General features: G+C 55.0%; 3 protein-coding genes across 7 annotated transcripts; 2 read left to right on the plus strand and 1 right to left on the minus strand.

Moving 5' to 3' along the window:
• The first annotated feature begins 5210 nt into the window (after nucleotides 1-5210).
• LOC148135365 (histone H1.1-like) lies at nucleotides 5211-7130 on the plus strand. Its single transcript, XM_087984942.1, has one exon. The coding sequence runs from the start codon at nucleotides 5255-5257 to the stop codon at nucleotides 5774-5776; it is 522 nt and encodes a 173-aa protein (XP_087841068.1). The 5' UTR covers nucleotides 5211-5254; the 3' UTR covers nucleotides 5777-7130.
• A 1428-nt stretch (nucleotides 7131-8558) lies between these two features.
• LOC148135366 (uncharacterized) lies at nucleotides 8559-50423 on the minus strand. Of its 5 annotated transcripts, none has more exons than XM_087984549.1 (6): nucleotides 50015-50423; nucleotides 28954-29151; nucleotides 27003-27068; nucleotides 21776-21961; nucleotides 18076-18336; nucleotides 8559-9387 (listed from the first exon to the last, which is right to left on the minus strand). In XM_087984549.1, exons 1-6 carry the CDS (start codon nucleotides 50091-50093, stop codon nucleotides 9065-9067), a joined length of 1113 nt encoding a protein of 370 aa, XP_087840675.1. In that variant the 5' UTR covers nucleotides 50094-50423; the 3' UTR covers nucleotides 8559-9064. The 5 variants fall into 5 exon arrangements, with proteins under 5 accessions (XP_087840675.1, XP_087840674.1, XP_087840673.1 ...); XM_087984548.1 differs by lacking the exon at nucleotides 50015-50423 and adding an exon at nucleotides 48648-48798 and having other exon boundaries at nucleotides 21812-21961; XM_087984547.1 differs by lacking the exon at nucleotides 50015-50423 and adding an exon at nucleotides 48648-48798.
• A 13407-nt stretch (nucleotides 50424-63830) lies between these two features.
• Nucleotides 63831-68871, plus strand: LOC148135367 (uncharacterized). Its single transcript, XM_087984529.1, has one exon. The coding sequence runs from the start codon at nucleotides 63831-63833 to the stop codon at nucleotides 66519-66521; it is 2691 nt and encodes an 896-aa protein (XP_087840655.1). The 3' UTR covers nucleotides 66522-68871.
• Nucleotides 68872-71644: the final 2773 nt, after the last annotated feature.

Here is a 71644-nt window from a genome sequence, read left to right on the forward strand (position 1 = left end):
TAGCGTCGGATGATGTGGAGTCTGTGTGGGTGGAATTGAGGAACCACAAAGGCAAAAAAAACATAATTGAAGTTGTGTATAGACCTCCTAACAGTGGTCAGGACCAGGGACGCAACATGTACCGGGAAATAGAGAAGGCATGTCAGAAAGGCAAGGTTACATTGATCATGGGAGACTTCAATATGCAGGTGGACTGGGTAAATAATGTTGCTAGTGGATCTAAAGAAAGGGAATTCATGGAATGCTTACAGGATGGCTTTTTGGAACAGCTTGTCATGGAGCCCTCAAGAGAGCAGGCTATTCTGGACCTAGTGCTTTGCAATGAACCAGACTCTATAAAAGATCTTAAAGTAAGGGAACCCTTAGGAAGTAGCGACCATAATATGGTAGAGTTCAGTCTGGAGTTTGAAAGGGAGAAGGCAAAATCGTATGTAATGGTGTTACAGTTGAATAAAGGTAATTATGAGGGCATGAGAGAGGAACTGACTAAAATAGATTGGAAGCAGAGGCTAACCGGGAAGACAGTAGAGCAAAAATGGCAGGAGTTTGTAGGTATAATTGAGGACACTGTACAGAGGTTCATTCCCAAGAAAAGAAAGATTAACCGGGGAGGGATTAGACAACTTTGGCTGACAAAGGAAGTCAGGAAATGTATTAAAGAAAAAGAGAGATCCTATACAGTGGCTAAGAACAGTGGGAAATCAGAAGATTGGGAAGGATACAAAAGCAAACAGAGGATAACAAAGAGTGTAATAAGAAATGAGAGGATCAAATATGAAGGTAGGCTAGCCAGTAATATTAGAAATAATAGTAAAAGCTTCTTTCAGTACATAAGAAACAAATGACAGGCAAAAGTAGACATTGGGCCACTTCAAACTGATGCAGGAAGCCTAGTGATGGGAGATAAGGAAATAGCAGGAGAACGTAACAAGTACTTTGCGTCAGTTTTCACAGTGGAAGACATGAGTAATATCCCAAAAATTAAAGGGTGTCACGAGGCTGAGTTGAGTATGGTTGCCATTACGAAAGAGATAGTGCTAGAAAAGTTAAAAAGTCTTCAAATTGTTAAATCTCCTGGCCCTGATGGGATACACCCTAGAGTTCTGAGAGAGGTGGCTGAGGAAATAGCAGAGGCATTGGTTGAGATCTTTCAAGAGTCACTGGAGTCAGGAAAGGTCCCGGATGATTGGAAGATGGCTGTTGTAACCCCCTTGTTCAAGAAAGGATCAAGGCAAAAGATGGAAAATTATAGGCCAATCAGCTTAACCTCGGTTGTTGGTAAAATTCTAGAATCCATCATTAAGGATGAGGTTTCTAAATTCTTGGAAGAGCAGAGTCTGATTAGAACAAGTCAACATGGATTTAGTAAAGGGAGGTCATGCCTGACAAACCTGTTGGAAATTTTTGAAGAGGTAACAAGTAGGTTAGACCAGGGAAACCCAGTGGATGTGGTCTATCTAGACTTTCAAAAGGCCTTTGATAAGGTGCCACACGGGAGGCTGCTGGGCAAGGTGAGGGCCCATGGTGTTCGAGGTGAGCTGCTGGGATGGATTGAGGATTGGCTGTCTAACAGAAGGCAGAGAGTTGGGATAAAAGGTTCTTTTTCAGAATGGCAGCCGGTGACGAGCGGTGTCCCGCAGGGTTCAGTGCTGGGGCCACAGCTGTTCACATTATATATTAATGATTTGGATGAGGGAACCGGGGGCATTCTAGCAAAGTTTGCCGATGATACGAAGTTAGGTGGACAGGCAGGTAGTACTGAGGAAGTGGGGAGGCTACAGAAGGATCTAGACAGGTTGGGAGAGTGGTCCAGGAAATGGCTGATGGAATTTAACGTGAGCAAGTGCGAGGTCTTGCACTTTGGCAAAAAGAATAAAAGCATAGACTACTTTCTAAATGGTGAGAAAATTAATAAAGCCAAAGCACAAAGGGATCTGGGAGTGCTAGTCGAGGATTCTCTAAAGGTAAACATGCAGGTTGAGTCCGTGATTAAGAAAGCGAATGCAATGTTGTCTCTTATCTCAAGAGGGTTGGAATATAAAAGCAGAGATGTACTACTAAGACTTTATAAAGCTCTGGTTAGGCCCCATTTGGAGTACTGTGTCCAGTTTTGGACCCCACACCTCAGGAAGGACATACTGGCACTGGAACGTGTCCAGCGGAGATTCACACGGATGATCCCTGGACTGACAGGTCTAACATATGAGGAACGGCTGAGGATACTGGGATTGTATTCGTTGGAGTTTAGAAGATTAAGGGGAGACTTAATAGAGACGTACAAAATAATACATGGCTTGGAAAAGGTGGATGCTAGGAAATTGTTTCCGTTAGACGAGGAGACTAGGACCCGTGGACACAGCCTGAGAATTAGAGGGGGTCATTTCAGAACAGAAATGTGGAGACATTTCTTCAGCCAGAGAGTGGTGGGCCTGTGGAATTCATTGCCACGGAGTGCAGTGGAAGCCGGGACGCCAAATGTCTTCAAGGCCGAGATTGATAGATTTTTGTTGTCTAGAGGAATTAAGGGCTACGGGGAGAACGCTGGTAAGTGGAGCTGAAATGCGCATCAGCCATGATTGAATGGCGGAGTGGACTCGATGGGACGAATGGCCTTACTTCCACTCCTATGTCTTATGGTCTTATGGAGACCGGAATTCACACACTATTCCCAAAGTGACCTAACCAATGTCCCTTACAGCCACTGCATGAATTCCCAACTTCTCCAATTCAATGCCCTTACCAACAAAGCAAAGCGTACAAAATGCCTCATTCACTGTTCTATCTACCTGCAACTCGACATTCAAGAAACTATGAAACTGCACTTCAAGGTATCTTTGCTCAGCAACACTCCCAAGGACCATGCCATTATGTGTATAGGTCCTGTCCTGATACGCCATTCCAAATGTAGCATTTCACATTTATCTAAATTCAACTCCATCTGCCAGTCCTCAGCCCATTGGCCCATCTGGACAAGATCCCGTTGTACTCTGAGGTAACCATCTTCGTTGTCCACGACCACTCCAATTTTGATGTCATCTGCAAACTAACTATCTATATCTTCTGTGTTCACATCCAAATGATTTACAGAAATAATGAAAAGCAGTGGACCCAGCACCAATGTTGCAGGGTGTCTGGTGTCGCAGTTGTAGTTTCTGAATCTCTGGTCAGGAGGCCGGGCTAAAGCCCTACCTGGACTAGAGGTGTGTAATATCAAGTCTGCGACTGGATGCAAATACCAGTTTATAGCAGCTGACTGACTTTAGTGTCAGAGAGTGTGGAACTGTCAAACACAGCCATTCAGGCAGCATCTAAGGAGCAGGAGAATCAATGTTTAGAGCAGAAGCTCTTCATCAGGAATGAGGGGGTGGTCCGAGGAGGGGGAGAGATATTTGGGAGGCAGGTGGGGTTGGGGGGGAAGGTACCCGAGAATGTGATAGGTAGATGAAGTTGGGGTGAAGGTGGTCGGTAGGTGAGGAGGGTGGAATGGGTAGGTGGGAAAGAGGATGGACAGGTAGGACAGATCAAAAGGGTGGTGCCTAGTTGGAAGGTTGGACCTGGAATGAGTTGGGGGTGAGGGGAAATGAGGAAAATGGTGAAATCCACTTTAATCCCGCGTGGTTGGAGGCTATCAAGGTGTAGATGAGGCCTTCTTCATCCAGGCATCGGCTGGTGAGGGTTTGGAGGAGGCATGTGGCATGCCACAGGCAGAAACTTGGTGGGGAAGGGAGTCCCGTAATGATAGACCCCCATCTAGCCGGGAGTGCCAGGCTCTTGATCCAGTGACAGTAAAGGAGAAGGAATACATTTCCAAGTCAGGATGGTGAGTGCCTTGGAGGTGAACTTGTCTGATATGAAGGTGGTGTTCCCCTACATCAGCCTCCCTTATCCTTTTTTAGACAGAAGTCGTCATGAGTTTGAAGGTGTTTACAAATTACAAACCTATAGTTTACAAGGGCCATTTGAGGTAGTTTTGATTCAAAGAAAAGGCCTCCAAATTGTGAAGGAAATAACCCCGACAGACGTGAGGCCTGGGAACAGCTTAACATTCAACAAAGAATGATAAAAAGGCATTGATTACTGAAGAGCAAAGGAGTAAAAGAGTAAGGTTGTAGAAACCATTAAAAAGTGAAAGTTATGATAGGGATGTAAAGAGAGAAAGGAAAATACACGGGTTGGTGAAGACAAACGTAGTTCACTTAGAATTAAAATGGGGGGAGTCCACAATGGGGACCAAAAATGGTTTTCCAACTGAATATCTTCTCTTGTTCTGTGTTCACAAAAGGGGATATAATTAACACAGCGGCAATTTTGGGGAACACAGAGTTTAGTGAGATTGAGATAATGAAACCAAATCAGCATTATTTGGGAAATTGGGTTGAGGCAATGGATAGGACTGAAGGCTGAGAATTTGAGAAAACAATAGTCAGGTTCTGATGGAGTCAGCATGGATTTGAAGGGCCTGTTCCTGTGATTACTCTTCCATGTTCTCAGCTTGACAAACCGCCTGGAAATATCTCAGGGTGTAACCAGGAGAGCTGATGAGAGTTTAACAATCACTGGGGACAAAACAAAACTACAACTAACTCCCGGGACACCGGAGAAAGGCTGAGAGGAGAAATTCTATCCTTCCACACTTCCACTTGGTGATATTACTGGCCTGTGACTGTATGGATGTGAATATTGTCTCAGAGAGACTGGAGGAAAAGGGCGTGTCTGCTCGTCGAACGGAACTGTGTTTGTGTGTCCGCGAATATTATGATATTTCTGAGTCTCTCTTGTGCAAATCAAAAACATTTTCAATTCCAGTTATCCCCCGACTGCCCCACTAGACTCCAAAGGTGGAATTCAAGGGAATATATTTGTTGATTTCAAGATTTCAGTCTAAAAGTACCGACAATGTCAGCGCTCAGCTCAGAGTGCTCGATCTGTTCAGCAGCAAAATGCGTTTAACTCGACAGCGGAGCCGTCTATTCGAGTGAAACCTTTTCAGTCGCAAACCTTTCAGTGTCAGGGTGAGGAGCGATCGAGCCTGGCTCTCTGGAGATACGGAAATTCAGAGGAATCGGAGAGTTTAGACAGTTAGAGAAACACAGAGGCAGCAGGCGCAGGGAGCTGACGGCAGGTTGTCTCTGCACCGTCCGCTCGCTGCCTTGAAGTTGCTCAGTGCCGCCCCCCCCCAGCAGCTTCATTGCTGACCCAGTTCAGACTGACCCAGAGAGAGAGAGAGAGAGAGATTCAGCACAGAGTTCTCGACATGAGCGACAGTGCAGCCGCCGAAACGGCTCCTCCAGCCTCCGCTCCCACCAAAGCCAAGGCTCCCAAGAAAAAGGCGGCGTCTCCCAGGAAAAAAGCAGCCGGTCCCAAGTTGGGCGAGCAGATTCTGGGGATTGTCCGGGAGTGCAAGGATCGCAAGGGAACGTCTCTTTTCAGTATAAAGAAAGCGTTGGAGAGAAGCGGGGTCGATGTGAACAAGCGCAACTCCCAGATCAAGATGTGTATCAGGAGGTTACTGGTGAAAGGCTCCCTGACTCAGGTCAAGGGCAAGGGCGCCTCCGGCTCCTTCAAACTCACTCAGACTTCAGGCAAGGCAGAAGCGGCAAAGAAGGTGAGAACAGCAGCAAGCGGCAAGAAAGCGGCCGTGAAGAAAACACCAGGCAAGAAGGCAACAGCGAAAAAATCCCCAGCCAAGAAAGCAACAGGCAAGGGACCAACAGCTAAGAAAGCAACAGCTAAGAAAGCAGGTATCGGGAAGGCAGCCCCGCCAAAGAAAAAGTGAGTGAGCAAAGCAGCGCCGAAGAAAAAGCCTCCCGTGAAGAAGGTGAAAAAGGCCAAGAGCCCCAAGCCCCCCAGCAAATCGGTTAAAGCCAAGACCAAGGGCAAAGTGCCCAAGAAAGCAGCAAAGAAGTGAACCAGTCGGTGGAACATGTAACCATCTGAACCCAAAGGCTCTTCTCAGAGCCACCCACATCTCTCAGGGAAAGAGCTGAGCCCGGATCAAATGGTCCCTGTCCCGGTGCCGAGTGCAGACACCCCCAAGATGTTAATCCGACTGAATTACTCAAACACACACTCTCGCCACGGTTTGTGAGAGCACAGACCTGAGAATGGGGAAGGTATCACACGGGGAGGGTTTATTGATCTCCATCTGGTTATTTCACATCGCGACTTGTATTTCTGCCCGGACACCAATGTGACATATTGCAGGATTTGTATTTCATTGTCCCTTCCAGGAATGATGCTTTGTTCAGTTTTGATTCTGGGGCGGGGCGGATGTTATCATGGCGTGTTCTTTCGGTCTGTCTCTTCCAGACAGAGCAGGCAGTAATTCCACATTGTGTTCGGGCCCATTCCAATCTGGGTGAAACAAAGATGGACCGATACAGGGCGATTCTGTAACTTTCTCGGTGTACACTGTATTAGTTTGGAAGCTGTTTAAACCGGCGGGGTTGTTTAGATTGACTCACGGCGGTTGTTTGGCTGGGCTGTGAGAAACCCCTCGCTTTCCTCCTGCCTGTTACACACAGGTCAGGCAGTGATCCCCCGTCCTGTCGGGGTTAATTCCTGGCGGTTAGGAATGTGCACAATAACTGACTGATGCATTTGTCTGACCCTCATTGTCGTCAAATGTTAACAAGTGAAGTTCCAAACTGAGAGCTTCACAGTGATGACACAGAATATAACTGAAGTCCCCCCCGTCCCCCTTCAACTCTATTTTGATTTAGTCCCTGCCCTCCCCTTCACTGTTTGATCACACAGCACTGCCCTTCGATGTGAAAGGCACCGCTTGTCACTGGCCACTCGGGTGTTTCCTATCTTCCTGCTGGTGGAAATTGAATAAAGATTCCTGCACTTTGTGTCTCTCACTGTGTCTCACACCTGCACACACACACACACCATGGGTGCTGGGGGGAAAAATAAGCACTACCGCAGTTAGGTGGTAGTGTGGGGGTTTAATTTTTTTTGAAAATTAAAATTAAAAAAAATATAACCAGGAAAAAATAACATATAACTGAAGTACGCCTGCTCGTTTCCGTTGTAAAATTGCTGTCTCTTGTATACAGCTGTAAATGTTAACTGTTTTTTTTGTAAACTCTTTTGCAATTGTTCAATAAAGTTAATAAAAGCTGAAATTTATTAACTTCAGGGGGTGGGGGGGGGTGGAAAGGCAGGTTTGCAGAACTGAATGCATGTGCGTTTGATCGTCAGTTCGGGTTTCAGATCTTCGGAGGGTCGGTGGGATTATCGGTATCGCTGGCCCGGGTCACCGTTCATTGTCCATCCCCAAATGGGCCCAGAGGGCAGTTCAGAGTCAGGCCACCCCACTCTCCGCTCGGGAGGCAAAAGTCGGTCAGGAAAACAGCTTCATCCTCAATGAAATCAAACGGGTTTTTGTCTCTCTCCTCTCTTCCCCAAACGGCAATCGTCTGCAATTAGACTCAATTCCAAAGTTGTTACTGATTTCAAAAAAAAATCTAACCCAACTCCTCAGAACATTACTTGGGTCTCTGGATTAACAGTCCTACAATAATGTCGCAGGCCCTCACCTCGCCTTGCCCTTTGTGAATATAGATTTAGAGCACAGAGACAGTCAGGGACAGACCATTCCATGCTTGAGCCGCGAACTGTGGACAGAGGGCGGGCAGGTACCACAAAAGCTGGTCCTTTCTCAAGGACACTGTGCCCTTGGTTTTTTTTTCTCTCTCCGCGGGGTCATAAACAGGTCCCGGTTCTGATTAGGTTGGTTTGCTACAGAGATTATGGGTATTAAGAGGCCTTTTGTTGATATGTAAACAGATGAGACTTCAGGCCAAAGTGGTCATGCCTTAGAAGTGACCGGGATAATGAAAGAGGGGGGTGAGACTTCAGACCAAAGTGGTCATGCCTTAGAAGTGACCGGGATAATGAAAGAGGGGGGTGAGACTTCAGACCAAAGTGGTCATGCCTTAGAAGTGACCGGGATAATGAAAGAGGGGTGGCCAGCTCTCCAGCTGAGCAGTTCAGTCCAGACTTTTTTTCGGAGTTCAACAGTGAGCTGTGTGGAAACAGGTTGCTAAAAATAAACTCTCCCCTTTTGTCCTTCTAACGTCAACCTGTCAGTATTTGTTCCATTTTTACAGTTTTTATTTAAAAGGGGGAATTGTTTATTGGGACTGGAGTGTATATTCAGAACAGCATAATTAAGTCTCGTTTGGATAGACTAAGTTCTGTCAGGGTTCCTTATCCTGTTTTTTTGTCTTTCATTGTGTAATTTTGTGAATACATTTCTGTCTGCTTTGAAACCTGGCAGTCAACCTCGCTAACTTACTCCGGGTAATTTTCACTGCACACTTACCGAAACCAATTGCAAAGTTATGATCTGCTTGAGAATGTTTTGAGTGGTCTGTGTTGTCCCTCTATTCACCAGCCATGCGTGAATAGCTGTGAATCTCACTTGGCACATCACCATCCTTTCCTGGATTAACCAAACCCCACATTTCCTGAGTTGTCATAAAACTGAATAATTACCAAAGATGGTTGTAAAATTCCCCAACAACCTTTTTGTTTCAGAGTCAGATTGATAAAGAAGAGGTACTGTTTATTCCAGGTAATTAGATTCTAATTACAGACAAACAATTACAAATAAACTATTCAACACCATTTGTTTTCCCCAAGTTCAGCAATCACGAACTCTATGGTATGTGTTTCTGCATCCCTTTTCTAACCGGTTATAATATTGCACACAACTCGGAGTGTTCCAATGAACGTGTTTCTGCTGTAATGCTGCTGCCATCTCTTTGTCCTCAGTTCTGAGGAAGGGTCATCCCCAAAATCTCTCCAGAGAGGCTGAGCGTTTCCAGCAATTGCTGTGTTTGTGTCCTCTCAGTTTAAAGCAGAGTCTTCGGTCAACAGACTGAAAAGTAAATGAAGATGTGACCCAGGTGACTCAGGAAAGCCAGATTGGACAGGGTTACCTCGAAATGTACCGAGGGGATAAAATATCAGGAATGTATTCCATTTGTGACCGCATGTTCTCCCGACAGCAGGCAAAGCAGCTCAATCCCCAAACCCACCGGGATGGGAGTTTTCATTCTTCCTCAGTATGCTCAAAAAAGGGATCGTCACTTGCAGGACCATCGCTCACAGGATCCTCATTCACGGGGTCAGACCAGAACTTCATCTGGTTGCAGTTCCCGATCTGAAGACCAGAGAGCTGGTCAGAGGTGATGTCGATGTGAAACTCAGTTCCTGTGCCTGAGACTCCTTCCTCCCTGGCCTCAGTCCCACCAGTCTCTGAGACTCCTCTCTCCTTGGCCTCAGTCCCACCAGTCTCTGAGACTCCTCTCTCCTTGGCCTCAGTACCACCAGTCTCTGAGACTCCTCCCTCCTTGGCCTCAGCTTTCGAACCACCTTAGCAAGACCAGAAAAAGACATTTACATTAACACCGTCCACCTCAGCTCCCACACATCTCTCTGCCAATGAAGGATGTTTGAAATGAGGCCACGCTCCAAATAGCAGAAATGCAGCATGGATTTCTGCTCAGCAAGGTCCCATGAACACAATGTGCCAACCATTGAGTCACTGGCTTTCTCAGTGATGGGTAAACATTAGCCTCAGGACAGAGGGAAACACTCCCACCAGCACCATGGGACCTTCAATAATAGCTGTAGGATGTTTTAAATCAACTGTACGTCCAGTTTAACATCTCAGCCACCCAAGCACAGTGCGGCAATCCCTCAGCACTGACCCTCCGACAGCACGGCGCTCCCTCAGCACTGACCCTCTGATAGAGTCAGTGCTGAGACAGTGCCACACTGTCAGAGGGTCAGTGCTGAGGGCGTGCCACACTATGACAGTGTGGCGCTCCCTCAGCACTGATGGTCCCACAGCGCCTGCTCCCTCAGCCCTGGCCCTCTGACAGTGCAGCACTCCCTCAGCACTGACCCTCCGACAGCGCCCGCTCCCTCAGCACTGACCCTCCGACAGCGCCCGCTCCCTCAGCACTGACCCTCTGACAGCGCCCGCTCCCTCAGCACTGACCCTCTGACAGCGCCCGCTCCCTCAGCACTGACCCTCCGACAGTGCCCACTCCCTCAGCACTGACCCTCCAACAGTGCGGCACTCCCTCAGCACTGACCCTCCGACAGCGCCCGCTCCCTCAGCACTGGCCCTTCGAAAGTGCCCACTCCCTCAGCACTGACCCTCCGACAGCGCCCGCTCCCTCAGCACTGGCCCTTCGACAGTGCCCACTCCCTCAGCCCTGGCCCTCCGACAGTGCAGCACTCCCTCGGCACTGACCCTCTGACAGCGCGGCACTCCCTCAGCATTGACCCTCCGACAGCGCCCGCTCCCTCAGCACTGACCCTCTGACAGCGCGGCACTCCCTCAGCATTGACCCTCCGACATCGCCCGCTCCCTCAGCACTGACCCTCCGACAGCGCCCGCTCCCTCAGCACTGGCCCTTCGACAGTGCCCACTCCCTCAGCACTGACCCTCCGACAGTGCCCACTCCCTCAGCACTGACCCTCCGACAGTGCCCACTCCCTCAGCCCTGGCCCTCCGACAGTGCGGCACTCCCTCAGCACTGACCCTCTGACAGTGCGGCACTCCCTCAGCACTGACCCTCCGACAGCGCGGCACTCCCTCAGCATTGACCCTCCGACAGCGCCCGCTCCCTCAGCACTGGCCCTTCGACAGTGCCTACTCCCTCAGCACTGACCCTCCGACAGTGCCCACTCCCTCAGCACTGACCCTCCGACAGTGCCCACTCCCTCAGCCCTGGCCCTCCGACAGTGCAGCACTCCCTCAGCACTGACCCTCTGACAGCGCGGCACTCCCTCAGCACTGACCCTCCGACAGCGCGGCGTTCCTCAGCACTGACCCTCCGACAGCACCCACTCCCCCAGCACTGGCTCTCTGACAGAGCCCGTTCCCTCAGCACTGACCCTCCGACAGTGCGGCACTCCCTCAGCACTGACCCTCTGACAGTGCGGCGCTCCCTCAGCACTGACCCTCCGACAGTGCCCACTCCCTCAGCACTGACCCTCCGACAGTGCGGCACTCCCTCAGCACTGACCCTCCGACAGTGCGGCACTCCCTCAGCACTGACCCTCCGACAGTGCCCACTCCCTCAGCACTGACCCTCCGACAGTGCCCACTCCCTCAGCACTGACCCTCCGACAGTGCCCACTCCCTCAGCACTGACCTTCCAACAGTGTCTACTCCCTCAGCACTGACCCTCCGACAGTGCGGCACTCCCTCAGCACTGACCCTCCGCCAGTGCCCACTCCCTCTGCACTGACCCTCTGCCAGTGCCCACTCCATCAGCCCTGACCCTCTGACAGTGTGGCACTCCCTCAGCACTGACCCTATGACAGTGCGGCACTCCCTCAGCACTGACCCTCCGCCAGTGCCCACTCCCTCAGCACTGACCCTCCGACAGTGCCTACTCCCTCAGCACTAACCCTCCGACAGTGCGGCACTCCCTCAGCACTGACCCTCCGCCAGTGCCCACTCCCTCAGCACTGACCCTCTGCCAGTGCCCACTCCATCAGCCCTGACCCTCTGACAGTGTGGCGCTCCCTCAGCACTGACCCTATGACAGTGCGGCACTCCCTCAGCACTGACCCTCCGCCAGTGCCCACTCCCTCAGCACTGACCCTCCGACAGTGCCTACTCCCTCAGCACTGACCCTCCGACAGTGCGGCGCTCCCTCAGCATTGACCCTCCGACAGCGCCCGCTCCCTCAGCACTGACCCTCCGACAGTGCCCACTCCCTCAGCACTGACCCTCCGACAGTGCCCACTCCCTCAGCACTGACCCTCCGACAGTGCCCACTCCCTCAGCCCTGGCCCTCCGACAGTGCGGCACTCCCTCAGCACTGTCCCTCTGACAGCGCGGCACTCCCTCAGCACTGACCCTCCGACAGCACCCACTCCCTCAGCACTGACTCTCCGACAGTGCGGCACTCCCTCAGCACTGACCCTCCGACAGTGCCCACTGCCTCAGCACTGACCCTCCGACAGTGCCCACTCCCTCAGCACTGACCCTCCTTCAGTGTGGCACTCCCTCAGCACTGTCCCTCTGACAGCGCGGCACTCCCTCAGCACTGACCCTCCGACAGCACCCACTCCCTCAGCACTGACTCTCCGACAGAGCCCGTTCCCTCAGCACTGACTCTCCGACAGTGCGGCACTCCCTCAGCACTGACCCTCTGACAGTGCCCACTGCCTCAGCACTGACCCTCCGACAGTGCCCACTCCCTCAGCACTGACCCTCCTTCAGTGTGGCACTCTCTCAGCACTGACCCTCCTTCAGTGTGGCGCTCCCTCAGCACTGACCCTCTGACAGTGCCCACTCCCTCAGCACTGACCCTCCGACAGAGCCCGTTCCCTCAGCACTGACTCTCCGACAGTGCGGCACTCCCTCAGCACTGACCCTCTGACAGTGCGGAGCTCCCTCAGCACTGACCCTCCGACAGTGCCCACTGCCTCAGCACTGACCCTCCGACAGTGCCCACTCCCTCAGCACTGACCCTCCTTCAGTGTGGCACTCTCTCAGCACTGACCCTCCTTCAGTGTGGCGCTCCCTCAACACTGACCCTCCTTCAGTGTGGCGCTCCCTCAGCACTGACCCTCCTTCAGTGTGGCGCTCCCTCAGCACTGACCCTCTGACAGTGCCCACTGCCTCAGCACTGACCCTCCGACAGTGCCCACTCCCTCAGCACTGACCCTCCTTCAGTGTGGCACTCCCTCAGCACTGTCCCTCTGACAGCGCGGCACTCCCTCAGCACTGACCCTCCGACAGCACCCACTCCCTCAGCACTGACTCTCCGACAGAGCCCGTTCCCTCAGCACTGACTCTCCGACAGTGCGGCACTCCCTCAGCACTGACCCTCTGACAGTGCCCACTGCCTCAGCACTGACCCTCCGACAGTGCCCACTCCCTCAGCACTGACCCTCCTTCAGTGTGGCACTCTCTCAGCACTGACCCTCCTTCAGTGTGGCGCTCCCTCAGCACTGACCCTCTGACAGTGCCCACTCCCTCAGCACTGACCCTCCGACAGAGCCCGTTCCCTCAGCACTGACTCTCCGACAGTGCGGCACTCCCTCAGCACTGACCCTCTGACAGTGCGGAGCTCCCTCAGCACTGACCCTCCGACAGTGCCCACTGCCTCAGCACTGACCCTCCGACAGTGCCCACTCCCTCAGCACTGACCCTCCTTCAGTGTGGCACTCTCTCAGCACTGACCCTCCTTCAGTGTGGCGCTCCCTCAGCACTGACCCTCCTTCAGTGTGGCGCTCCCTCAGCACTGACCCTCCTTCAGTGTGGCGCTCCCTCAGCACTGACCCTCTGACAGTGCCCACTCCCTCAGCACTGACCCTCCGACAGTGCCCACTCCCTCAGCACTGACCCTCCTTCAGTGTGGCGCTCCCTCAGCACTGACCCTCCATCAGTGCCTACTCCCTCAGCACTGACCCTCTGACAGCGCGGCACTCCCTCAGCACTGACCCTCCGACAGCGCGGCGTTCCTCAGCACTGACCCTCCGACAGCACCCACTCCCCCAGCACTGTCTCTCCGACAGAGCCCGTTCCCTCAGCACTGACCCTCCGACAGTGCGGCACTCCCTCAGCACTGACCCTCTGACAGTGCGGCGCTCCCTCAGCACTGACCCTCCGACAGTGCGGCACTCCCTCAGCACTGACCCTCCGACAGTGCGGCACTCCCTCAGCACTGACCCTCCGACAGTGCCCACTCCCTCAGCACTGACCCTCCGACAGTGCCCACTCCCTCAGCACTGACCCTCCGACAGTGCCCACTCCCTCAGCACTGACCTTCCAACAGTGTCTACTCCCTCAGCACTGACCCTCCGACAGTGCGGCACTCCCTCAGCACTGACCCTCCGCCAGTGCCCACTCCCTCTGCACTGACCCTCTGCCAGTGCCCACTCCATCAGCCCTGACCCTCTGACAGTGTGGCGCTCCCTCAGCACTGACCCTATGACAGTGCGGCACTCCCTCAGCACTGACCCTCCGCCAGTGCCCACTCCCTCAGCACTGACCCTCCGACAGTGCCTACTCCCTCAGCACTAACCCTCCGACAGTGCGGCACTCCCTCAGCACTGACCCTCCGCCAGTGCCCACTCCCTCAGCACTGATCCTCTGCCAGTGCCCACTCCATCAGCCCTGACCCTCTGACAGTGTGGCGCTCCCTCAGCACTGACCCTATGACAGTGCGGCACTCCCTCAGCACTGACCCTCCGCCAGTGCCCACTCCCTCAGCACTGACCCTCCGACAGTGCCCACTCCCTCAGCACTGACCCTCCGACAGTATCCTCTCCCTCAGCACTGACCCTCCGACAGCGCAGCACTCCCTCAGCACTGACCCTCCGACAGTGCGGCACTCCCTCAGCACTGACCCTCCGACAGTGCCTACTCCCTCAGCACTGACCCTCCGACAGTGCGGCGCTCCCTCAGCATTGACCCTCCGACAGCGCCCGCTCCCTCAGCACTGACCCTCCGACAGTGCCCGCTCCCTCAGCACTGACCCTCCGACAGTGCCCACTCCCTCAGCACTGACCCTCCGACAGTGCCCACTCCCTCAGCACTGTCCCTCTGACAGCGCGGCACTCCCTCAGCACTGACCCTCCGACAGCACCCACTCCCTCAGCACTGACTCTCCGACAGAGCCCGTTCCCTCAGCACTGACTCTCCGACAGTGCGGCACTCCCTCAGCACTGACCCTCCGACAGTGCCCACTGCCTCAGCACTGACCCTCCGACAGTGCCCACTGCCTCAGCACTGACCCTCCTTCAGTGTGGCACTCCCTCAGCACTGTCCCTCTGACAGCGCGGCACTCCCTCAGCACTGACCCTCCGACAGCACCCACTCCCTCAGCACTGACTCTCCGACAGAGCCCGTTCCCTCAGCACTGACTCTCCGACAGTGCGGCACTCCCTCAGCACTGACCCTCTGACAGTGCCCACTGCCTCAGCACTGACCCTCCGACAGTGCCCACTCCCTCAGCACTGACCCTCCTTCAGTGTGGCACTCTCTCAGCACTGACCCTCCTTCAGTGTGGCGCTCCCTCAGCACTGACCCTCTGACAGTGCCCACTCCCTCAGCACTGACCCTCCGACAGAGCCCGTTCCCTCAGCACTGACTCTCCGACAGTGCGGCACTCCCTCAGCACTGACCCTCTGACAGTGCGGAGCTCCCTCAGCACTGACCCTCCGACAGTGCCCACTGCCTCAGCACTGACCCTCCGACAGTGCCCACTCCCTCAGCACTGACCCTCCTTCAGTGTGGCACTCTCTCAGCACTGACCCTCCTTCAGTGTGGCGCTCCCTCAGCACTGACCCTCCTTCAGTGTGGCGCTCCCTCAGCACTGACCCTCCTTCAGTGTGGCGCTCCCTCAGCACTGACCCTCTGACAGTGCCCACTCCCTCAGCACTGACCCTCCGACAGTGCCCACTCCCTCAGCACTGACCCTCCTTCAGTGTGGCGCTCCCTCAGCACTGACCCTCCATCAGTGCCTACTCCCTCAGCACTGACCCTCCATCAGTGCCTACTCCCTCAGCACTGACCCTCCGACAGTGCGGCGCTCCCTCAGCACTGACCCTCCGACAGTGCGGCGCTCCCTCAGCACTGACCCTCCGACAGTGCGGCGCTCCCTCAGCACTGACCCTCCGACAGTGCGGCGCTCCCTCAGCACTGACCCTCCGACAGTGCCCACTCCCTCAGCACTGACCCTCCTTCAGTGTGGCGCTCCCTCAGCACTGACCCTCCTTCAGTGTGGCGCTCCCTCAGCACTGACCCTCCATCAGTGCCTGCTCCCTCAGCACTGACCCTCCGACAGTGCGGCGCTCCCTCAGCACTGACCCTCCGACAGTGCGGCGCTCCCTCAGCACTGACCCTCCGACAGTGCGGCGCTCCCTCAGCACTGACCCTCCGACAGTGCGGCGCTCCCTCAGCACTGACCCTCCGACAGTGCGGCGCTCCCTCAGCACTGACCCTCCGACAGTGCGGCGCTCCCTCAGCACTGACCCTCCGACAGTGCGGCGCTCCCTCAGCACTGACCCTCCGACAGTGCGGCGCTCCCTCAGCACTGACCCTCCGACAGTGCGGCGCTCCCTCAGCACTGACCCTCCGACAGTGCGGCGCTCCCTCAGCACTGACCCTCCGACAGTGCGGCGCTCCCTCAGCACTGACCCTCCGTCAGTGCGGCGCTCCCTCAGCACTGACCCTCCGACAGTGCGGCGCTCCCTCAGCACTGACCCTCCGACAGTGCGGCGCTCCCTCAGCACTGACCCTCCGACAGTGCGGCGCTCCCTCAGCACTGACCCTCCGACAGTGCGGCGCTCCCTCAGCACTGACCCTCCGACAGTGCGGCGCTCCCTCAGCACTGACCCTCCGACAGTGCGGCGCTCCCTCAGCACCGACCCTCCGACAGTGCGGCGCTCCCTCAGCACCGACCCTCCGACAGTGCGGCGCTCCCTCAGCACCGACCCTCCGACAGTGCGGCGCTCCCTCAGCACCGACCCTCCGACAGTGCGGCGCTCCCTCAGCACCGACCCTCCGACAGTGCGGCGCTCCCTCAGCACCGACCCTCCGACAGTGCGGCGCTCCCTCAGCACCGACCCTCCGACAGTGCGGCGCTCCCTCAGCACCGACCCTCCGACAGTGCGGCGCTCCCTCAGCACCGACCCTCCGACAGTGCGGCGCTCCCTCAGCACCGACCCACCGACGGTGCGGCGCTCCCTCAGCACCGACCCTCCGACAGTGCCCACTCCCTCAGCACCGACCCTCCGACAGTGCGGCACTCCCTCAGCACTGACCCTCCGACAGTGCCCACTCCCTCAGCACTGACCCTCCGACAGTGCCCACTCCCTCAGCACTGACCCTCCGACAGTGCGGCGCTCCCTCAGCACTGACCCTCCGACAGTGCGGCGCTCCCTCAGCACTGACCCTCCGACAGTGCCCACTCCCTCAGCACTGACCCTCCGACAGTGCGGCACTCCCTCAGCACTGACCCTCCGACAGTGCAGCGCTCCCTCAGCACTGACCCTCCGACAGTGCAGCGCTCCCTCAGCACTGACCCTCCGACAGTGCCCACTCCCTCAGCACTGACCCTCCGACAGTGCGGCGCTCCCTCAGCACTGACCCTCCGACAGTGCGGCGCTCCCTCAGCACTGACCCTCCGACAGTGCGGCGCTCCCTCAGCACTGACCCTCCGACAGTGCGGCGCTCCCTCAGCACTGACCCTCCGACAGTGCGACGCTCCCTCAGCACTGACCCTCCGACAGTGCGGCGCTCCCTCAGCACTGACCCTCCGACAGTGCGACGCTCCCTCAGCACTGACCCTCCGACAGTGCGGCGCGCCCTCAGCACTGACCCTCCGACAGTGCGGCGCTCCCTCAGCACTGACCCTCCGACAGTGCGGCGCTCCCTCAGCACTGACCCTCCGACAGTGCGGCGCTCCCTCAGCACTGACCCTCCGACAGTGCGGCGCTCCCTCAGCACTGACCCTCCGACAGTGCGGCGCTCCCTCAGCACTGACCCTCCGACAGTGCGGCGCTCCCTCAGCACTGACCCTCCGACAGTGCGGCATTCTCCAAGAATTATTCTCCCGTTGGGTGAGCCTAGAAACAGGGGCCATAGTCTCAGGATGAGAAGCTGCAGCTTTTGCACTGAAACGCGGTGGAATCTGTCGACTTGAGGAAAGTGGGTGTGAAACATAGAACATAGGAAAGTACAGCACAGGTCAGGGTCTTCAGCCAGTGATCGTGTGCCAAGGATTATTCCTAATCTAACCTAACCTACGCACCCCTCAATTCACTGCTGTCCATGTGCATGTCCAGCAGTCGCTTGAGTGTCCCTAATAACTCTGCTTCCCCCACCACCACTAGCAACGCATTCCATGCATTCACAAGTCTTAGACCTTGGACTCCCCTGCTCCAGCGGATTTCGGAGGCTCGCGCATTGAGGACGAGAGGATAATGTCGGAGACGGCCCTGGCAGACATGGATGAGCCTTCGATCTGGAGCAGCTGGCTGGCTGACTGAAATGGCCTCAGCCAGCGTCTACGAGGTGGTTACCTGCAGTGGCTCTCTCCTCTTCCCGCTGCCTGGGGTCTCTTCTGCCAGTCACGGTGTTTTGGGAGCCCACCTGGACGTAGCAGTTACCATGGGCACCACCGGTGATGTTATTGCTGGTGACCCCGTGCTGTTGGATGTTGGTAATCTGGTCGCCATAGTGATAGGTGATGGAGTAATGGTAGTTGTTCATCTGGACACTGGGCTCTGCTCTGTCAGCTTGTGTTCTCGGCCACTCTCTTGTCCGATCGCTGCCTGCGGAATCTGACAAAGAAGCAGGGAAAAGGGAGACCATTCAGCCCTGCCTTCAGGTCAGACACCTGATCAATCCCGCTCCCTTAGATAAATGCGAGGTGCTGCATTTTGGGAAAGCAAATCAGGGCAGGACTTACACAGTTAATAGGAAGGTCCTGGGGAGTGTTGTTAAACAAAGAGACCTTGGAGTGCAGGTTCATAGTTCCTTGAATGTGCAGTCGCAAGTAGATAGGAAAGTGAAGGTGGCGTTTGGTATGCTTTCCTTTATTGGTCAGAGCATCGCGTATAAGGTTTGGGAGGTCATGTTGCGACTCTACAGGACATTCGTTAGGCCCCTTTCAGAACACTGCGTGCAACTCTGGTCTCCCTCATTTTGGAAGGATGTTGTGAAACTTCACAAACTAATTATAAAAATGTTGCCAAGGTTGGAGGGTTTGAACAATAGGGAGAGGCTGAATAGGTTGGGGCTGTTTTCTCTGGAGCGTCGGAGTCTGAGAGGTGACCTTATAGAGGTTTATAAAATCATGAGGGGCATGGATAGGGTATTTTCCCTGGGGTGGGGGAGTCCAGAACTAGAGGGCGTTGGTGAGAGGGAAAAAATTTAAAAGAGACCTAAGGGACAAATGTTTCCTGCAGAGGGTGGTGTGTGTATGGAATGAGCTGCCAGAGAAAGTGGAGGAGGTTGGTACAATTGCAACATTTAAAAGGCATCTGAATGGGTATATGAACAGGAAGGGTTTAGAGGGATGTGGGCCAAGTTCTGGCAAATGGGACTAAATTAGGTTAGGATATCTGGTCAGCATAGATGAGTTGGACCTGTTGGGTCTGTTCGTGCTGTACATCTCTGACTCTATGACCTCTTTCCCTTGTCTTCCGTAAATAGAGTCATGTACAGCATGGAAACAGACCCTTCAGTCCAACTCGTCCATGCCGACCAGATATCCCAACCTAATCTAGGCCCATATGCCTCTAAACCTTCTTATTCATATGCCCATCCAAATGCCTTTTAAATGTTGCAATTGTACCACCCTCTGTGGGAAAAAGTTGCCTCTAATGTCTCTTTTATATCGTTTCCCTCTCACCCTAAACCTATGCCCTCTAGTTCTGGACTCCCCAACCCCAGGGAAAAGACTTTGCCTATATATCCTATCCGTGCCCCTCATGATTTTATAAACCCCTTTAAGGTCACCCCTCAGCCTCCGACGCTCCAGGGAAAACAGCCCCAGCCTGTTCAGCCTCTCCCTATAGCTCAAATCCTCCAACCCTGGCAACATCCTTGTAAATCTTTTCTGAACCCTTTCAAGTTTCACAACATCTTTCCGATAGGAAGGAGACCAGAATTGCACGCAGTATTCCAACAGTGGCCTAACCAATGACCTGTACAGCCGCCACATGACCTCCCAACTCCTGTACTCAATACTCTGACCAATAAAGGAAAGCATACCAAACGCCTTCTTCACTATTCTATCTACCTGTGACTCCACTTTCAAAGAGCTATGAACCTGCACTCCAAGGTCTCTTTGTTCAGCAACATTCCCCAAGAACTTAACATGAAGAGTGTAAGTCATGCTAAAGTTTGCTTTCCCAAAATGCAGCACCTCACATTTATCTGAATTAAACTCCATCTGCCACTTCTCAGCCCATTGGCCCATCTGGTCAAGATCCTGTTGTAATCTGAGGTAACCCTCTTCGCTGTCCACTACCCCTCCACATTTGGTGTCATCTGCAAACTTACTAACTGTACCTCTTATGCTCGCATCCAAATCATTTATATAAATGATGAAAAGTAGTGGACCCAGCACCGATCCTTGTGGCACTCCACTGGTCACAGGCCTCCAGTCTGAAAAACAATCCTCTACCCCCACCCTCTGTCTTCCACCTTTGAGCCAGTTCTGTATCCAAATTGGTAGTTCTGCCTGTATTCCTGAGATCTGACTTTGCTAACCAGTCTCCCATGGGGAACTTTGTCAAACACCTTACTGAAGTCCATATCGATCACATCTACCGCTCTGCCCTCAGCAATCCTCTTTGTTACTTCTTGATAAAACGCAATCAAATTCATGAGACATGATTTCCCACGCACAAAGCCATGTTGACTATCCCTAATCAGTCCTTGCCTTTCCAAATACATGTACATCCTGTCCCTCGAAGTATAATATCCATGTGACAATGCTGAAGCTTTAAAGAGGTTATTTTTGTCATTTCTTTCTTTCCAAAAAAGAAGGGATTTTTACGAGAGAGGAGTTGATCTGTCTATTTGGAAAGCCTGTATAGAGATTGTGTGGCCTTGGGATTTTAATTTTTAAAGTTGGAACGGTAGGAGTCACCTAATAGGATGTGACCAGCCCTTACAGTCCAGGATTTCCAGTATTTAAGGTCGGTTCAGTATTCAGCAGCTGCTTATGAAAACTCAACTGGGCAGGAGCTGCTGGAGTCTCACTTTATTTTTTTAACATCAACAAAAACAGAACTTGTTGGGAGAGCTCAGCAGGTACAGCAGCATCTGCAGAGAAATATCGGAGGTAACGTTTCGGGGCTGACAACTCCTCCTCAGAACGGTCACTTGGGCCTGAAACGTTAACTGTAATTTCTCTCCACAGATGCTGCCAGACCTACTGAGCTTTTCCAGCACTTTCTATTTATGGTTTCTGATTTACACTGTCTGCAGTTTTACTTTTCGGTTTTTACTTAGAAATTATTTCCTCCCTCTCTCAGATACAGATGGAAGCTTGGGTTCTCTCCTTTGATGGGTTAACCTGCGCGACAGGACTGTTTTTCTGAATTTGGCTTTTTGCCAAAGGGATGTGTTTACGGGATGTAACTGTGTTAGAATAATTCATTAGTAATAGTTACTGCACCTATTATACTTGTTGCGTTTTTCAAGAGTTAAGCTATTTTCAGCTCTTGTTTCTTTAGTTGTATTTTAACTATAGTGTTTAAATAAATTATATTTCCCTTAACGTCGACCAATCGAATTGCATCTGTAACACAGCACGTTACATTTTCCATTGAAAATAAATCAATGGTTAGGGTCTAACCATTTTAAAATACTTTGAGGAGGCCTGGTCTGGTCCATTGCACCCACTCCACATCCTTTTTGAGAAAATCTGGTTGACTCTGCTCCCACAGGGCGGGCCCAGATACTAACTCCCTGCCTCGAAATGAGATGTTACCGCACTCCCCTCACTCCACTACGTTCCCTCGATCTTTCCCCTCGCTCCCAGTGTCTCCCTCTGCTTCCCAACTCCCCCCCCACAGGGCGGAAGGTGGCCATTCAGCCCATCAGATGAGCATCCCACCCAGACCTCTCTGTCTCTATCACACACACATCAAATAAAAACGGTCTCTTGTCATCCCTCACCCTCCCCACACTCCCTCCTTTCCCCCATTCTCTCTTTCCAAGGCATTCCTGATATCCTTGGGATGTGGACGGGCCTGTATCCCCCACCTCCTTCCCTTGATGGCAGGACGCTCCATGACAAACCGTCCTGCCTCACCAGGCCCTGCCTCTTGAGGGCGTACAGCGATGGGTTGACCGACTTCTTGGACTCTTTGCCCATGAACCTGGCGAGCTGCAGGGCAGTAACAGAGCCCCGGTTTGACAGCTGGCTGAGAATGTCCTGTTCGAGTGGACCTGGGCAGGATGGGATGAGAAAGTGAAGAGACGTCAGTGAACAAGCAGTGGCTGGCTATACTCTCAGGAGCCAACCCCATGTGGGCCCAAACATACCACCCCCACCCCCAACTTTCTCAGTCTCACACCCACGCCACTTTCTCAGTCTCACACCCCCACCACTTTCTCAGTCTAACACCCTCGCCCCCAACTTTCTCAGTCTCACACCCACGCCACTTTCTCAGTCTAACACCCCCACCCCCAACTTTCTCAGTCTCAACGCCCAACTTTCTCAGTCTCACACCCACGCAACTTTCTCAGTCTCACACCCACGCCACTTTCTCAGTCTAACACCCCCACCCCCAACTTTATCAGTCTCAACGCCCAACTTTCTCAGTCTCAACGCCCAACTTTCTCAGTCTCACACCCCCCCAACTTTCTCAGTCTCACACCCCCCCAACTTTCTCAGTCTCACACCCCCCCAACTTTCTCAGTCTAACACCCCCGCCCCCAACTTTCTCAGTCTCAACGCCCAGCTTTCTCAGTCTCACCCCCCAACTTTCTCAGTCTCACACCCCCAACTTTCTCAGTCTCACACCCACGCAACTTTCTCAGTCTAACACCCCCGCCCCCAACTTTCTCAGTCTCACACCCCCGCCACTTTCTCAGTCTCACACCCACGCAACTTTCTCAGTCTCAACCCCCAACTTTCTCAGTCTCACACCCACGCAACTTTCTCAGTCTCAACCCCCAACTTTCTCAGTCTCACACCCACGCAACTTTCTCAGTCTCAACCCCCAACTTTCTCAGTCTCACACCCACGCAACTTTCTCAGTCTCACACCCCCCCAACTTTCTCAGTCTCACCCCCCCCAGCCTTCTCAGTCTCTCACACTCCCCCAGCCTTCTCAGTCTCTCACACTCCCCCAGCCTTCTCAGTCTCTCACACACACCCAGCCTTCTCAGTCTCACACACACACCCAGCCTACTCAGTCTCACACACTCCCCCAGCCTTCTCAGTCTCACACACTCCCCTAACCTTCTCAGTCTCTCTCACACTCCCCCAGCCTTCTCAGTCTCTCACACACGCCCCCAGCCTTCTCAGTCTCTCACACACGCCCCCAGCCTTCTCAGTCTCTCACACACGCCCCCAGCCTTCTCAGTCTCTCACACACGCCCCCAGCCTTCTCAGTCTCTCACACTCCCCCAGCCTTCTCAGTCTCACACACTCCCCTAACCTTCTCAGTCTCACACTCCCCCAGCCTTCTCAGTCTCACACACTCCCCCAGCCTTCTCAGTCTCTCACACTCCCCCAGCCTTCTCAGTCTCACACACTCCCCTAACCTTCTCAGTCTCACACTCCCCCAGCCTTCTCAGTCTCACACACTCCCCCAGCCTTCTCAGTCTCACACACTCCCCCAGCCTTCTCAGTCTCACACACTCCCCCAGCCTTCTCAGTCTCACACATCCCCAGCCTTCTCAGTCTCTCACACACACCCAGCCTTCTCAGTCTCACACACTCCCCCGGCCGACTCAGTCTCACACACTCCCCCAGCCTTCTCAGTCTCACACACTCCCCCAGCCTTCTCAGTCTCACACACTCCCCCAGCCTTCTCAGTCTCACACACTCCCCCAGCCTTCTCAGTCTCACACATCCCCAGCCTTCTCAGTCTCTCACACACACCCAGCCTTCTCAGTCTCACACACACACCCAGCCTACTCAGTCTCACACACTCCCCCAGCCTTCTCAGTCTCTCTCACACTCCCCCAGCCTTCTCAGTCTCTCTCACACTCCCCCAGCCTTCTCAGTCTCACACACTCCCCCAGCCTTCTCAGTCTCACACACTCCCCCAGCCTACTCAGTCTCACACACTCCCCCAGCCTTCTCAGTCTCACACACTCCCCCGGCCGACTCAGTCTCACACACTCCCCCAGCCTTCTCAGTCTCACACACTCCCCCAGCCTTCTCAGTCTCTCACACACTCCCCCAGCCTTCTCAGTCTCTCACACACGCCCCCAGCCTTCTCAGTCTCTCACACTCCCACAGCCTTCTCAGTCTCACACACTCCCCCAGCCTTCTCAGTCTCACACACTCCCCCAGCCTTCTCAGTCTCACTCCCCCAGCCTTCTCAGTCTCACACACTCCCCCAGCCTACTCAGTCTCACACACTCCCCCAGCCTTCTCAGTCTCACACACTCCCCCAGCCTTCTCAGTCTCACACACTCCCCCAGCCTTCTCAGTCTCACACACTCCCCCAGCCTTCTCAGTCTCTCACACACACCCCCAGCCTTCTCAGTCTCACACACTCCCCCAGCCTTCTCAGTCTCACACACTCCCCCAGCCTTCTCAGTCTCACACACTCCCCCAGCCTTCTCAGTCTCACACACTCCCCCAGCCTTCTCAGTCTCACACACTCCCCCAGCCTTCTCAGTCTCACACACTCCCCCAGCCTTCTCAGTCTCACACACTCCCCCAGCCTTCTCAGTCTCTCACACACACCCCCAGCCTTCTCAGTCTCACACACTCCCCCAACTTTCTCAGTGTCACACATTCCCAAATTTCCCAGTGTAACCCCCCCAAGTTTCTCAGCCTCTCCTCTGCCCAGCTTTCTCAGTCTCACCCCATCCACTTCTATTCCTCTCTCCCTCCTGTCATTACCCCCGTCCCCCCATCGCAAAACCTCCTCCTCCAATAGGAGCTGGGGAGTGACAATTGAACATGTCTCTGAATCCCCCGAAAGGCCCAGCAGCTGTCCGGCAATTTGAAAGCCAGGCGTAATTGTGTGACGTGATTTCAGCTGCACGATATTCTGTCATTTCTCGGAGCGGTGAAGTGGCAGGGGTCTTTAGGGATTAAAGGAAAACTGCCTAATTAGAGCCTTCGGATTGGTCCCATTGCAGATTGTTACAGACCCTCCGACAGCGCCCGCTCCCTCAGCACTGACCCTACGGCAGTGCCCGCTCCCTCAGCACAGACCCTACAATAGTGCGGCATTCCCTCAGAACTGACCCTACAACAGGGCCCTCTCCCTCAGCACTGACCATCCGACAGTGCCCGCTCCCTCAGCACAGACCCTCCGACAGTGCCCGCTCCCTCAGCACTGACCCTCCGACAGTGCCCACTCCCTCAGCACTGACCCTCCGACAGTGCCCACTCCCTCAGCACTGACCCTCCGACAGTGCCCACTCCCTCAGCACTGACACTCCTACAGTGCGGCACTCCCTCAGTACTGACCCTCTGACAGTGCCCACTCCCTCAGCACTGACCCTACGGCAGTGCCCACTCCCTCAGCAGTGACCCTACGACAGTGCCCACTCCCTCAGCACTGACCCTCCGACAGTGCCCACTCCCTCAGCACTGACCCTCCTACAGTGCGGCACTCCCTCAGCACTGACCCGCCGGCAGTGCCCGCTCCCTCAGCACTGACCCTACAATAGTGCGGCATTCCCTCAGAACTGACCCTCCGACAGTGCGGTGCTCCCTCAGCACAGACCCTCCGACAGTGCCCGCTCCCTCAGCACTGACCCTCCGACCGTGCCCGCTCCCTCAGCACTGACCCTACGGCAGCGCCCGCTCCCTCAGCACTGACCCTACGGCAGTGCCCACTCCCTCAGCAGTGACCCTACGACAGTGCCCACTACCTCAGCACTGACCCTACGGCAGTGCCCACTCCCTCAGCCCTGACCCTACAGCAGTGCCCGCTCCCTCAGCACAGACCCTCCGACAGTGCCCGCTCCCTCAGCACTGACCCTACGGCAGTGCCCACTCCCTCAGCAGTGACCCTACGACAGTGCCCACTCCCTCAGCAGTGACCGTACGACAGTGCCCACTCCCTCAGCACTGACCCTACGGCAGTGCCCACTCCCTCAGCACTGACCCTACGACAGTGCCCACTCCCTCAGCACTGAACCTACGGCAGTGCCCGCTCCCTCAGCACTGACCCTACGGCAGTGCCCACTCCCTCAGCAGTGACCCTACGACAGTGCGTCACTCCCTCAGCAGTGACCCTACGACAGTGCCCACTCCCTCAGCAGTGACCCTACAACAGTGCCCACTCCCTCAGCCCTGACCCTACGGCAGTGCCCACTCCTTCAGCACTGACCCTACGGCAGTGACCACTCCCTCAGCACTGACCCTACGGCAGTGCCCGCTCCCTCAGCACTGACCCTACAGCAGTGCCCACTCCCTCAGCACTGACCCTACGGCAGTGCCCGCTCCCTCAGTACTGACCCTCCGACAGTGCGGCACTCCCTCAGCACTGACCCGCCGACAGTGCCCACTCCCTCAGCGCTGACGCTATGGCAGTGCCCACTCCCTCAGCACTAACCCTACGGCAGTGCCCAATCCCTCAGCACTGACCCTACAATAGTGCGGCATTCCCTCAGAACTGACCCTACAACAGGGCCCTCTCCCTCAGCACTGACCATCCGACAGTGCGGCGCTTCCTCAGCATTGACCCTCCGACAGTGCCCAATCCCTCAGCACTGACCCTACAACAGTGCGGCGTTCCCTCAGCACTGACCCTCTGACAATGCCCATTCCCTCAGAACTGACCCTACGACAGTGCCCGCTCCCTCAGCACTGACCCTACGAGAGTGCCCGCTCCCTCAGCGCTGACCCTAAGGCAGTGCCCGCTCCCTCAGTAAAATCATATAGGTTTCCTTTTATGGGGAAACTGATGTGAATTACTTTGACCGTGACTCACAGGGAGGGAGGTAAATTAATATTTAGGGATTTTAATTTTATAATCCAGCTCTGTGAGTCTCAATATTCAAATGCAGTCTTCTCAATTGGACCCTGATCACCTTCCAATCTATGTTAATTTGATAGGAATCAGGCTTGAATCCTACCATAGTATTTTATGAAAAGGTTATTCTGAACAAACACTGCTCCCATACTGTTTAATCCAATCTCATTTCATCTATCAAGCTACTGATGGACCGATCTAACCCTGCCCACACTGTGCAAATTAAACCCATTGGAGTGGATCTCTGTCCCAATGCCCTGGCATAGTAATGGACAGAGATTAAAGAGAGAAAGACCAGTGCTCTATCAGACTTACCAAGTCCATTTCCATTGTGGCTCACGACAGGACCAGCCATTGTGTTCATTGGCACTAGCGAGGTAGCTGGGGAAGGTCAGACATGTTTAAGCATTTTCAGTAACAACTCCACCCCCCCCCCCCACCCCCACAGTGTCAGGGGGTAGGAATCACAAACAGGGTTAGGGAGATCTGTGGGGCCCAGTGACCACGCATCGACAGTGCGGCATTCCCAGAGTGCTGCCCCTCCAACAGTGCCCACTCTCTCAGCACTGACCCTCCGACAGTGCCCACTCCCTCAGCACTGACCCTCCGACAGTGCGGCGCTCTCTCAGCACTGACCCTCTGACAGTGCCCACTCCCTCAGCAATGACCCTACGACAGTGCCCACTCCCTCAGCACTGACCCTCCGACAGTGCAGCACTCCCTCAGCACTGACCCTCCGACAGTGCGGCGCTCCCTCAGTACTGCCCCTCCAACAGTGCCCACTCCCTCAGCACTGCCCCTCCAACAGTGCCCACTCCCTCAGCACTGACCCTACGGCAGTGCGGCGCTCCCTCAGCACTGACCCTCCGACAGTGCCCGCTCCCTCAGCACTGACCCTCCGACAGAGCGGCACTCCCTCAGCACTGACCCTACGGCAGTGCGGCACTCCCTCAGCACTGACCCTCCGACAGTGCGGAATTCCCAGAGTGCTGCCCCTCCAACAGTGCCCACTCTCTCAGCACTGACCCTCCGACAGTGCGGAATTCCCAGAGTGCTGCCCCTCCAACAGTGCCCACTCTCTCAGCACTGACCCTCCGACAGTGCGGCACTCTCTCAGCACTGACCCTCCGACAGTGCCCACTCCCTCAGCACTGACCCTCCGACAGTGTGGCGCTCCCTCAGCACTGACCCTCCGACAGTGCGGCGCTCCCTCAGCACTGACCCTCCGACAGTGCCCACTCCCTCAGCGCTGACCCTCCGACAGTGCGGCACTCCCTCAGCACTGACCCTACGACAGTGCCCACTACCTCAGCACTGACCCTAACGCAGTGCCCGCTCCCTCAGCACTGACCCTGCGGTAGTGCGGCACTCCCTCAGCACTGACCCTACGGCAGTGCGGCACTCCCTCAGCACTGGCCCTCCGACAGTGTGGCACTCCCTCAGCACTGGCCCTCCAACAGTGCCCACTCCCTCAGCACTGACTCTCCGACAGTGCAGCATCTCATCTGTACAGACCCTGTGATAGTGTGGAGCTCCCTCAGCACTGACCATCTGACAGTGCCCGCTCCCTCAGCACTGACCATCTGACAGTGCCCACTCCCTCAGCACTGACCCTCCCACAGTGCCTGCTCCCTCAGCACTGACTGTCTGACAGTGCCCACTCCTTCAGCACTGACTCTCCCACAATGCCGGCTCCCTCAGCACTGACCGTCTGACAGTGCCCACTCCCTCAGCACTGACTCTCCGACAGTACGGCACTCCCTCAGCACTGACCCTCCGACAGTACGGCACTCCCTCAGCACTGACCCTCCGACAGTACGGCACTCCCTCAGCACTGACCCTCCGACAGTGCGGCGCTCCCTCAGCACTGACCCTCCGACAGTGCGGCGCTCCCTCAGCACTGACCCTCCGACAGTGCGGCGCTCCCTCAGCACTGACCCTCCGACAGTGCGGCGCTCCCTCAGCACTGACTCTCCGACAGTACGGCACTCCCTCAGCACTGACCCTCCGACAGTACGGCACTCCCTCAGCACTGACCCTCCGACAGTACGGCAGTCCCTCAGCACTGACTCTCTGACGGTACGGCAGTCCCTCAGCATTGACTCTCCGACAGTACGGCACTCCCTCAGCACTGACCCTCCGACAGTACGGCACTCCCTCAGCACTGACTCTCTGATGGAGCCCGTCCCCTCAGTTGTGTGGGAGTCTGGATTCTGTGCTCAGTGTAGGGTGCTTCAGATCTGAGTAAATGTCTGGCAGTACATACGTGTGGGAGTTGTATCGTCCGTGGTTTCTCCACACAACATCCAGTGCTTGTCATCTGCCTTCTTTATCTGCCCTTGACTCTCCAGCTGATACAAACAGCGCTGGACGCTTGCTTTTGGCTGATGTAATTCCTGAGCTAGGGCGATGGCTGACTTCCTGCTGGACCACTGCAGACACACCATGATCCTCTGACGCAGGTCTGTGTAAAGGAGGGAGTATGGAATATATGGAAGTTAATTTGGCAGTTACATAGTTAATTTAGCAGTATAATGCATGCACAGGATTATGTTAGAAGGCTCAGGTAACAGATAATGGGAGCACACTTTAACAGGCTAGTTAAATCACGTGATAGATAAACTAATGTTAAAGATGGTGGTGATGTAAGATGGTAGGTTAAGTGTAAGCAGCAGACCAGTGTGGCAGAAGATGATGAGTTTAGAATTGGTTAGTATGATTGGTTATGCACCAGGTAAGCACAGGAACTAGGGCAGTAAAAACCGAAGGTTTGGAGATGTCGGTGTTGGGCTGGGGTGTACAAAGCCAAAAATCACAGGATATAGTCCAACAGGTTTAATTGGAAGCAATTTACCTGATAAAGGAGCAGTGCTCCGAAAGCGAGTGCTTCCAATTAAACCAGTTGGGCTATAACCTGGTGTTATGTGATTTTTAACTTTATAAAGATAAGAGGCTCCGTGAGGTGATTGGACAGACAGGAGAGACAGGTTCCTGATATTGCCACAGCTTGGATTTGCAAATCAAAGTTCAACTTGGTGAAGAATTTTCTGTCTCCTGGTAATTTTCCCAGAGATCTTGCCTCAACAGGAGCACAACGTTAAACACAATACAGAGTGAAACCGAAACGGAAGGAGAAAGAGAAAGCTAGATAGATAGATAGAGAGAGAGAGAGAGAGAGAGAGAGAGAGAAAGAGAAACACACAGCCCTCCTCCAGCAAATTACACAGGAACTGGAGGCCATTCAGCCCCCCTTCTTCAGCCTGTTACATGGGAACAAGAAGCCATTCAACACCCTGTGAGTCTCACTATCCCCCCCATACCCCAGACACCCTGTGAGTCTCACTATCCCCCCTTACCCCAGACACCCTGTGAGTCTCACTATCCCCCCTTACCCCAGACACCCTGTGAGTCTCACTATCCCCCCCATACCCCAGACACCCTGTGAGTCTCACTATCCCCCCTTACCCCAGACACCCTGTCAGTCTCACTATCCCCCCCATATCCCAGATACCCTGTGAGTCTCACTATCCCCCCCTTACCCCAGACACCCTGTGAGTCTCACTATCCCCCCTTACCCCAGACACCCTGTGAGTCTCACTATCCCCCCTTACCCCAGACACCCTGTCAGTCTCACTATCCCCCCTTACCCCAGACACCCTGTGAGTCTCACTATCCCCCCATATCCCAGACACCCTGTGAGTCTCACTATCCCCCCTTACCCCAGACACCCTGTGAGTCTCACTATCCCCCCCATACCCCAGACACCCTGTGAGCCTCACTATCCCCCCTTACCCCAGACACCCTGTGAGTCTCACTATCCCCCCTTACCCCAGACACCCTGTCAGTCTCACTATCCCCCCATATCCCAGACACCCTGTGAGTCTCACTATCCCCCCTTACCCCAGACACCCTGTGAGTCTCACTATCCCCCCCATACCCCAGACACCCTGTCAGTCTCACTATCCCCCATACCCCAGACACCCTGTCAGTCTCACTATCCCCCATACCCCAGACACCCTGTCAGTCTCACTATCTCCCCCTTACCCCAGACACCCTGTGAGTCTCACTATCCCCCCTTACCCCAGACACCCTGTGAGTCTCACTATCCCCCCATATCCCAGACACCCTGTGAGTCTCACTATCCCCCCTTACCCCAGACACCCTGTGAGTCTCACTATCCCCCCCATATCCCAGATACCCTGTGAGTCTCACTATCCCCCCTTACCCCAGACACCCTGTGAGTCTCACTATCCCCCATACCCCAGACACCCTGTCAGTCTCACTATCTCCCCCTTACCCCAGACACCCTGTGAGTCTCACTATCCCCCCTTACCCCAGACACCCTGTGAGTCTCACTATCCCCCCATATCCCAGACACCCTGTGAGTCTCACTATCCCCCTTACCCCAGACACCCTGTCAGTCTCACTATCCCCCCTTACCCCAGACACCCTGTGAGTCTCACTATCCCCCCTTACCCCAGACACCCGGTGAGTCTCACTATCCCCCCCGTACCCCAGACACCCTGTGAGTCTCACTATCCCCCCCGTACCCCAGACACCCTGTGAGTCTCACTATCCCCCTTACCCCAGACACCCTGTGAGTCTCACTATCCCCCCTTACCCCAGACACCCTGTGAGTCTCACTATCCCCCCTTACCCCAGACACCCTGTGAGTCTCACTATCCCCCCTTACCCCAGACACCCTGTCAGTCTCACTATCCCCCCGTACCCCAGACACCCTGTGAGTCTCACTATCCCCCCTTACCCCAGACACCCTGTTGTCTCACTATCCCCCCTTACCCCAGACACCCTGTGAGTCTCACTATCCCCCCTTACCCCAGACACCCTGTCAGTCTCACTATCCCCCCTTACCCCAGACACCCTGTCAGTCTCACTATCCCCCCTTACCCCAGACACCCTGTGAGTCTCACTATCCCCCCTTACCCCAGACACCCTGTGAGTCTCACTATCCCCCCCGTACCCCAGACACCCTGTCAGTCTCACTATCCCCCCTTACCCCAGATACCCTGTCAGTCTCACTATCCCCCCATACCCCAGACACCCTGTGAGTCTCACTATCCCCCCTTACCCCAGACACCCTGTGAGTCTCACTATCCCCCCTTACCCCAGACACCCTGTGAGTCTCACTATCCCCCCATACCGCAGATACCCTGTCAGTCTCTCTATCCCCCCATACCCCAGACACCCTGTGAATCTCACTATCCCCCCTTACCCCAGACACCCTGTCAGTCTCACTATACCCCCTTACCCCAGACACCCTGTGAGTCTCACTATCCCCCCACACCCCAGACACCCTGTGAGTCTCACTATCCCCCCTTACCACAGACACCCTGTGAGTCTCACTATACCCCCTTACCCCAGACACCCTGTGAGTCTCACTATCCCCCCTTACCCCAGACACCCTGTGAGTCTCACTATCCCCCCTTACCCCAGACACCCTGTGAGTCTCACTATCCCCCCTTACCCCAGACACCCTGTCAGTCTCACTATCCACCCGGAACCCCAGACACCCTGTGAGTCTCACTATCCCCCCTTACCCCAGATACCCTGTCAGTCTCACTATCCCCCCTTACCCCAGACACCCTGTGAGTCTCACTATCCCCCCCATATCCCCGACACCCTGTGAATCTCACTATCCCCCCTTACCCCAGACACCCTGTGAGTCTCACTATCCCCCCCATACCCCAGACACCCTGTGAATCTCACTAACCCCCTTACCCCAGACACCCTGTGAGTCTCACTATCCCCCCCATATCCCCGACACCCTGTGAATCTCACTATCCCCCCTTACCCCAGACACCCTGTGAGTCTCACTATCCCCCCATACCCCAGACACCCTGTGAGTCTCACTATCCCCCCATACCCCAGACACCCTGTGAGTCTCACTATCCCCCCCGTACCCCAGACACCCTGTGAGTCTCACTATCCCCCCTTACCCCAGACACCCTGTGAATCTCACTATCCCCCCACACCCCAGACACCCTGTGAATCCCACTATCCCCCCTTACCCCAGACACCCTGTCAGTCTCACTATCCCCCCACACCCCAGACACCCTGTGAGTCTCACTATCCCCCCTTACCACAGACACCCTGTCAGTCTCACTATCCCCCCTTGCCCCAGACACCCTGTGAATCTCACTATCCCCCCACACCCCAGACACCCTGTGAATCCCACTATCCCCCCTTACCCCAGACACCCTGTCAGTCTCACTATCCCCCCATACCCCAGACACTCTGTCAGTCTCACTATCCCCCCTTACCCCAGACACCCTGTCAGTCTCACTATCCCCCCTTACCCCAGACACCCTGTGAATCTCACTATCCCCCCTTACCCCAGACACCCTGTCAGTCTCACTATCTCCCCCTTACCCCAGACACCCTGTGAGTCTCACTATCCCCCCTTACCCCAGACACCCTGTCAGTCTCACTATCCCCCCTTACCCCAGACACCCTGTGAGTCTCACTATCCCCCCTTACCCCAGACACCCTGTCAGTCTCACTATCCCCCCACACCCCAGACACCCTGTGAGTCTCACTATCCCCCCTTACCACAGACACCCTGTCAGTCTCACTATCCCCCCTTGCCCCAGACACCCTGTGAATCTCACTATCCCCCCACACCCCAGACACCCTGTGAATCCCACTATCCCCCCTTACCCCAGACACCCTGTCAGTCTCACTATCCCCCCTTACCCCAGACACCCTGTGAATCTCACTATCCCCCCTTACCCCAGACACCCTGTCAGTCTCACTATCCCCCCTTACCCCAGACACCCTGTGAGTCTCACTATCCCCCCTTACCCCAGACACCCTGTCAGTCTCACTATCTCCCCCTTACCCCAGACACCCTGTGAGTCTCACTATCCCCCCTTACCCCAGACACCCTGTCAGTCTCACTATCCCCCCTTACCCCAGACACCCTGTGAGTCTCACTATCCCCCCTTACCCCAGACACCCTGTGAGTCTCACTATCCCCCCTTACCCCAGACACCCTGTGAGTCTCACTATCCCCCCACACCCCAGACACCCTGTGAGTCTCACTATCCCCCCTTACCCCAGACACCCTGTCAGTCTCACTATCTCCCCCTTACCCCAGACACCCTGTGAGTCTCACTATCCCCCCTTACCCCAGACACCCTGTCAGTCTCACTATCCCCCCTTACCCCAGACACCCTGTGAGTCTCACTATCCCCCCTTACCCCAGACACCCTGTGAGTCTCACTATCCCCCCTTACCCCAGACACCCTGTCAGTCTCACTATCCCCCCTTACCCCAGACACCCTGTCAGTCTCACTATCCCACCCCGTACCCCAGACACCCTGTGAGTCTCACTATCCCCCCATACCCCAGACACCCTGTCAGTCTCACTATCCCCCCTTACCCCAGACACCCTGTGAGTCTCACTATCCCCCCTTACCCCAGACACCCTGTGAGTCTCACTATCCCCCCTTACCCCAGACACCCTGTCAGTCTCACTATCCCCCCCATACCCCAGACACCCTGTGAGTCTCACTATCCCCCCCATACCCCAGACACCCTGTGAGTCTCACTATCCCCCCCATACCCCAGACACCCTGTGAGTCTCACTATCCCCCCTTACCCCAGACACCCTGTGAGTCTCACTATCCCCCCTTACCCCAGACACCCTGTGAGTCTCACTATCCCCCCCTTACCCCAGACACCCTGTGAGTCTCACTATCCCCCCTTACCCCAGACACCCTGTGAGTCTCACTATCCCCCCCTTACCCCAGACACCCTGTCAGTCTCACTATCCCCCCCTTACCCCAGATACCCTGTGAGTCTCACTATCCCCCCCCATACCCCAGACACCCTGTGAGTCTCACTATCCCCCCTTACCCCAGACACCCTGTGAGTCTCACTATCCCCCCTTACCCCAGACACCCTGTGAGTCTCACTATCCCCCCTTACCCCAGACACCCTGTGAGTCTCACTATCCCCCCTTACCCCAGACACCCTGTCAGTCTCACTATCCCCCCTTACCCCAGATACCCTGTGAGTCTCACTATCCCCCCTTACCCCAGACACCCTGTCAGTCTCACTATCCCCCCTTACCCCAGATACCCTGTGAGTCTCACTATCACCCCCTTACCCCAGACACCCTGTGAGTCTCACTATCCCCCCATACCCCAGACACCCTGTCAGTCTCACTATCACCCCCTTACCCCAGACACCCTGTCAGTCTCTCTATCCCCCCTTACCCCAGACACCCTGTCAGTCTCACTATCCCCCCCGTACCCCAGATACCCTGTGAGTCTCACTATCCCCCCTTACCCCAGACACCCTGTGAGTCTCACTATCCCCCCCATACCCCAGACACCCTGTGAGTCTCACTATCCCCCCCATACCCCAGACACCCTGTGAGTCTCACTATCCCCCCTTACCCCAGACACCCTGTGAGTCTCACTATCCCCCCTTACCCCAGACACCCTGTGAGTCTCACTATCCCCCCTTACCCCAGACACCCGGTGAGTCTCACTATCCCCCCATACCCCAGACACCCTGTCAGTCTCACTATCCCCCCTTACCCCAGACACCCTGTCAGTCTCACTATCCCCCCTTACCCCAGACACCCTGTGAGTCTCACTATCCCCCCCATACCCCAGACACCCTGTGAGTCTCACTATCCCCCCCATACCCCAGACACCCTGTGAGTCTCACTATCCCCCCCATACCCCAGACACCCTGTGAGTCTCACTATCCCCCCTTACCCCAGACACCCTGTGAGTCTCACTATCCCCCCTTACCCCAGACACCCTGTGAGTCTCACTATCCCCCCTTACCCCAGACACCCTGTGAGTCTCACTATCCCCCCTTACCCCAGACACCCTGTGAGTCTCACTATCCCCCCCATACCCCAGGCACCCTGTGAGTCTCACTATCCCCCCCGTACCCCAGATACCCTGTGAGTCCCACTATCCCCCCTTACCCCAGACACCCTGTGAGTCTCACTATCCCCCCGTACCCCAGACACCCTGTGAGTCTCACTATCCCCCCTTACCCCAGACACCCTGTGAGTCTCACTATCCCCCCATACCCCAGACACCCTGTGAGTCTCACTATCCCCCCTTACCCCAGACACCCGGTGAGTCTCACTATCCCCCCTTACCCCAGACACCCTGTCAGTCTCACTATCCCCCCATACCCCAGACACCCTGTGAGTCTCACTATCCCCCCCATACCCCAGACACCCTGTGAGTCTCACTATCCCCCCATACCCCAGACACCCTGTGAGTCTCACTATCCCCCCTTACCCCAGACACCCTGTGAGTCTCACTATCCCCCCCATACCCCAGACACCCTGTGAGTCTCACTATCCCCCCTTACCCCAGACACCCTGTCAGTCTCACTATCCCCCCATACCCCAGACACCCTGTGAGTCTCACTATCCCCCCACACCCCAGACAACCTGTGAATCCCACTATCCCCCCTTACCCCAGATACCCTGTGAGTCCCACTATCCCCCCTTACCCCAGACACCCTGTGAGTCTCACTATCCCCCCGTACCCCAGACACCCTGTGAGTCTCACTATCCCCCCTTACCCCAGACACCCTGTGAGTCTCACTATCCCCCCCATACCCCAGACACACTGTCAGTCTCACTATCTCCCCCTTACCCCAGACACCCTGTGAGTCTCACTATCCCCCCCATACCCCAGACACCCTGTGAGTCTCACTATCCCCCCATATCCCAGACACCCTGTCAGTCTCACTATCCCCCCCATACCCCAGACACCCTGTGAGTCTCACTATCCCCCCCATACCCCAGACACCCTGTGAGTCTCACTATCCCCCCCATACCCCAGACACCCTGTGAGTCTCACTATCCCCCCATATCCCAGACACCCTGTCAGTCTCACTATCCCCCCCATACCCCAGACACCCTGTCAGTCTCACTATCCCCCCTTACCCCAGACACCCTGTGAGTCTCACTATCCCCCCTTACCCCAGACACCCTGTGAGTCTCACTATCCCCCTTACCCCAGACACCCTGTGAGTCTCACTATCCCCCCTTACCCCAGACACCCTGTGAGTCTCACTATCCCCCCCATACCCCAGACACCCTGTCAGTCTCACTATCCCCCCATACCCCAGACACCCTTTGAGTCTCACTATCCCCCCCGTACCCCAGGTACCCTGTCAGTCTCACTATCCCCCCTTACCCCAGACACCCTGTGAATCCCACTATCCCCCCTTACCCCAGACACCCTGTGAGTCTCACTATCCCCCCGTACCCCAGACACCCTGTGAGTCTCACTATCCCCCCTTACCCCAGACACCCTGTGAGTCTCACTATCCCCCCTTACCCCAGACACCCTGTGAGTCTCACTATCCCCCCTTACCCCAGACACCCGGTGAGTCTCACTATCTCCCCCTTACCCCAGACACCCTGTGAGTCTCACTATCCCCCCTTACCACAGACACCCTGTGAGTCTCACTATCCCCCCTTACCCCAGACACCCTGTGAATCTCACTATCCCCCCTTACCCCAGACACCCTGTGAGTCTCACTATCCCCCCTTACCCCAGACACCCTGTGAGTCTCACTATCCCCCCTTACCACAGACACCCTGTGAGTCTCACTATCCCCCCTTACCCCAGACACCCTGTCAGTCTCACTATCCCCCCTTACCCCAGACACCCTGTGAGTCTCACTATCCCCCCCGTACCCCAGACACCCTGTGAGTCTCACTATCCCCCCTTACCCCAGACACCCTGTGAGTCTCACTATCCCCCCTTACCCCAGACACCCTGTGAGTCTCACTATCCCCCCCCATACCCCAGACACCCTGTCAGTCTCACTATCCCCCCTTACCCCAGACACCCTGTCAGTCTCACTATCCCCCCCATACCCCAGACACCCTTTGAGTCTCACTATCCCCCCATACCCCAGACACCCTGTCAGTCTCACTATCCCCCCTTACCCCAGATACCCTGTGAGTCTCACTATCCCCCCCATACCCCAGATACCCTGTGAGTCTCACTATCCCCCCCATACCCCAGACACCCTTTGAGTCTCACTATCCCCCCATACCCCAGATACCCTGTGAGTCTCACTATCCTCCCCATACACCAGACACCCTGTGAGTCTCACTATCCCCCCTTACCCCAGACACCCTGTGAGTCTCACTATCCCCCCTTACCCCAGATACCCTGTGAGCCTCACTATCCCCCAATACCCCAGACACCCTGTGAGTCTCACTATCCCCCCATACCCCAGACACCCTGTGAGTCTCACTATCCCCCCCATACCCCAGATACCCTGTGAGTCTCACTATCCCCCCCATACCCCAGATACCCTGTGAGTCTCACTATCCCCCCCATACCCCAGATACCCTGTGAGTCTCACTATCCCCCCCATACCCCAGATACCCTGTGAATCTCACTATCCCCCCCATCCCCCAGACACCCTGTGAGTCTCACTATCCCCCCCGTACCCCAGGTACACTGTGAGTCTCACTATCCCCCCTTACCCCAGACACCCTGTGAGTCTCACTATCCCCCCTTACCCCAGACACCCTGTGAATCTCACTATTCCCCCTTACCCCAGACACCCGGTGAGTCTCACTATCCCCCCCTTACCCCAGACACCCTGTGAATCTCACTATCCCCCCACACCCCAGACACCCGGTGAGTCTCACTATCCCCCCCTTACCCCAGACACCCTGTGAATCTCACTATCCCCCCTTACCCCAGATACCCTGTGAGTCTCACTATCCCCCCCGTACCCCAGACACCCTGTGAATCTCACTATCCCCCCACACCCCAGACACCCTGTGAATCTCACTATCCCCCCTTACCCCAGATACCCTGTCAGTCTCACTATCCCCCCTTACCCCAGACACCCTGTGAATCTCACTATCCCCCCCATACCCCAGACACCCTGTCAGTCTCACTATCCCCCCACACCCCAGACACCCTGTCAGTCTCACTATCCCCCCATACCCCAGACACCCTGTGAGTCTCACTATCCCCCCACACCCCAGACACCCTGTCAGTCTCACTATCCCCCCATACCCCAGACACCCTGTCAGTCTCACTATCCCCCCTTACCCCAGACACCCTGTGAATCTCACTATCCCCCCATACCCCAGACACCCTGTGAATCTCACTATCCCCCCTTACCCCAGATACCCTGTCAGTCTCACTATCCCCCCTTACCCCAGACACCCTGTGAATCTCACTATCCCCCCTTACCCCAGACACCCTGTGAGTCTCACTATCCCCCCTTACCCCAGACACCCTGTGAGTCTCACTATCCCCCCTTACCCCAGACACCCTGTGAGTCTCACTATCCCCCCTTACCCCAGACACCCTGTGAGTCTCACTATCCCCCCTTACCCCAGACACCCTGTCAGTCTCACTATCCCCCCATACCCCAGACACCCTGTGAGTCTCACTATCCCCCCATACCCCAGACTCCCTGTGAGTCTCACTATCCCCCCTTACCCCAGACACCCTGTCAGTCTCACTATCCCCCCATACCCCAGACACCCTGTGAGTCTCACTATCCCCCCATACCCCAGACTCCCTGTGAGTCTCACTATCCCCCCTTACCCCAGACACCCTGTCAGTCTCACTATCCCCCCTTACCCCAGACACCCTGTGAGTCTCACTATCCCCCCATACCCCAGACTCCCTGTGAGTCTCACTATCCCCCCATACCCCAGACACCCGGTGAGTCTCACTATCCCCCCTTACCCCAGACACCCTGTGAATCTCACTATCCCCCCTTACCCCAGACACCCTGTGAATCTCACTATCCCCCCCATACCCCAGACACCCTGTGAGTCTCACTATCCCCCCCTTACCCCAGACACCCTGTGAGTCTCACTATCCCCCCTTACCCCAGACACCCTGTGAGTCTCACTATCCCCCCTTACCCCAGACACCCTGTCAGTCTCACTATCCCCCCATACCCCAGACACCCTGTGAGTCTCACTATCCCCCCATACCCCAGACTCCCTGTGAGTCTCACTATCCCCCCTTACCCCAGACACCCTGTCAGTCTCACTATCCCCCCGTACCCCAGATACCCTGTGAGTCTCACTATCCCCCCTTACCCCAGACACCCTGTCAGTCTCACTATCCCCCCATACCCCAGACACCCTGTGAGTCTCACTATCCCCCCGTACCCCAGACACCCTGTGAGTCTCACTATCCCCCCATACCCCAGACACCCTGTGAGTCTCACTATCCCCCCTTACCCCAGACACCCTGTGAGTCTCACTATCCCCCCTTACCCCAGACACCCTGTGAGTCTCACTATCCCCCCTTACCCCAGACACCCGGTGAGTCTCACTATCTCCCCCTTACCCCAGACACCCTGTGAGTCTCACTATCCCCCCTTACCCCAGACACCCTGTGAGTCTCACTATCCCCCCCCATACCCCAGACACCCTGTCAGTCTCACTATCCCCCCTTACCCCAGACACCCTGTGAGTCTCACTATCCCCCCCATACCCCAGACACCCTTTGAGTCTCACTATCCCCCCATACCCCAGACACCCTGTGAGTCTCACTATCCCCCCCATACCCCAGACACCCTTTGAGTCTCACTATCCCCCCATACCCCAGATACCCTGTGAGTCTCACTATCCTCCCCATACACCAGACACCCTGTGAGTCTCACTATCCCCCCTTACCCCAGACACCCTGTGAGTCTCACTATCCCCCCTTACCCCAGACACCCTGTGAGTCTCACTATCCCCCCATACCCCAGACACCCTGTGAGTCTCACTATCCCCCCCATACCCCAGATACCCTGTGAGTCTCACTATCCCCCCCATACCCCAGATACCCTGTGAGTCTCACTATCCCCCCCATACCCCAGATACCCTGTGAGTCTCACTATCCCCCCCATACCCCAGATACCCTGTGAATCTCACTATCCCCCCCATCCCCCAGACACCCTGTGAGTCTCACTATCCCCCCCGTACCCCAGACACCCTGTGAGTCTCACTATCCCCCCCATATCCCAGACACCCTGTGAATCTCACTATTCCCCCTTACCCCAGACACCCGGTGAGTCTCACTATCCCCCCCTTACCCCAGACACCCTGTGAATCTCACTATCCCCCCACACCCCAGACACCCGGTGAGTCTCACTATCCCCCCCTTACCCCAGACACCCTGTGAATCTCACTATCCCCCCTTACCCCAGATACCCTGTGAGTCTCACTATCCCCCCCGTACCCCAGACACCCTGTGAATCTCACTATCCCCCCTTACCCCAGATACCCTGTCAGTCTCACTATCCCCCCTTACCCCAGACACCCTGTGAATCTCACTATCCCCCCTTACCCCAGACACCCTGTGAGTCTCACTATCCCCCCTTACCCCAGACACCCTGTGAGTCTCACTATCCCCCCTTACCCCAGACACCCTGTGAGTCTCACTATCCCCCCTTACCCCAGACACCCTGTGAGTCTCACTATCCCCCCTTACCCCAGACACCCTGTCAGTCTCACTATCCCCCCATACCCCAGACACCCTGTGAGTCTCACTATCCCCCCATACCCCAGACTCCCTGTGAGTCTCACTATCCCCCCTTACCCCAGACACCCTGTCAGTCTCACTATCCCCCCATACCCCAGACACCCTGTGAGTCTCACTATCCCCCCATACCCCAGACTCCCTGTGAGTCTCACTATCCCCCCTTACCCCAGACACCCTGTCAGTCTCACTATCCCCCCTTACCCCAGACACCCTGTGAGTCTCACTATCCCCCCTTACCCCAGACACCCTGTGAGTCTCACTATCCCCCCATACCCCAGACACCCGGTGAGTCTCACTATCCCCCCTTACCCCAGACACCCTGTGAATCTCACTATCCCCCCTTACCCCAGACACCCTGTGAATCTCACTATCCCCCCCATACCCCAGACACCCTGTGAGTCTCACTATCCCCCCCTTACCCCAGACACCCTGTGAGTCTCACTATCCCCCCTTACCCCAGACACCCTGTGAGTCTCACTATCCCCCCTTACCCCAGACACCCTGTCAGTCTCACTATCCCCCCATACCCCAGACACCCTGTGAGTCTCACTATCCCCCCATACCCCAGACTCCCTGTGAGTCTCACTATCCCCCCTTACCCCAGACACCCTGTCAGTCTCACTATCCCCCCATACCCCAGACACCCTGTGAGTCTCACTATCCCCCCTTACCCCAGACACCCTGTCAGTCTCACTATCCCCCCTTACCCCAGACACCCTGTGAATCTCACTATCCCCCCCGTACCCCAGACACCCTGTCAGTCTCACTATCTCCCCTTACCCCAGACACCCTGTGAATCTCACTATCCCCCCCATATCCCAGACACCCTGTCAGTCTCACTATCCCCCCTTACCCCAGACACCCTGTGAATCTCACTATCCCCCCTTACCCCAGACACCCTGTGAGTCTCACTATCCCCCCTTACCCCAGACACCCTGTGAGTCTCACTATCCCCCCTTACCCCAGACACCCTGTGAGTCTCACTATCCCCCCCGTACCCCAGACACCCTGTCAGTCTCACTATCTCCCCTTACCCCAGACACCCTGTGAATCTCACTATCCCCCCCATATCCCAGACACCCTGTCAGTCTCACTATCCCCCCTTACCCCAGACACCCTGTGAATCTCACTATCCCCCCTTACCCCAGACACCCTGTGAGTCTCACTATCCCCCCTTACCCCAGACACCCTGTGAGTCTCACTATCCCCCCTTACCCCAGACACCCTGTGAATCTCACTATCCCCCCGTACCCCAGACACCCTGTGAGTCTCACTATCCCCCCTTACCCCAGACACCCTGTGAGTCTCACTATCCCCCCACACCCCAGACACCCTGTGAATCTCACTATCCCCCCGTACCCCAGACACCCTGTGAGTCTCACTATCCCCCCTTACCCCAGACACCCTGTGAGTCTCACTATCCCCCCTTACCCCAGACACCCTGTGAATCTCACTATCCCCCCGTACCCCAGACACCCTGTCAGTCTCACTATCCCCCCATATCCCAGACACCCTGTGAGTCTCACTATCCCCCCTTACCCCAGACACCCTGTGAATCTCACTATCCCCCCGTACCCCAGACACCCTGTGAGTCTCACTATCCCCCCGTACCCCAGACACCCTGTGAGTCTCACTATCCCCCCATATCCCAGAGACCCTGTCAGTCTCACTATCCCCCCCACACCCCAGACACCCTGTCAGTCTCACTATCCCCCCCGTACCCCAGACACCCTGTGAGTCTCACTATCCCCCCTTACCCCAGACACCCTGTGAGTCTCACTATCCCCCCTTACCCCAGACACCCTGTGAGTCTCACTATCCCCCCCATACCCCAGACACCCTGTCAGTCTCACTATCCCCCCTTACCCCAGACACCCTGTGAGTCTCACTATCCCCCCATATCCCAGAGACCCTGTCAGTCTCACTATCCCCCCCACACCCCAGACACCCTGTCAGTCTCACTATCCCCCCCGTACCCCAGGTACCCTGTGAGTCTCACTATCCCCCCCGTACCCCAGACACCCTGTGAGTCTCACTATCCCCCCTTACCCCAGACACCCTGTGAGTCTCACTATCCCCCCTTACCCCAGATACCCTGTCAGTCTCACTATCCCCCCTTACCCCAGATACCCTGTGAGTCTCACTATCCCCCCTTACCCCAGACACCCTGTGAGTCTCACTATCCCCCCTTACCCCAGACACCCTGTGAATCTCACTATCCCCCCCGTACCCCAGACACCCTGTGAGTCTCACTATCCCCCCTTACCCCAGACACCCTGTGAGTCTCACTATCCCCCCCCGTACCCCAGACACCCTGTGAGTCTCACTATCCCCCCATACCCCAGACACCCTGTGAGTCTCACTATCCCCCCTTACCCCAGACACCCTGTGAGTCTCACTATCCCCCCACACCCCAGACACCCTGTGAGTCTCACTATCCCCCCTTACCCCAGACACCCTGTGAGTCTCACTATCCCCCCTTACCCCAGACACCCTGTCAGTCTCACTATCCCCCCGTACCCCAGACACCCTGTGAGTCTCACTATCCCCCCATACCCCAGACACCCTGTGAGTCTCACTATCCCCCCTTACCCCAGACACCCGGTGAGTCTCACTATCCCCCCATACCCCAGACACCCTGTGAGTCTCACTATCCCCCCTTACCCCAGACACCCTGTGAATCTCACTATCCCCCCACACCCCAGACACCCTTTGAGTCTCACTATCCCCCCTTACCCCAGACACCCTGTCAGTCTCACTATCCCCCCTTACCCCAGACACCCTGTCAGTCTCTCTATCCCCCCTTACCCCAGACACCCTGTCAGTCTCACTATCCCCCCCCATACCCCAGACACCCTGTGAGTCTCACTATCTCCCCTTACCCCAGACACCCTGTCAGTCTCTCTATCCCCCCTTACCCCAGACACCCTGTCAGTCTCACTATCCCCCCCCATACCCCAGACACCCTGTGAGTCTCACTATCTCCCCTTACCCCAGACACCCTGTCAGTCTCACTATCCCCCCTTACCCCAGACACCCTGTCAGTCTCTCTATCCCCCCTTACCCCAGACACCCTGTCAGTCTCTCTATCCCCCCTTACCCCAGACACCCTGTCAGTCTCACTATCCCCCCCGTACCCCAGACACCCTGTGAGTCTCACTATCCCCCCTTACCCCAGACACCCTGTCAGTCTCACTATCCCCCCGTACCCCAGACACCCTGTGAGTCTCACTATCCCCCCGTAGCCCAGACACCCTGTGAGTCTCACTATCCCCCCTTACCCCAGACACCCTGTGAGTCTCACTATCCCCCCTTACCCCAGACACCCTGTCAGTCTCACTATCCCCCCACACCCCAGACACCCTGTGAGTCTCACTATCTCCCCCTTACCCCAGACACCCTGTGAGTCTCACTATCCCCCCTTACCCCAGACACCCTGTCAGTCTCACTATCCCCCCACACCCCAGACACCCTGTGAGTCTCACTATCTCCCCCTTACCCCAGACACCCTGTGAGTCTCACTATCCCCCCTTACCCCAGACACCCTGTCAGTCTCACTATCCCCCCACACCCCAGACACCCTGTGAGTCTCACTATCCCCCCTTACCCCAGACACCCTGTCAGTCTCACTATCCCCCCACACCCCAGACACCCTGTCAGTCTCACTATCCCCCCTTACCCCAGACACCCTGTGAGTCTCACTATCCCCCCATACCCCAGATACCCTGTGAATTCCACTATCCCCCCTTACACCAGATACCCTGTGAGTCTCACTATCCCCCCTTACCCCAGATACCCTGTCAGTCTCACTATCCCCCCCCTTACCCCAGACACCCTGTGAGTCTCACTATCCCCCCATACCCCAGATACCCTGTCAGTCTCACTATCCCCCCCGTACCCCAGACACCCTTTGAGTCTCACTATCCCCCCTTACCCCAGATACCCTGTCAGTCTCACTATCCCCCCTTACCCCAGACACCCTGTGAGTCTCACTATCCCCCCCATACCCCAGACACCCTGTGAGTCTCACTATCCCCCCCTTACCCCAGACACCCTGTGAGTCTCACTATCCCCCCCTTACCCCAGACACCCTGTGAGTCTCACTATCCCCCCTTACCCCAGACACCCTGTGAGTCTCACTATCCCCCCCTACCCCAGACACCCTGTGAGTCTCACTATCCCCCCTTACCCCAGACACCCTGTGAGTCTCACTATCCCCCCTTACCCCAGACACCCTGTCAGTCTCACTATCCCCCCTTACCCCAGACACCCTGTGAGTCTCACTATCCCCCATACCCCAGACACCCTGTGAGTCTCACTATCCCCCCTTACCCCAGACACCCTGTGAGTCTCACTATCCCCCCTTACCCCAGACACCCTGTGAGTCTCACTATCCCCCATACCCCAGACACCCTGTGAGTCTCACTATCCCCCCTTACCCCAGACACCCTGTGAGTCTCACTATCTCCCCCTTACCCCAGACACCCTGTCAGTCTCACTATCCCCCCGTACCCCAGACACCCTGTGAGTCTCACTATCCCCCCCTACCCCAGACACCCTGTGAGTCTCACTATCCCCCCTTACCCCAGACACCCTGTGAGTCTCACTATCCCCCCTTACCCCAGACACCCTGTGAGTCTCACTATCCCCCCATACCCCAGACACCCTGTGAGTCTCACTATCCCCCCGTAGCCCAGACACCCTGTGAGTCTCACTATCCCCCCTTACCCCAGACACCCTGTCAGTCTCACTATCCCCCCTTACCCCAGACACCCTGTGAGTCTCACTATCCCCCCATACCCCAGACACCCTGTGAGTCTCACTATCCCCCCACACCCCAGACACCCTGTGAGTCTCACTATCCCCCCTTACCCCAGATACCCTGTGAGTCTCACTATCCCCCCTTACCCCAGATACCCTGTCAGTCTCACTATCCCCCCTTACCCCAGACACCCTGTGAGTCTCACTATCCCCCCATACCCCAGACACCCTGTGAGTCTCACTATCCCCCCTTACCCCTGACACCCTGTGAATTCCACTATCCCCCCTTACCCCAGACTCCCTTTCAGTCTCACTATCCCCCCTTACCCCAGACACCCTGTCAGTCTCTCTATCCCCCCTTACCCCAGACACCCTGTGAATCTCACTATCCCCCCACACCCCAGACACCCTGTGAGTCTCACTATCCCCCCTTACCCCAGACACCCTGTGAGTCTCACTGTCCCCCCTTACCCCAGACTCCCTTTCAGTCTCACTATCCCCCCTTACCCCAGACACCCTGTGAGTCTCACTATCCCCCCTTACCCCAGACACCCTGTCAGTCTCACTATCCCCCCCGTACCCCAGACACCCTGTGAGTCTCACTATCCCCCCTTAACCCAGACACCCTGTGAATCCCACTATCCCCCCTTACCCCAGACACCCTGTGAGTCTCACTATCCCCCCCATACCCCAGACACCGTGTCAGTCTCACTATCCCCCCCGTACCCCAGACACCCTGTGAGTCTCACTATCCCCCCTTAACCCAGACACCCTGTGAATCCCACTATCCCCCCTTACCCCAGACACCCTGTGAGTCTCACTATCCCCCCCATACCCCAGACACCCTGTGAGTCTCACTATCCCCCCTTACCCCAGACACCCTGTCAGTCTCACTATCCCCCCGTACCCCAGACACCCTGTGAGTCTCACTATCCCCCCTTACCCCAGACACCCTGTCAGTCTCACTATCCCCCCGTACCCCAGACACCCTGTGAGTCTCAGTATCCCCCCGTACCCCAGACACCCTGTGAGTCTCACTATCCCCCCTTACCCCAGACACCCTGTGAGTCTCACTATCCCCCCTTACCCCAGACACCCTGTGAGTCTCAGTATCCCCCCGTACCCCAGACACCCTGTGAATCCCACTATCCCCCCTTACCCCAGTCACCCTGTCAGTCTCACTATCTCCCCCTTACCCCAGACACCCTGTGAGTCTCACTATCCCCCCACACCCCAGACACCCTGTGAGTCTCACTATCCCCCCTTACCCCAGACACCCGGTGAGTCTCACTATCCCCCCCTTACCCCAGACACCCTGTGAGTCTCACTATCCCCCCACACCCCAGACACCCTGTGAATCTCACTATCCCCCCTTACCCCAGACACCCTGTGAGTCTCACTATCCCCCCTTACCCCAGACACCCTGTGAGTCTCACTATCCCCCCCTTACCCCAGACACCCTGTGAGTCTCACTATCCCCCCCGTACCCCAGACACCCTGTGAATCTCACTATCCCCCCACACCCCAGACACCCTGTGAGTCTCACTATCCCCCCTTACCCCAGACACCCTGTGAGTCTCACTATCCCCCCACACCCCAGACACCCGGTGAGTCTCACTATCCCCCCTTACCCCAGACACCCTGTCAGTCTCACTATCCCCCCGTACCCCAGACACCCTGTGAGTCTCACTATCCCCCCTTACCCCAGATACCCTGTCAGTCTCACTATCCCCCCCATATCCCAGACACCCTGTCAGTCTCACTATCCCCCCTTACCCCAGACACCCTGTGAGTCTCACTATCCCCCCTTACCCCAGACACCCTGTGAGTCTCACTATCCCCCCTTACCCCAGACACCCTGTGAGTCTCACTATCCCCCCTTACCCCAGACACCCTGTCAGTCTCACTATCCCCCCTTACCCCAGACACCCTGTCAGTCTCACTATCCCCCCTTACCCCAGACACCCTGTCAGTCTCACTATCCCCCCTTACCCCAGACACCCTGTGAGTCTCACTATCCCCCCTTACCCCAGACACCCTGTGAGTCTCACTATCCCCCCCATACCCCAGACACCCTGTGAGTCTCACTATCCCCCCTTACCCCAGACACCCTGTGAGTCTCACTATCCCCCCCGTACCCCAGACACCCTGTGAGTCTCACTATCCCCCTTACCCCAGACACCCTGTCAGTCTCACTATCCCCCCCTTACCCCAGACACCCTGTGAGTCTCACTATCCCCCCTTACCCCAGACACCCTGTGAGTCTCACTATCCCCCTTACCCCAGACACCCTGTGAGTCTCACTATCCCCCCTTACCCCAGACACCCTGTGAGTCTCACTATCCCCCCTTACCCCAGACACCCTGTGAGTCTCACTATCCCCCCTTACCCCAGACACCCTGTGAGTCTCACTATCCCCCCTTACCCCAGACACCCTGTGAGTCTCACTATCCCCCCTTACCCCAGACACCCTGTCAGTCTCACTATCCCCCCTTACCCCAGACACCCTGTGAGTCTCACTATCCCCCCTTACCCCAGACACTATGTGAGTCTTACTTATCCCTTCCCCCTCTCCCACCCTGGATCCACGTGCTGGGTCATATCGACTCCTTTCCTCAACAATTATTCCTCCCACCCCCCCCCCCCCCCCAATCCCACTGACCTAACTTCAATCTGTGGTCCCCCACTGGTTTCTCGGAGATGGCAGAATGAAAACTGAACAGGTCTCTCTCTCTCTCTCTCTCTCTTCCTCCTCTGTCTCCGACCCTCCCTCTGACTCTGTCCACCCCCTTCCATATCATTCTGTCTGTCTCTCTCTGTCAGTCTGTGTCTCTCTCTCTCTGTTTCAGTCTCTCTCTCTCTCTCTCTGTGTATGTGTGTGTGTGTGTGTTGCATTCTGTTTCCCTCTCCCTCTAACCCCCAGTCGCTCAGTCTCATTCTTACCACCCCCACCGATCCCTCTCTCTCTCTTTCTCTCTCATCCCCATCCCCCTCCGCCTCTCTCTCTCTCTCTCTCCTCCCGTTTTCCGTTCCCAATTTGATTTCTCAGGAATCGAAACTGAAAGTTAATGTCGCTGACACCGGATATTTCCAGCTCAGGGATCGAATTTTATTTTCCCAACCACAGCCAAGTAAGTCCTGGTTGGACCCTCAGCATTTGTCTCCTTCTCCATCTCGTCTTTTCCCCCAAATCCACTCACCCCCAACCCTCCAGCCCGGTGTCTCTCTGTCTCTACCTCCCTGTTACCGCCTGCCTGCAGCTCTTCCTTTCATTTCCCTTTCACATTCTCTGTGTGTGTGTGTGTCTCTCTCTCTCTCTCTCCCTCATCCATCTCTCTCACCCTCCCGTTCGTTCAGAGCTGCTCATCAGATCCACCCCACCAACTTGGGCAAGCTCCAGCCAGCTCAGCTCCACAACCGTCCTCCCTCTCTCCCTCTCTCTCTCTCTGTCCCTATCCCTCTCTCTCTCTCTCTCTCTGTCCCTATCCCTGTCTCTCTCTCTCTCTCTCTGTCCCTATCCCTGTCTCTCTCTGTCACTCTCTCTCTGTCCCTATCCCTGTCTCTCTCTCTCTCTGTGTCCCTCTTCCTGTCTCTCTCTCTCTGTCCCTATCCCTGTCTCTCTCTCTCTCTGTCCCTCTTCCTGTCTCTCTCTCTCTGTCCCTATCCCTGTCTCTCTCTCTCTCTGTCTCTGTCCCTATCCCTGTCTCTCTCTCTCTGTCCCTATCCCTGTCTCTCTCTGTCCCTATCCGTGTCTCTCTCTCTCTCTGTCTCTGTCCCTATCCCTGTCTCTCTCTCTGCCTCTGTCCCTATCCCTGTCTCTCTCTCTCTCTGTCCCTATCCCTCTCTCTCTCTCTCTCTCTGTCTGTCTGTCTGTGGTCCCCCGCTGCTTTCCTGAAGACCCACTCCCCAGACTCCATCCCCTCGGTCAGGCAGCCCCCTATCTCAGTGGGAAGGGGAGACTGCCGGCACCTCTCCCGAACTGATAAACGCTGAACCCACCCTGGTCCGTCCCGGTAGACGAAACCTCACCTGGTTGGGACATCCTAGGGCCCAGGCAGGGAGTTTGGAAACTGAGCTTTCGGGCACGCCTTTTAATGACTGGGAACATGCCTTCCGACAGCGAGGGCCGGCTTCAGATTTCCCTTAACGCCTCCGAAGACTTTCCATTAACCCCTTTCAAGCGCCTTTTCCCACTTTAAAACACTTCCAAACTTTTATTTGTTTTCAAAAAAAAAAATAAAGATTTTAAGAAACGTTTCAAAATACTTTGGGGAAAAAAAAACAACTTTAATGAGGTAGAGATGCCGGTATTGGCCTGGGGTGTACCCAACACCAGGTTATAGTCCGACAGGTTTAATTGGAAGCATTTTACCTGAAGGAGCAGCGCTCCGAAAGCGAGTGCTTCCAGTTAAACCTGGTGTGGCGTGACTTCTTACTTTATAAACTTAAGGTGTTTTCAAGCACAGAGCGTCGTCGAGTCAAAGATGTTATTTTCAGATTTTGTTTTTGTCAAATTTTATCACTTCTGAGAATAAAACATTTTATTCGATATTTTCAGTATTTTGTCTGTCTTGGACTTATTCTGTTTGTGGAGTTTTCAGCAGGTAGGTGGGGTTAAGTTGGAATTAGACTTTTGTTATTCTCATTTGTATAATGAATGTAATAGCCCTGAAAACAGGTCATTTTAATAGTTTGTCTCAGAGTCAATATTATACTTCCTCCACCCCTACTGCCGTGGTCACCACCAACTCTGCCCCCTACCAGCACCACTCACCTGCATTCTGCTGACACGCCCCCCCTCCCCCCCCCCCCCCACAGACCTCACTGTCATTACACCCACACCCCCAGAACCCTGAGGGGAACACTACCCCTGCTCATGAGTCCACCCCCATTCCCCCCACCACCACACCCCACTCCAGGTACTGGCTCCGACCCCCACTCCCAGCTCCACACCCACACCAGATCCCAGCTCCTGGCCCTGCCGAGTTTTCACCATCCCCCCAGACCTCCCCCTCACTGAGGACGAACGGTCAGTCCTCAGCAAAGGACTCACCTTCGTCCCCCCTCCGTCCACGCATCAATGAATTTAATACACGCCGTGACATCGAACAATTCTTCCGTCGCCTCTGAGCTTACTTTCACAATCAGGACTCCCGCCCACCTTCCGAGGACCCCTTCGCCCACCTCCAAGACACTGCATCCACCTGGACACCCCGCGCTGGCCTATTACCTGCCCTCGACCTCTTCATTTCCAACTGCCGCCGGGCCATTAACCGCCTCAACCTGACTACCCCCCTCCCCCACTCCAACCTCTCACCCTCACAACGCGCGGCCCTCCAATCCCTCTGCTCCAATCCTGACCTCACCATCAAGCCAGCGGACAAAGGGGGCGCAGTGGTAGTCTGGCGCACTGACCTCTACATCGCTGAAGCCAAACGCCAACTTGAGGACACCTCTTCCTACCGCCCCCTTGACCATGACTCCACCCCCCATCACCAAACCATCATCTCCCAGACCATACAGAACCTCATCACCTCAGGAGATCTCCCACCCACAGCTTCCAACCTCATAGTCCGGGAACCCTGCACTGCCCGGTTCTACCTCCTTCCCAAGATCCACAAGCCTGACCACTCATTGTCTCAGCATGCTCCTGCCCCACTGAACTCATCTCTACCGACCTCGACACTGTCCTATCCCCCCCTAGTCCAGGAACTCCCCACATACGTTCGAGACACCACCCACGCCCTCCACCTCCTCCAAGACTTTCGTTTCCCCGGCCCCCAATGCCTCATCTTCACCATGGATATCCAATCCCTCTACACCTCCATCCGCCATGACCAGGGCCTCCAAGCCCTCCGTTTTTTCCTCTCCAGACGTTCCCAACAGTACCCCTCCACCGACACTCTCATTCGTTTGGCCGAACTAGTCCTCACCCTTAACAATTTGTCCTTTGAATCCTCCCACTTCCTCCAGACCAAAGGGGTAGCCATGGGCACACGTATGGACCCCAGCTATGCCTGTCTCTTTGTTGGCTACGTCGAGCAGTTGATCTTCCGTAATTACACCGGCACCACTCCCCACCTCTTCCTCCGCTACATTGATGACTGCATTGGCGCCACCTCGTGCTCCCGCGAGGAGGTTGAGCAATTCATCAACTTCACCAACACATTCCACCCTGACCTTAAATTTACCTGGACCATCTCTGACACCTCCCTCCCATTCCTGGACCTCTCCATGTTCATTAATGACGACCGACTTGACACTGACATTTTTTACAAACCCACCGACTCCCACAGCTACCTGGATTACACCTCTTCCCACCCTACCTCTTGCAAAAATGCTATCCCATATTCCCAATTCCTCCGCCTCCGCCGTATCTGCTCCCAGGAGGACCAGTTCCACCATAGAACACACCAGATGGCCTCCTTCTTTAGAGACCGCAATTTCCCTTCCCACGTGGTTAAAGATGCCCTCCAACGCATCTCGTCCACATCCCGCACCTCCGCCCTCAGACCCCACCCCTCCAACCGTAACAAGGACAGAATGCCCCTGGTGCTCACCTTCCACCCTACAAACCTCCGCACAAACCAAATCATCCGCCGACATTTCCGCCACCTCCAAACAGACCCCACCACCAGGGATACATTTCCCTCCCCACCCCTTTCCGCCTTCCGCAAAGACCGTTCCCTCCGTGACTACCTGGTCAGGTCCACGCCCCCCTACAACTCACCCTCCCATCCTGGCACTTTCCCCTGCCACCGCAGGAACTGTAAAACCTGTGCCCACACCTCCTCCCTCACCTCTATCCAAGGCCCTAAAGGAGCCTTCCACATCCATCAAAGTTTTACCTGCACATCCACTAATATCTTTTATTGTATCCGTTGCTCCCGATGCTGTCTCCTCTACATTGGGGAGACTGGGCACCTCCTAGCAGAGTGCTTTAGGGAACATCGCCGAGACACCCGCACCAATCAACCAAACCGCCCCGTGGCCCAACATTTCAACTCCCCCTCCCACTCTGCCGAGGACATGGAGGTCCTGGGCCTCCTTTACCGCCGCTCCCTCACCACCAGACCCCTGGAGAAAGAACGCCTCATCTTCTGCCTCGGAACACTTCAACCCCAGGGCATCAATGTCGACTTCAACAGCTTCCTCATTTCCCCTTCCCCCACCTCACCCTAGTTCTAAACTTCCAGCTCAGCACTGTCCCCATGACTTGTCCGGACTTGTCCGACCTGCCCAGCTCCTTTTCCAACTATCCACTCCACCCTCTCCTCCCTGACCTATCACCTTCATCCCCTCCCCCACTCACCCATTGTACTCTATGCCACTTTCTCCCCACCCCCACCCTCCTCTAGCTTATCTCTTCACGCTTCAGGCTCACTGCCTTTATTCCTGATGAAGGGCTTTTGCCTGAAACGTCGATTTCGAAGCTCCTTGGCTGCTGCCTGAACTGCTGTGCTCTTCCAGCACCACTGATCCAGAATCTGGTTTCCAGCATCTGCAGTCATTGTTTTTACCTCTGTAATATGTTTTTCAGTCGGCAATTTGAAGATGGAATTGTTGCAATAAGGACTTTTTTTTTGCCTCTACATCTGGATGCAAAAAAGAATTGGAAAGAGACATTTGAAATCACTCGGTGACAAATTTAAAGCGCTTTTTGTGCAATTCTCACCTTGTCACTATAAGGACATTAATGTGTTTGAGCTCTTCATCTGCACAATGGGATGTTAAATTATAAGGGAAATTTAGGCACATTCTTTTCTGACCTCATTCATTTCTGAAATGATCTACCTGAAGTCTTTGAGATTTTGATTTGATCTCATTTATTACTTTTACATGCGCCAGAATACAGTGAAAGGTATTGTCTTATGTGCTTTACAGGCAGATCATACCAGACAAGTGCATCAGAGTGCAGGATACAGTATTACAGCTGCCAAGGACGTGCAGAGAGAAATTAACATTAACATTTCAGAGGTCTATTCAAAAATCTGATAACAGTGGGGAAGAAACTGTCCTTGAATCTGGTCATGCATGCATGCATTCAAATTGTTATATCTTCTGCCTGAGAGAAGAAGATGGAAGACAGTATGACCTGGGTGGGAAGGATCTGTGATTATGCTGGTTGTTTTCCCAGTGCAGCAGCAAGTGTTAGATGAAGTCACTGGATGGAAGGCTGGTTTTCTTGATGGATTGGGCTATGTTTACAACTCTCTGTAGTTCCTTGCAGTGGTCAAGAAGACCAGTCGCCGTACCACACTTTGCTGCTTCCAGACCGGACGCTTTCTATGGTGCATCGACAAAAATTTGTAAGAGCCTTTATTGATATACCAAATTTCCTTAGCCTCCCGAGGAATTAGAGGAATTTCATTTTGGTGGCTTCAGTGGTTAGCACTGCTGCCTCACAGCGCCAGGCACCTGGGTTCGATCCTGACCTTGGGGGTGACCATCTGTATGGAGTTTGCACATTCCCCCCCAAGTCTGTGTGGGTTTCCTCCCACAATCCAAAGGTGTGCATGGCAGGTGAATTGGCCATGCTAAATTACCCATAGTCTTAGGTGGGTCTGGGTGGTTTACTCTTCGGAGGGTCAGTATGGGCTGAAGGGCCTGCTTCCATGCTGTAGAGAATCTAATCTAATGTCATTCCATTTGCCAGCACCCAGCCCATATCCCTGTCAACCTTCCTATTGATATACTCATCCAGATGCCTTTTAAATAATGCAATTGTACCAGCCTCCACCACTTCCTCTGGCAGCTCATTCCATACACGTACCACCCTCTGTGGGAAAAAGTTGCCCCTTAGGTCTCTTTTATATCTTTCCCCTCTCACCCTAAACCTATGCCCTCTAGTTCTGGGCTCTCCGACCCCAGGGAAAAGACTTTGCCTATTTACCCTATCCATGCCCCTCATAATTTTGTAAACCTGTATAAGGTCACCCCTCAGCCTCCGACGCTCCAGGGAAAACAGCCCCAGCCTGTTCAGCCTCTCCCCGGTAGCTCAGATCCTCCAACCCTGGCAAAATCCTTGTAAATCTTTTCTGAACCCTTTCAAGTTTCACAACATCTTTCCAATAGGAAAGAGACCAGAATTGTACGCAGTATTCCAACAGTGGCCTAACCAATGTCCTGTACAGCCACAACATAACCTCCCAACTCCTGTACTCAATACTCTGACCAATAAAGGAAAGCATACCAAACGCCTTCTTCACTATCCTATCTACCTGCGACTCCACTGTCAAGGAGCTATGAACCTGCACTCCAAGGTCTCTTTGTTCAGCAACACTCCCTAGGACCTTACCATTAAGTGTATAAGTCCTGCTAAGATTTGCTTTCCCAAAATGCAGCACCTCACATTTATCTGAATTAAACTCCATCTGCCACTTCCCAGCCCATTGGCCCATCTGGTCCAAATCCTGTTGTAACCTGAGGTAACCCTCTTCGCTGTCCACTACACCTCCAATTTTGGTGTCATCTGCAAACTTACTAACTGTACCTCTTATGCTCGCATCCAAATCATTTATATAAATGACAAAAAGTAGAGGGCCCAGCAGCGATCCTTGTGGCACTCCACTGGTCACAGGCCTCCAGTCTGAAAAACAACGCTCCACCACCACCCTCTGTCTTCTACCTTTGAGCCAGTTCTGTATCCAAATGGCTAGATCTCCCTGTATTCCATGAGATCTAACCTTGCTAATCAGTCTCCCATGGGGAACCTTGTCAAACGCCTTACTGAAGTCCATATAGATCACATCTACTGCTCTGCCCTCTTCAATCTTCTTTGTTACTTCTTTAAAAAACTCAAACAAGTTTGTGAGACATGATTTCCCACGCAAAAAGCCATGTTGACTATCCCAAATCAGTCCTTGCCTTTCCAAATACATGTACATCCTGTCCCTCAGGATTCCCTCCAACAACTTGCCCACCACTGGGGTCAGGCTCACCGGTCTATAGTTCCCTGGCTTGTCCTTACCACCCTTCTTAAACAGTGGCACCACGTTTGCCAACCTCTAGTCTTCCGGCACCTCACCTGTGGCTATCGATGATACAAATATCTCAGCAAGAGGCCCAGCAATCACTTCTCTAGCTTCCCCCAGAGTTCTAGGGTACACCTGATCAGGTCCTGGGGATTTATCCACCTTTAACCGTTTCAAGACATTCAGCACTTCCTCCTCTGTAATCTGGACATTTTGCAAGATGTCACCATCTATTTCCCTCCAGTCTATATCTTCCATATCCTTTTCCACAGTAAATACTGATGCAAAATATTCATTTAGTGTCTCCCCCATTTTCTGTGGCTCCACAAAAAAGGCCGCCTTGCTGATCCTTGAGGGGCCCTATTCTCTCCCTAGTTCCCCTTTTGTCCTTAATATATTTGTAAAAACCCTTTGGATTCTCCTTAATTCTATTTGCCAAAGCTATCTCATGTCCCCTTTTTGCCCTCCTGATTTCCCTCTTAAGTATACTCCTACTTTCTTTAGCCCCCACACACAGGCCTTGTTATCAGTTGGTCTGCTGTTACTCATAGCCCCTGGTTAACCACTAATAGTTTCCAATAGTAGCTATGCATTCTCCTAAACTGATCGTTATCTGTCCAACTATTCTCTCTCTATCTCTATCTCCACCTCGTGTTTACTCCTTACCCTCCCCCACCCCCGTCCTTTTGCAAAAAAAACAACTTTTTTCCCAGCTATGATGTTGGTGCTGGTGTTGGATCAAAACCACACAACATCAGGTTAGAGCCCACCAGGTTTATTTGGAAGCACTAGCTTTCGGAGCACTGCTCCTTTGTCAGGTAACAAACGGAGCAGGATCATGTTTGATGAAGGACCAGCGCTCCCAAAACTAGTATTTCCAAATAAACCTGATTAGGTTCCCTACAGTGTGGGAACAGGCCCTTCGGCCCAGCAAGTCCACAAGCCCGAGCCTCTGAAGAGCAACGCACCCAGACCCATTCCCCTACACTTACCCCTGGCTAATCCAGCTAACACTACGGCCAATTTACCTGACCTGCACATCTTTGTGACTGTGGGAGGAAGCCCACGCAGACAGTTACCTGAGGCAGGAATTGAACCCGGGTCCCTGGCACTGTGAGCATGCAGTGTTAACCACTGGGCCGCCCCAATGTCGGGCTATAACCTGGTGTGGCGTGATTTTTAAACTTTTTCCTACCTACCATCAGTTCTGAGGAAGGGTCACTGGATCCAAAGCATTAACTTTTGATTTCTCTCCGCAGATGCGACCAGATCTGCTGAGCTTTTCCAGCAATTTGTGGTTTTGTATTCCAGCATCCACAGTTCGTTCAGTCCTGTCCTGGCCTGTTGTATTTAAGGATCTGTGATCACATACGCCAAGACCTCTGAGCATCTGTATTCCTGAGAGTCCAACTATTCATTCTATTCACCCTTGCCTGGTTCATCCTCCCGAAAGACATCACCTCATAGTTTTCAGGTTTAAGTTCCTTTTGCCATTGTTCAGCCCATCTAACCTGCCCGTCTATATCGTCGTGCAGTCTAAGGCTTCCCTCCTCGCTATTTATCACACTAGCAACTTTCATGTCATCTGCAAATTACTGATTGTACCTCCTACATCCAAGTCTCAGCCATTGATGTATACAACAAAGTGAGGGACGCAGCACTGATCGCTGTACTTTGGCGCTTGACACAGGCTTCCAGCCAGAGTCGAGAGTGTGGTGCTGGAAAAGCACAGCAGGTCAGGCAGCATCCGAGGAGCAGGAGAGTCGATGTTTCGGACATAAGCCCTTCATCAGAAATAAGCCCTTCTCTTGCTCCTCAGATGATGCCTGACATACTGTGCTTTTCCAGCGCCACAGTTTTCGACTGTGACCCTCCAGCATCTGCAGCCCTCACCTTCTGCACAGTCTTCCAGTCACAAAGCCACTATCACCATCTGCCTCCTGCATGAAGCCAATTTTGGAGCCAATTTCCAAATTGCCCTGAATCCCATGGGCTGATCATTTGCCAGTCCTTATCTGTCCAACTATTCTCTCTCTTTTGGCTCTATCTCTACCTAGTGTTTACACCTTACCCACCCCGATATACCCGCATCCCGTCCTTTCATTTGCATAAAAACAACTTCTTCCCAGCTATAATTTGGAGGTGCTGGGGTGTATAGAAAAATCACACAACATCAGGTTATAGTCCAACAGGTTTATTTGGAAGCTTGTCTAAAGCCTTACTAAAATGCACACAGACTACAACAACAACACTACCTTTGTCTACACACCTAGTCATCTCCCTGAAAAACTTAATCAAAGCTGTCACACATGATCTCCCCGACCAGAGTCATGCCTACTATCCTTGAATAGTGTTTGACCCGAGGGCACAGCCTTAGACTAAAGAGAAGACCTTTCAGAATGGGGAAACCTCTTTAGCCAGAGAGTGGTGAATCTGTGGAATTAGATTAGATTCCCTCCAATGTGGAAACAGGCCATTTGGCCCATCAAGTCCACACCAATCCTCCGAAGAGTAGCCCACCCAGACCCATTCCCCAACCCTATATTTACCCCTGACTAATGCACCTAACACTGTGGACAATTTAGTATGGCCAATTCAGCTGACCTGCACATCTTTGGATTGTGGGAGGAAACCGGAGCACCCGGAGGAAACCCATGCAGATATGGGGAGAATGTGCAAACTCCACACAGACAGTCACCCGAGGCTGGAATTGAACCCTGGCACTGTGAAACAGTAATGCTAACCACCATGCCACTCCAAATTCAATGCCACAGAAGGCTGCAGAGGTCAGACAATTGAGTATATTTAAAACAGAGATAGAAAAGTTCTTGATTGCCAAGGGGATCAAAGGTTACGGGGAGAAAGCAGGAGAATGGGGTTGAAAAACCTATCAGAGCTGAAAATGTGTTGCTGGAAAAGCGCAGCAGGTCAGGCAGCATCCAAGGAACAGCAGAATCGACGTTTCGGGCATAAGCCCTTCTTCAGGGCTTATGCCGGAAACGTCGATTCTCCTGTTCCTTGGATGCTGCCTGACCTGCTGCGCTTTTCCAGCAACACATTTTCAGCTCTGATCTCCAGCATCTGCAGTCCTCAGTTTCTCCTTGAAAAACCTATCAGCCATGATTGAATGGTGGAGCAGACTCAATAGGCTGAATGGCTACCTTCTGCTCCCACGTCTTATAGTCTTTCCAAGTGGAGATTGATCTGTCCCTCCATGGCAAAGGTTATGATCCAGAGGGTCAGGCCATTGACAAGGTCGACGTAGAGTGAACATCTGTTGGTGGGAAAATGTTGGAGTCTATTGCACAGGATGGGATAGTGGAGCATTTAAAGAGTGGTAATGTGGTGCTGATAATAGTTAACCAGCTTAGTTATCAACTGGCTTCCTGAGGGGGGAATCACTCCCATTAGAGGAGGTTAAAAAAGCAAGGGATGGGTAAAGGAGGTGGCTGATTTCCCACTCTCCCAGCTTCTGCCCCCTCCCTTTCCAGGCCTCAGGGCTGGTCATGAGCTGGGGGTTGGGGCTATGGATTTGTGGTGGGGTGTGGGTGTTGGTTTGGGGGCAATGGATTTGAGGTGTGGGTGCAGATGGTGGTGGGGGGAATGGATTTGTGGTGGAGTGTGGGTATTGGTGGGGGGCAGTGGATTTGGGGTGGGGTGTGGGTGTGGTTGGGAGCAATGGCGGCGATTTTACCCAGAGGGCAGCGCGGCGGTTGAAAGCGCCCTATCTCCCGGCAGCTGTGGGAGCGGGCTGCGCCTGCGCGGGGGGTGCGAGTGGGGTAACGAAACGGACCCGGAATGGCGCCTGCGCAATGAGGTCCAGACCGGGCCCGGGACGGCACTCGCGCCGTGAGGTCCAGGCGCCGCTGCCGGGTCCGGGAGAACGCGTGCGCACGCAGGTCCAGTCCGGGCACGGGACGGCGCCTGCGCAGTAAGCTCCAGACCGCCGCCGGGCCCGGGATGGCGCCTGCGCACTGAGGTCCAGGCTGGTACCGGGAGGAGTCCAGGGTCAGACTCCAGGAGGAGGAAGGTGAAGAAGGTGAGGGATGATTGGGGGGGGGGGAAGGATTATTTGCAGACGGCGGGGGAGTGCAGGAGGGAGGGCGAGAGGCAAAGGTGGGGGATGGAATTAAAGAACGGACCATCCGGTGGAGAGGGACCGGAAACACGGTGCGGCCCCTTTGGAACAACAACTGGGGGTCCTGGGGATTGCAACAACAACTTGGGTTTTGCAACAGCAACCGGGAGTGCTGGGGATTGCAACAACAACTTGGGGTTTTGCAACAGCAACAAAAACTGGGGGTCCTGGGGATTGCAACAACAACTTGGGGTTTTGCAACAGCAACAAAAACTGGGGGTCCTGGGGATTGCAACAACAACTTGGGGTTTTGCAACAGCAACAAAAACTGGGGGTCCTGGGGATTGTAACAACAACTTGGGGTTTTGCAACAGCAACCGGGAGTGCTGGGGATTGCAACAACAACTTGGGGTTTTGCAACAGCAACCGGGAGTGCTGGGGATTGCAACAACAACTTGGGGTTTTGCAACAGCAACCGGGAGTGCTGGGGATTGCAACAACAACTTGGGGTTTTGCAAGCTGTTGCTGCATATTCACAGGGCAGAGGCTGACAGGGACTGTTCGATAAATTAACTCTCAAATTCACACAGCATAAACCGACAGGTACAGGTTGAGAACCGTTCTCACATGACCACCTGGAAGATGCAGGGACTGTGATATATGATTTGCGTCTTCATTCGGCAGTCAGTCCATGCAATGTGGACATGTGCGCTGAGTTATTAATCTGTTTATGCTAGTTTCTGAGCCACTGAGGGCTGTAGGGATTGCAACAACAACAACTTGGGGTTGACAAGAACAATTGGGGGAATTGGGTTTCTGGGGATTACAGCAACAGTCAGGGGTCAGGTGAACCATAGCTACTGGTCAAGGCTTTGCAACAGGTAGTAACAGTGAGCATGCACACTTCAAGATATGAAAAGCTATCAAAGCGAGCAGACGTTCGACGGAAAGTCGGAGTGGGAGTTAATCACGGAAAATAGAGAGGATTGACTGAGCAGGTATTTCACATCAGTCATCACTAGGAGAAAGTGAAGGAGGAGCTCGGGAAAAATCACAGTCACTAGAGAAGTGAGACAAGTGCCCAGCGCTTTGTGGGTGTCATTCCCAGGGCCTTGAGAGAACTTTCTAGCAAAGTTAGTTTTAATTTCCAAAACTCCCGTGATTTGAAGACAGTCCCATCAGATTGGAAGGCAGGGAATGTGACAACTTTGCTGAACAAGCGAGTCAGAAAGCAGGAAATTATAGCTGGTTTAACGTCTGTCATTAAGAAATGTTAGAAGCTATTAGTAAAGAGGTTATAGCAGGGCGCTTGGGTGGGTTAGAGGTAATCAAGCAACATCTCCAAGCTTCTGTGCAAGAGAAATCATGTTTGACCCATCTAGATAAATGTGAGGTGCCACCTTTTGGTAGTGCAAATCAGGTCAGGACTTGTACATTTAATGGTAAGGTCCTGGGGAATGTTACTGAACAAAGAGACCTTGGAGTATGCTTACCTTTTATTGGTCAGTGAGAGAAAGTGAGGACTGCAGATGCTTTAGAGTTAGAATCGAAAAGTGTGGCACTGACGGAGGAGCAGGAGAGTATATATTTTGGGCATAAACCCTTCATCAGAAATGTCTCTTTCTTGGTCAGTGCATTGAGTGCAGGAGTTGGGAGGTCATGTTGCAGCTGTACAGGATATCGGTTAGGGCACCTTTGAAATACTGCGTTGAATTCTGGTCTCCATCCCTCTCTCACGCTCTCCCTCTTGCTAACCCCCATCTTCCCCCTCCCCCCTCCCCCCTCCAATCCTCACTCTGATCCCTCCCTCTCTGCCCCCCTGGCCCTGGGGATAGTGACATTCTACCTACACATACACGAATTGAATTAAATTGATTGTCACGTGTACCAAGGCACTGTGAAATGCTTTGTCTTCTGGGCAATACAGGCAGATCACAGAGTTAAGTAAATTATAGATAAACAGCGACAAAAACAAACACACAGGTACAGGCGAATGTTAAGTGCTTGTGAGTCCATTCAGTGCTCTAACAACAGTAGGGTAAAAACTGTTTTGAAAGGGTCTCTTTCTTGTTTGGTGCAGTGAGTACAGGAGTTGGGAGGACATTGGTTAGGACTACTTTGGAATACTGCACCGAATTCTGGTCTCCCTCCCGGTATCGGGGAAACCTCACTCTCTCCAGCGTATATCTCCTGGGCCAGGAGTTGGGGAGACAGGGAGCCAGGGGGAATATAGGATCTGGGGTAGGGAGGAGCCGGAACAGGGAGCAGGGAAAGATGGAGAACCCCGGACAGTTTGGGGATGGGGGGGGGGGGGGTGGAGGGAAAGGTCGAGAGAGTTAGGAATTTGGTGGTGGGGGGAGGGGGAGGGGGGGGGGAGAAACGGGAGTCAGTCCCCATACCACAACAACCACCGACTCAGTGGTATCCACTGACAGCTGGGGAGTAGTCGTTCCACCAGGATCTGTGTAGCCCAGAGCTGTCTGTGATGCTCTTTGCAAGTGTATAGGCATCAATGTGAGCTGATCAATGCAATCACTGTGTGACCTCTCTCCATGTCTCTCTCTCTCTCTCTCTCTCGTTCTTTCTCTCTCTCTATGTGTCTCTCCATTTCACAAATCCCATCTGTCTCTCTCCCTCCCTCTTTCTCTGTATCTCTCTCTTTCCCAAACCTGTCTCCGTCTCTCTCTCTCCCTCTCTCTCTCTCTCTATGCCTCTTCTCCTTCCCAAACCTGTCTCCGTCTCTCTCACACCCTCTGTCTATATATCTTTGATGGTCTTTCGGTCTCTGTCTGTCTCTGTCTCATTCCCTCTCTCTGTTTGTCCCTTTCACTCTCTTGCGTGGTCTCTCCCTCTCTGTCTCCCCTTTTCCCCCCCTCCCCACTCTCTTTCTCCCTCATTGTGTCCCCCCACCCCATCACTCACTCTCTCTTCCCTTCTCCTTCACTGTCTCTCTCTTTCTCTCTCTCTCTCCCTGTCCTCGGTCTGTGTCTATCTCACGGTCTCACTTTCCCTTTCACTCTCTCTTTCTCCCTCTGTCTTTGACTGTCTTTTGATCTCTGTCTTTGTGTTTTCTCTCTCTCTTCCACTCCCCTCCCCTGCTCCTCTCTAGGTGCTTCAAGGACCTGGGAGGGTGGACAAGGAGGGGTCAGGAGGAACAAAAAACAGAAGGTGCTGGAAAAGTTCGACAGGTCTGGCAGCGCCCGCGGAGAGAAATCCAGGGTTAATGTTTCAGGTCCGGTGACCCTTCCTCAGGACAGGAAGGAGGGGACCAGGAGGAGGAGGGGGGACTGAGAGGTGGGACCCGCTGCAGGAGGGGGAGGAGGGAGGGGGAGGGGGAGGGGGGGGACCAGGAAGAGGTGAACACACCAGGGGCAGGAGGAGGGAGAGACGCACCAGGAGGAGGTGGTGGTCTGGGGGGGGGGGGGGAAATCCCTAGGAAGAGGAGGTGGGGGGAGGAAGACCCAGGTGAAGGAGGAGGGGGACCAGAACGGTGGGGGGGGGGGGGGGAGGTCCAGGGGGAAATCGAGGAGGAGGGGGTAGAGGTGAAGAAGAGAGAGGGGGCAGGAGGAGGGGGTCTGGGGGAATTCCCCAGGAGGCGGGTCTGGGGGAATTCCCAGGAGGTGGTGGGGGGGGGGTGTCCAGGTGAAGGGGGAGGGGGTCAGGGGGAATTCCCAGGAGGTGGGGGGGTGTGTCCAGGTGAAGGGAGAGAGGGACCAGGAGGTGGATACACCAAGTGGGGAGGGTGGGAGTCCAAGAGGAGGAGGGGGGGGACCCGGACGGGGACACCGCAGGGATGGAGGACGGTGAGCGGCTCGCTGCACCCCCGCCCCGGGCCGACGCCCCGTTCACCTGCGCCACCTGCGGCGACGAGTTCAGCCGCTCGCACGCCCTCCAGCAGCACCTCCGGGTCCACGCCGGGCAGCGGGCGATTGGGGAGATGAGCTTCACCCGAGCCGAGGCCGTCTCCTCCCGGGGCCAGTGTAACCGCGGTGAGAGGCTGGCGGTCTGCGATGTCTGCGGCAAGGGCTTCACCGTGGCCGCCCTGCTGGCCAGGCACCAGGCCTCGCACACCGGCCGCCAGCCCCTCGAGTGCGGGCTCTGCGGCAAGACCTTCGCCCTGGCGGAGAACTGCGGCAGGCACCGGCGCCTCCACCTGGCGGAGGCCCAGAGTTACCGCTGCGATGCCTGCACCGCCTGCTTCCCCCTGGCCGAGCAGCTGGTGAGGCACCAGAGGAGCCACGGCCCCCGCGAGTCCTTCGTCTGCCCGACGTGCGGCAAGGGCTTCACCCAGCAGCGCTTCCTGCAGTGGCACATGCCCGTCCACGCCAACTCCGCCGTGGGGCCCTCCAACTCCTCCGCCGTGGGGCCCTCCGCCTCTGGACCGAGACACTCCTCCGCCGTGGGGCCCTCCGCCTCTGGACCGAGGCACCCCTCCACCGTGGGGCCCTCCGCCTCTGGACCGAGGCACCCCTCCGCCGTGGGGCCCTCCGCCTCTGGACTGAGACACCCCTCCGCCGTGGGGCCCTCCGCCTCTGGACTGAGACACTCCTCCGCCGTGGGGCCCTCCGCCTCTGGACCGAGGCACTCCTCCGCCTCTGGACTGAGATACTCCTCCGCCGTGGGGCTCACCAACTCCTCCGCCGTGGGGCTCACCAACCCATCCGCCTCTGGACCGAGACACTCCTCCGCCGTGGGGCTCTCCAACCCCTCCGCCTCTGGACTGAGACACTCCTCCGCCATGGGGCTCTCCAACCCCTCCGCCTCTGGACCAAGACACTCCTCCGCCGTGGGGCTCTCCAACCCCTCCGCCTCTGGACCGAGACATTCCTCTGCCGTAGGGCTCACCAACTCCTCCACCGTGGGGCTCTCCAACCCCTCCGCCATGGAGCTCACCAACTCCTCCGCCTCTGGACCGAGACATTCCTCCGCCGTAGGGCTCACCAACTCCTCCGCCGTGGGGCTCTCCAACCCCTCTGCCTCTGGACCGAGACAGTCCTCTGCCCTGGGGCTCTCCGACTCCTCTGTCTCTGGGCCGACACATGCCTCCACCGTGGGGCTCTGCAATTCCTCCGCCTCTAGACCGATGTACTCCTCCATGCTGGGGCTGTCTGAGTCCTCCGTCTCTGGACCGGCGCACCTCTCCACCGTGGGGCTCTCCAACTCCTCTGTCTGTGGACCAATACCTTCCTCCGCGGTGGGGCTGTCAAACACCTCCGTCTCTGAACCGACACGCTTCTCCACCGTGGGACTCTCCCAATCCTCTGTCACTGGGTGGTCCTTGACTGTGAACCCTGCGGCAAGACTCAGTTCTATCTTCTCCGCCGTGGGACCTTGCCCATCCCCCTCCTCCTCCACGGTGGAGCCCCTGACCATCCTGGGCCCTTCCTCCACTAAGGGATCATCCGTTAGCTCCACTATGGGGTCCTGCTCCACTGTGGAGCCTTCCTCCTCCACCGCGGGGCCATTGTCCCCCATGGATTCCACCTCCACCACGAGGCCCACCTTTGCCAAGGGGCCCACCTCCACCGCGGGGCCACAATCCTCGGTAGAGGCCACCTCCATCGTGGGGCCCACCTCTACCGTGGGGCCACCATCCTCGGTGGAGGTCACCTCCACCGTGGGGCCACAATCCTCAGTAGAGGCAAACTCCGTCGTGGGGCCCAGCTCCACTGCAGAACCCACTTCTGGCATGGGGCCCAACTCCGCTGCAGGGCCCAACTCCGTCGTGGAGCCCAACTCCACTGTGGAGCCCACCTCCATCGTGGGGCTCAACTCCACTCTGGAGCCCACTTCTATCGTGAGGCCCACCTCCATTGTGGGGCCCACTTCCACTGCGGGGCCCACCTCCATCATGGGGCTCAACTCCACTCCGGGGCCCACCTCCATCGTGGGGCTCAACTCCACTGCGGGGCCTGCCTCTATCGTGAGGCCCACCTCCAGTGCGGGGCCCACCTCCATCGTGGGGCCCACCTCCACTGCGGGGCCTGCCTCTATCGTGAGGCCCACCTCCAGTGCGGGGCCCACCTCCATCGTGGGGCCTGCCTCTGACCCGGCGATGACCTCTGCCGTGGGACCCTCGTGCCCCAGGGCGGAGCAGCGCCTGCCCTGTGGAGCGTGCGGAGCTTCATTCAGTCGGTCCCAGGCCCGCGTGCAGCACGGGCGTGTCCACCGACAGCAGCAGGTCGTCCCGCCAGGTGGGGCCTGCCCCCCATCCCAGGATCCCGCCCGCGGCCAGGTCTACTCCTGCCCAGCCTGTGCCAAGGCGTTCGCCCAGCCCCACTACCTGCGCTGGCACATGAAGCTGCATCGACCCCTGGCTGCGCCCGACACCCCCCCCCACTGTGACGGAGCCAACTCCTTCATCTGCGACTGGTGTGGGGGCAGCTTCCGGCTTTGGGAAAACTTCCAGAGGCACCGGAAACTTCACCGGCAAAGGGAGAGCGGCTCCGTCACCGCCATCATCCAGCCTGCTCCCAGCAACTGAGGCCCCAGCAGACAGACACGGGGAGAAAGAGGGAGACAGACAGGCGAGGAGAGAGGGATAGGGAGACGGGGAGGGGAAGGGAGAGGGAGGGAGTCAGAGAGAGAGAAGTGGGCATGTGGTGCGAGAGACAGACAGAGGGGGAGTGACAGAGAGCGCGACTGGGGATAGGAAGAGACTGGGGACAGACAGAGAAAAAAAATTGGGGACAGAGAGAGAGAGAGAGAGAAACTGGAGGCAGACCAAGAGAGAGGCTAAGGACAGACGGATAAGGAGAGAAAGACCGGGGGCAGACAGAGGGAGACAAACTGGGGACAGAGAGAGAGAGAGAAAAAACAGGGGATAGATTGACAGACTGGGGCAGACATAGAGAGAGAGAACCTGGGGACAGACAGAGACTGGTGACAGAGAGAGAGAAACTGGGGATAAATAGATAGAGAGACTGGGGACAGACAGACAGAGAGAGACTGGGGAGAGAGAAACTGGGGACAGACAGAGTGAAAACTGGGGATAAATAGAGAGACAAATGGGACAGACAGAGGAAGAAACTGGGGACAAACAGAAAAACAGGACAGATTGAGAGAGAGAGACTGGGGACAGAACAAGAGAGAGGAACTGAGAACAGACAGATGGTGAGAAATTGAGGACAGAGAGAGAGAGACTGGGGACAGAAAGGTTGATTGGGAACAGAGAGAGACTGGGAATTGGCAGAGAGAGAGAGATTGGGGACAGGAAGAGAGAGACTGGGAATTGGCAGAGAGACTTGGGACAGGCAGAGAGAATGGGGACAGGCAGAGAGAGAGACTGGGAATTGGGAGGGAGAGAGACTGGGAATTGGCAGAGAGACTCGGGACAGACAGAGAGAATGAGGACAGGGAGAGAGAGAGACTGGGAATTGGCAGAGAGACTCGGGACAGACAGAGAGAATGGAGACAGGGAGAGAGAGACTGGGAATTGGCAGAGAGAGAGAGATTGGGGACAGGGAAAGAGAGAGAGAGAGATTGGGGACAGGGAAAGAGAGAGAGACTGGGAATTGGCAGAGAGACTCGGGACAGACAGAGAGAATGGGGACAGGGAGAGAGAGACTGGGAATTGGCAGAGAGAGAGAGATTGGGGACAGGGAAAGAGAGAGAGAGAGATTGGGGACAGGGAAAGAGAGAGAGACTGGGAATTAGCAGAGAGAGAGACTGGGAATTGGCACAGAGAGAGAGATTGGGGACAGGGAAAGAGAGAGAGATTGGGGACAGGGAAAGAGAGAGAGACTGGGAATTGGCAGAGAGAGAGACTGGGAATTGGCACAGAGAGAGAGATTGGGGGCAGGGAAAGAGAGAGAGACTGGGAATTGGCAGAGAGAGAGACTGGGAATTGGCACAGAGAGAGAGATTGGGGGCAGGGAAAGAGAGAGAGATTGGGGACAGGGAAAGAGAGAGAGAGATTGGGGACAGGGAAAGAGAGAGAGACTGGGAATTGGCAGAGAGAGCGAGAGAGAGATTGGGGGCAGGGAAAGAGAGAGAGATTGGGGGCAGGGAAAGAGAGAGAGATTGGGGACAGGGAAAGAGAGAGAGAGATTGGGGACAGGGAAAGAGAGAGAGACTGGGAATTGGCAGAGAGAGCGAGAGAGAGATTGGGGGCAGGGAAAGAGAGAGAGAGATTGGGGACAGGGAAAGAGAGAGACTGGGAATTGGCAGAGAGAGAGAGAGATTGGGGGCAGACAGAGAGAGACTGGAGACAGATGGAGAGTGTCTGGGGGACAGACTGACAGAATGTGCCTGTGAGCATTCCGGATTTTCGGTGCTCTATGTCTCCCAATGTCTGATCAGAAATGGAGCATTACATGGCCCACTCAGTTGACAGTCCAGGAATCTGATTCCCAGCAAGGACACCAGCTGAAGTGAAGTGCCGGTGGGAAAGGGGCTTTACATGTTGCTGAGTGACAGACCCCATCAGATAGTGACCCATTGCATTGTGTACGAGGTGAACTGTGGTCAACAGCATTCTCTGTTACTTAACTTAGTGTCCAGGACACTCTTACAACTGATACAATAATAAACTTCATTTGTACCGGGCTGTACCTAACTCAGTGCAGTCCCTGTGCTGGGAGTGTTTGATGGGGGGAATGGCGTAGAGGGAACTTTCCTCTGTACCTAACTCAGTGCAGTCCCTGTGCTGGGAGTACTTGATGGAGACGGATTTGTTTATGTATCTGCCCATTCATTAGAATTGTATTTCATTTAGAAGTGATTGTGAATTGATGGGTTTTTTTTCCCTCAGGCTAATGTGGAAACTATATCGATGTCTCAGTTTTGTTCACTGCCTGATTAAAGAGCTGCAATAAACTGTGTCATTAGAGGGAGCAGTTTCTGCTGACTGTGTGTGTCTCTCTCTCTGATATCAATCCAATTCCGAATGGTGAGTGGCTCAGAAGGAAACATGCAGGGGGTCATCTCCCCATGTATCTGCTGCCCTTGTCCTTCTAGATGGGTTTGGATCTTTTGGTGACTTCCTGCAGTGCATCTTGTGGATGGTACACCCTGCTACTACTGAATGTCACCGGTGGGGAGAGTGGATATCAGTGGATGGGGGGGGGGCAATCAATCGTGGGCTGCTTTGTCCTGGATGATGTCGAGCTTCTAGAGTTTTGTTGGAGCTGGCCTCCCGTCCAGGCAAATGGGGAGTATTCCCTCACACTCCTGACTTGTGCCTTGTAGATGGTGGGAGAGGCTTTGGGTGGAGTCAGGAGGTGAGTTACTTGCTTCAGTATTCCCAGCCTCTGATCTGATCTTGTAGCCACTGTATTGATATGGCTGGTCAATGGTAGCCCCCAGGATATTGATAGTGGGGAGACTCCTGATGGTAACAACATTGAATGTCAGGGGGTGGTGGGGGTGGTGGTGGTTAGATTCTCTCTCAATGGCAGTCCCCAGGATGTTGATAGTGGCTGTAGGTGGGTGGGGGGGGGTCAATGATGGTAACACCATTGAACATCAAAAGGCAATGGTTAGATTGTCTGTAACTGCTTCTGTACCTGTGGGAGTGGCGAATGGAGCTGAACTTTGTGGTAACCATCAGTGGACACCCCACGTTTGACCTTACAATGGAGGGAAGGTCATTGATGAAGCAGCTGAAGATGGTTGGGCCTAGGACACTCCCCTGAGGAACTCCTGCAGGGATGTCCTGGAACTGAGATGACTGACCTCCAACAGCCACAACCACCTTCCTGTATGCCAGGTATGATTCCAACAGCAGAGGGTTACTCCCCGATATCCATTAATTCCTTGATGCCAACTTGGTCAAATCCTGCCTGCGGGGGCAAAGATAGTCAGTCTCACATCACTTGTTCTATCTCTCTCGGAGCTCTGTCTGTCACTGACCTTTCTCTCTGACCCACCTACCCTCTCTGTTCTCAACAACAATTGACAGTCAAGGGGTCAGCACACTACAACGACTCCTGATGGTCAGAATGATGGTGCAGGTTCACGGGGAGAAGGCAGGGGAGTGGGGTTGGGGGAAAAATCGGTGTGTTATCTGGACGTGAGGGGGCTAAATGGTTCAGCCCCCTTGCTCCCATGTGTGAGTGAGTGAATTCTGAAGCATGCGCTCTGACAGAGAGAGAGAGACGTGGACACAGAGGGAGAGGGCAGTGCCAACAACGGAATATGCACTCTGATCGAGGGAGTGGACTACGCACACCCCATCAACCACACTTTCCCAGCCTCAACTGCCCTCTCTCCATTTATCCCAGCCAGAGAGGGGGGAGCTGGGAGTGTTCACACAAGGTCTCTACGACACCAATACCATCAGCAAAGAAAGTACCCTCAAACTACTAGATCCTGGCCTCACAACCCACTTCACCTTCACTGGCCGGGGATACAGATAAACCAATGGGATACCCATGGCATCACGGATATCAGGACTAATAGTAGCTGTGGTCATGCTAAGACGAGAATGGACAGCACTGCCCACTATCCAGTCTAAACTGTTGATCCACTGTGTAGATTACACCTTTGTCAGTACCAAAAGCGAACAGCTGGAGGAAACCCAGAAACAACACCTTTACCTGCATAAAATTCATCAATGCAGAAAGGGAATAACAATCAAATCCACTTCCTGGATGGAACAGGTGAGCGCAAGGCCATTGGGGAGCTCTACACCAAATGTTTACAGGTAGACCATCCGCTCAGACCAAGTGCTCAACAACAACAGAGAACCATGGAGCTGCATCAGAACATTATTCAAGTGAGCCACAACATACTGCCAGCAGGCAGGAACTATGCAGAGCAGCAGAGGAACATCTACACAGCATCTTCAGAAACAAAGGGCACCTAAAAACGATAGTCCGACGATACCTACACGATAGACCACAACAGGAAGACACAGCACACCCAGACACGCTGACCACCCTGCCGTACATTATGGACAGATCAGAAATGACCAGCAGATTCCTGCAATCCTTGGGTATCATGACAGCCCGCATACCAACTACCACAATATGACAGCTACTAACAAACATAAAAGAATCCCACATCCACAACCAACGGGATAAATATTATTTACAAAACACCATGTCAGTGGGGGGGAGGGCACGGTGGCTCAGTGGGTAGCACGGCTGCCTCACAGTGCCAGGGTCCCAGGTTTGATTTTCAGCCTCGGGCGACTGCCTGTGTGGAGTTTGCACAGTCTCCCCGTGTCTGCGTGGGTTTCCTCCGGGTGCTCCGGTTTCCCCCCACATTCCGAAGATGTGCAGGTCAAGTGAATTGGCCATTGCTAAATTGCCCGTAGCGTTAGGTGCATTAGTCAGAGGGAAATGGGTCTGGGTGGGTTACTCTTCAGAAGGTCGGTGTGGACTGGTTGGGCTGAAGGGAATCTAATCTAAAGACTGCCAAAAGGATTACATGGGTCAAACAGGAAGGAGATTAGCTACCAGGGTACATGAACACCAACTAGTCACCAAGAGACATGACCAGCTATCGTTAGTATCCATACACATGAAGAAGGGCTTATGCCCGAAACTTCGATTCTCCTGTTCCCTGGATGCTGCCTGACCTGCTGCGCATTTCCAGCAACACATTTTCAGCTCCACACACATGGACAATGAAGGACACCAATTCGACTGGGACGACATATCC

This window comes from Chiloscyllium plagiosum, unplaced genomic scaffold (genome assembly GCF_037043375.1).
Source record: "Chiloscyllium plagiosum isolate Xiang-an unplaced genomic scaffold, Cpla_swu_hap1 HiC_scaffold_49, whole genome shotgun sequence".
Classification (NCBI taxonomy): domain Eukaryota; kingdom Metazoa; phylum Chordata; class Chondrichthyes; order Orectolobiformes; family Hemiscylliidae; genus Chiloscyllium; species Chiloscyllium plagiosum.

Coding starts and splice junctions, on each gene's coding strand:
- LOC148135365 (XM_087984942.1), top strand. CDS start 5,255: ATGAGCGACAGTGCAGCCGCCGAAACGGCTCCTCCAGCCTCCGCTCCC.
- LOC148135366 (XM_087984547.1), bottom strand. CDS start 48,786: ATGATATGGAAGGGGGTGGACAGAGTCAGAGGGAGGGTCGGAGACAGA. Junction 27,069..28,953: donor GGACGATACAACTCCCACAC/GTATGTACTGCC, acceptor GACCTTCCCCAG/CTACCTCGCTAGTGCCAATG. Junction 9,388..18,075: donor AGAGGAGAGAGCCACTGCAG/GTAACCACCTCG, acceptor GGTCTTGCTAAG/GTGGTTCGAAAGCTGAGGCC.
- LOC148135367 (XM_087984529.1), top strand. CDS start 63,831: ATGGAGGACGGTGAGCGGCTCGCTGCACCCCCGCCCCGGGCCGACGCC.